We start from the raw sequence: 59288 nt of genomic DNA on the forward strand, positions 1-59288 counted from the left end.
GGATGGATGGTGGCCTGCCACCCTGAGGGGACATGCAGGATGGAGCTGTCCCTCAACAATATGTAACCATTCATTTACTTAACACCTATATAAACAGTAACATTATTAATTAACCATACTGGTGTCAGGAATTTCTCTGTCTCTATGCTACTTGCAATAGTCATTTAATCACAGGATACTTGAATATTCAAGCACAAACTCTTGATGAGGTTAGAGTATATCTGATTGAATACTACGCTGTTGGGCCACACCAGGTTGATCTGAGCACACACCATTTAAAATCAATAGCAAAGTTCTGTCATTTCTCTGTTGTATTTCTTTTTTTTTAAGGGAAAAAAAACCTCTAGGATTTTCAGTTTTGATTAGCCTTAAAGTCATTGATAACTTTATTCCTCCTCAGATTAATTCTAGCTATATATTTTCTGCTTGCCATGACTAACAGGCTTAGTATAGCTACATATAGTAATTTATAGCTACAATAGTATTGTAGAAGGAGACGGGGTGCCAGGAAGGGTTAAGAAACATGAATTTTCATACCATAGTATTGGCAAAGTACAGAAGACTGTTCTCCTGGGGTTTGGGATAGAAGACGTATGATGGGTGCTGTAAATCCATAATGCCTCCTTCTCAAGTGCTGCTACTATTGACTTAGCTAGAAAGCATTTAACACCCACTTTGCCTTTTCTGGTCATAAACCTTTTCAGAGTGGATATGAAATCTGCCTCGCTATGCTTTGTTTTCAAAGTCCTTCTTTTCCGTCCTAGAGGTTTCCATAGCAACCTGGGCCATTTGTTTAAATTGGAGCTCACTGGCCTGTCCTCCCTGCACCTAACTTCTGCTGAGATCTTGCAGGTATCATCTCTTCTTGGCATGGCTGAGGGTGACTTGTAAGGATTATACAGGGGCTCAGCAGCAGTTGGCTATAAGAACGCTGGCCCTTCCCAGAGGGCCATTCACTCAGCAAGATGACAGATGTGTGCTTTCTCCCCTCTTGCCCTATTTGATTTACCTCATTCTTCTGTGTAATGTTCAGTACGGCTTTGTGGAGTTATTACAAGCTCCCTTGAACGGGTTAGCTGGCAGGTCTTTGGCAGCTCAAACTGTGAAGTCTCATCTCGGGAAAGCTAGGAGGCCTTGTTTTAAGTAAAGAAAGTAGGGACCTTAATGAAGAATTTTAATTAGAATAAGGAGAAAGGAGGTCTATCACACGGCCTCCATCGTTTGGTTCAGGTTCCCCAATGTTCTGATCATGCAGGAGGTTTTGCTGGCTGAGCAAGACTTAGAGCAGAGTCTTCACATCAGAGAGGATCATCCAGACACAGTGCTCGCTGGATCCAGAATGATGCTCAACTGAAAGTTGTTTCTGCCTATAGCTGTGTGTACAGCTGCTTTGCTGTTCACATGAGGGTGTTGTTTATTCTCCCTCTAGTCCCATGGTGGAGACACCACGTAGACCCACGTTGAAGAGTGGGTTGACATTACAGCTGATCTCCGAGTTTCCTCTGCCCCTGGGCATGTGTTTCCAGCAATGCCCTTGTGCCAGGGCAGGCTGCCATGCAGCCCTGCAGTGGCTGACCCTGGGAGGTAAGCTGGCTGAGCATGATCCCTTAAAGCAGAAAAGAGCAGAAAACAGGCCACTTGGCAGAAGCCCCAGGTTAGAAAGAGCCCCAGCACTGCATGGGACGGGGGAGTCATGGCTGTGACTCGTTGCTGGCTTTTGGATCCTCATCATCATTAGGGAGGGCTGTGGGAGGACTTCTTGCCCTGAAGAGCTTGTGATCAGAGAGCAAAAGATGAAGCAGGAATGAATAGAGACATGACTTGCTAGAGGGCGTACTGGCCTAGACATACAACCTTCAATCCCAGTTTGGTGCCTGGTTTTGTTAGGCTGCAGAGCTTACATGGTTCCCAGTATTCCACATCCCCACGTCCTGCTTTCTGGAGGCTGATCTGTGCCACAGTTCTGCTCTGTGCCGAGGAGGAGACAGCCTGCGCAACTGGCATGGCATACCTTTAGCTTGGGGGCTTGGAAAGGAGGATGACACGTTGCCTGGGAGGCAGCACAGCCGCCATGGCCCCAGCACCGACCCGGCCACCAGCTTGGCATGGACTATGTGGTGGGACAGAAACTCCCGAGATTCATCAGCAAAGTTCTTCCTTGCACACGCAAAGTTTTTTTTTTCCTCCCCAAAACTTTTTTTTTTTGAATTTATTTTGTGGGCAAAACAGTTTTTCAAGCTTTTGAACCTGAGCTACTATGTGGTTTATTAATTGCAAAAGGTATTATTGAACTAGAAATCCTAATTTCTGCGCTGCTTAATTGATAGGATCACAGTAACAACTAGACATAGTAATACCACAACAGTTAAAGCTATGGGAGGTTAGAGGTTAATTTTACTCCAAGTGGCAGCAACTTGTACCAGCAGCAATATTCAAAGCAGTCAGTCTCTTAATTTGTTAAAAGTACAGCTTCATTCTTTAAACAGCTGTTTTCTGCAATTTCTGGTCTCCAGTTGTCTAAACCACACTTTTATCTTGTGTCCTTGTAGCACCGTGTCCTGATAGGTCAGTAACAGCGCTGGGAAGAGCTGCCATCCCTTCTGACGCCCGTCAGGCCAAACAAGGAAAATTTAATGTAGCAGTTTTCATTGGGGAACATTTTGCAGCTTTCTTTGAAAACAGAGTTTTATTATGACATTTATTGTTAGGGGTGTGATGACAGCCAAATGCTGTTATCCTGTGACATGCTGCTGAAACACTGACTTCTCACTTCAGCTATCACTTTACAATTAAAACTATTCAATATACAGAATGTATTTCTGTGAGGAACATAAATACATTCAAACATTTTAGTACTTTGTCCTAATGGCAGTGGGTAGAAGCTTTATGGGATTTATTGCAGCTCAAAAAGTCAGACAAAACAAAGCGAGACATTTGAGGGGGGTAGGAGCTTTGAATACACATACTTTGTATTAACTGTGTTGTATCATGAGCTCCTCACAAGTATTAATGAGTGTTTGTCACGACCTACAGCCATGTGGGTACATCCTCGCCTTGCAGTGCTGGCTGTTGCGCTTGAGGGAAATGGTCCCACTCCCAGATCTCGTCACAGGCTGGCAGGGAGAAGTGAGGTTTGAAGAGAGCTAATGCTATGTACCCTGTACATACATATGGCCCCCTGTGGGGTTTTCCATCCTAGTCATCCACCCCAGACTGTCCCTTGCTCTTGTTACTCCAGCCTTGGGTCTGCTCTTGACCTGCCCACGTGGCCCCACTGTTCCTCCTGCTCCCTCCTGTCTCAGCCTTCGCCATGCTCCTGCTTTTGGCTGGCTCCTCTGTTTCTGAGGCTTCCTCATTTCAACTCATCCTTCCTACCAAACCTGACTTTGACCTTTACGGTCTTCATTTTAAAGCTGCCCAAGCCTGACCTGACTGCACTTAGCCAAGTTACAACAGCACTCTTCTGACACGCCTCGCTGGGAAGCTGAAACTTGGGTTTCGGTGACTTAACACTGTGGTGAAAATCTGTGGCAGGGTTACATCTCCGGTGTCCTAGGCCTGCGACCACACCACTGAAATGATTCAGCATTGCATTGGTTTATATTTTATAAATATACGTATAGATTATATAGTTATTCTTAATGGAAGTAACAATGCTCAGACTTTGTATGGTGGAATACCTTCTCTTCCAGGTCAGTTCCCAGCTAGTGAGCAGTGCCATTGGGGATGTTGAACACCATGGCGTCACTGTGCCAGTAAGCATTGCTGGGCAGGTGGGCCTGGGCTCACACGGGTCTTGCTAAAACTGTAGTGGCTGTGACTGAGGAAGAGGGAGCAGGAGCCAAAGCTGGAGGACAGGGAAGAGGAGGAGCTTGGATTCAGGGATGGGCTGAGGAAGGGAGGATCGTGCAATGAAGCGCTCTGTAAAAAGAAAAAGTTGTGAATCAACAACTCAGCTGAATTTCCCATACTTATTACTTTAGGTTAACTTGGAAGGAAATTTTTCAGCTAAAATGGCCAAGCTATATAGAAAAGTGAGGCATACAAAGATGAGACAAACTTTTCCTCTTAAAAAGTTATTTTGTCTGGAGAAGTATCTTAAAATTTCGGTAAGTGGCAAGGTGGCACAGTTTCTGTGGCAGATTGCTTCGGGAGATGTAAAAATCTTCCATGCACCTATAATTCATGCATTGAACACGTCCAGCTTGAAGCATCCCTCAGAGAATGTGCCCATCCTAGCAAATCCCTGGTATGTTGGCAAGAGCTTCCTCATGGAAGGGGCTTGTAGAAATAATTTTTCATAAGCTGCCTGCAAAACACCTCAGCAGGGACCTGAGCCTCCTGGTGCTGCTCACTGGTGCCTTGCTGAATGTATCTGCCCTCCAAGATATGGTAAGTGCCATAGGGGAGTTTTCTCACGCCTTATTGCCTAAGACTTCTCCCTTGTCTCATGCTGCAGGGAACAAAAATCCCAGTGCTTGGGGTGTGAAGGAGAGCCCCGGCCTGCAGGAGGCTGGAGTCAGGGTGTGCTGCAGCACAAGCCCAATCTTCTCTCACCTACGGAGATTTCCAGTCCTGCAGTGAAATCCCTCCCAATACCTGCCTGCTGCAGAGGGAAGAAGTACTTATCCCTCACTTGCGCTGCCAGCTGCAGGGCTCTCCGCAGCTGCCCCCAAGTGCTGCCAGGTAGGATGCCCCTCGGCATGGCCCAGGGAACGTGAGGGATCTGACTTTAGGAAAATATTTCAAGGGACGCGTCAAGCATTTAAAATGCTGGCTGCGTGTTGCTCTGTTGGCTGCCCAACTGTGAGCATGCGAGTGTGTGATCCTTACTGTAGTATTACCCTCAGGCAGTCAGCTGCTGGGGCTTGCTTTGCTTGTATTTATTATTTTAAAAGGGAAAAATGTTAAAAGGCTGCTGAAGTCCCAGTGAGAAACACTGGTAAGGAAAATAAAGGAGATCCAACCAAATACATAAGGAAAGGGATATGGCAACCTTGAGTGCCTATAGCCCTTGCAAGGAATTAGCCACACAACTCCCTGGTGTAAATGCATTCCCGTGTGCTTGAGAGAAGCTCGGCTGCTGAGTTAAGCTGTACTCCGTGGTGCTGCTATTTTGTTATGATAGCTAGAAAGAAACAGTTTGCTTTTTTCCAGGCAGCAGACTCAGAGTGGGTTTCAGTTGGGCCTTGTTGAGTAACTTAGGTTCCCCCATCAGAAAGGTACAATTTGAAGTTTAAATCAAATGTCCATGTGCGCCTGTAGAGAAAAAGATGAGAAGACTTACCTTCTGCTTTCTGAAGTAGTTTGTATTGACTGCCTGTCTATTTTGTCCTTTCCTATTTGTAAGCTGGTATCTGTTAGGTTGCAGTTAGCTGAATGTTTTCATTATTATTTTTAAAATAGTTGTTTCAGGGTGTGTGAACTATAGTGGAGAAGGAACTGCAGCTCCTTCCCATTTCCTCATGGAAGTGAATTCACAGAGCAGCATGCTCAGTGAACGTGCACCATGACGCGCTGTGTGGTTGCTGGCACTATAAAAGCGTGATGGGAAACACCGCCTGGCAGGGCAGCAAGAGGCGGGGTTTACTCTCAGTATGTTTTGAGAGGGGATTTGAAACCCACCTGCTGGAGATGAGTTAAGGCATCCTGCTGGGAAGCAGTTTATCCCCCTGGCTCAGGAGGGAGGCCCTGTCAACTCCAAGGATGGGGTTACTGCACCGCTCTGTTTCGGGGCATGAACCATGGTGTTCAGGGTTTCTGCACTGGGATTGCCTAGCTACAGGTGGTTTCTGTGGAGGCCCCAACCTTTCAGAAGTTTCTTTTTGTACAGGAAGAGGTCGATCTCTCTCTCTCTCTCCCTCCTCTTCTTACTGTTTCCTTTCCCTTCTGTGGCATTCAATCTGATTGATAGCCAGCAAGAGGAATAATAATTAATAGGCTATGTGTATATTTCCTATAATCGCATTGTTAAACGAGTGACCTGATGACATAAATTAATTTCCATGGTGCTGTTTCAGCAGTGTTAGTCATTTCTCCTCCTATGAAATGGGCATTTTAGCTTCCCAAGACCCCACAGCTGTCGAGTGGATATTTTATGTAAAACGTGCAGCATTTGAAATGTTCCCAGCCCCAGGTAAATGTCCCTTCCAGCCCCTGTGCAGTGCCCTGGCATACAATGTGACTTCAGGCCTGTACTATGCAGGAATGAGATCCACTCTGATCACCCACATGGCAGAGAGTTTCTGTAATCTATACCATGAGGTCACATTTCAATACTGGGAGCAACTGAGATTAAAGTCATGATTTAAACCACTGGAGTAAATATAGTTTTTACATTAGCGCATTGCAGACTTGGGGGATTATGTCACAGGATATTTTTTCTGAATTGTCTCAAATAAAATCTTAAGGCCTCCTGGTTATTACCATAGTGATGTTGCTCCAACTCAGTATTGAAATTTCCTAGAGCATTTTATAATCAAAATTGTGAGGGAATTAAATGTTCTTTCTACCTGAAGTGAAACCAGTTTGCCCTCATACTGAACTTTCTCTATGAAACCAGACGGGCAGTTTGGACTGTGGATGTATGTGTTGAATTTCAGATATTGAGTCAACTGGCCTTTTGTCGGCAGAGCCTTGGATCCTCTTATGCTAGAGCAGATTAAATTTACCTTGCTTCATATGAATGTGAGATGCTTTTCTCCACTGCCAGAACAAGGCTCCTATGACATCCCACAGCTTGCTTCTGCAGGATAGAAAAGCTCAGCCCCAGGAGTCCTCCAAACTGGTCTGCAGACTCGTCCTCTTGGAGGGCTGTGCTGAGGAAACAGTTTGGCCCTTACTGCGCTGCAGAACCAAGTGGTCAGGCATAAAAACTGTTGTAAATGGGGCTCTGGAAGAGGGAGTCGTCGTACTGCAGTAAGGGCTTTATGGGCTAAATTTAGCCATTAAAATCAACAGTAAAAAAGACAGCCTTCTTCAAGCTGGAATGATTCAATTTGACCAAACAGAAATTTGTTCCCTTATTAAGCTAATTGTATCTCCCAATAAAAAGGCTTCAAACCGAACCTGACCCTAAAGCTGCCCTGGGGAGCCAAGGAGTCGAGAGATTGCAGCCAGGTGCTTTATAAAGCCAAGGCTCTTCATGTTTCTTTTATGCTGTCAAGAGGCAAAGCAGCCAGCCTTTAGGAAACATGCTAGCAAGTGCCTCTGGTCCCATCTCCCAAAGCTCTATTCTGTTTTTTTTTTTTTTATCCCGTTTGAGATGGGGCTGTAATTACAAGGGTTTGTTTCCAGTGCAGGTCCTGAAACATCGCCACTGCCAAGGCAGTTTGAAAGGAGGAGGAAGCAGTCACGAGTCTTACCCAAAGACAAGGTTGAGACTCTCTGATGGTGATCTCACAAAAACAAGTCCCTTTCTGTGTGCTGGACTATGGCGCAGGACACATGCTGTATGTAAGCTGGTTTTCCTCAGAGCACTTTTCTACCTCTGCACAAAGAACATGTTTTATGGCAAAATGCAACAACCTCAAGGCAGCTGCAGATGTGCTAGCTTGGGTGCAGGACCCAGGGCTGCTGGGATAAGCGCAGATCTCTGCGGGCTGATGCTGGAGGTGCCCACTCTGTGCTGCTGTGCCGCACCTTCACACCCACCACAGGGGCACCGACTGCTCGGCAAACATCGGGGCCCTGAGCGCACGGTCCCTGTCCCCTTGCCAGCACAGACCAGGATTCCTGATGCCATTGCTAAGCCTCTGCTTCCTTCTCGGTTCCTAACCAAGCTTCAAAAATATCCTCTTGAGTGGGTGAAGCTATACTGGAGAATGTCTTTATGGGAATAGTCTAACATCAGCCCTAAAGAGGGGACAGACTAACCATTTCAGGCTCTTCCTCCCTCATGCTTTTCTACTCCGCTTTCTTTGAGCTCCTTTCCTATTCTTATCATATGTTTTTCTAATGCTGCTGGGTTTTTCCATCACTGAGGCTCCTTGGCATGCACAGCTTTAAAGCATGGTCCCAGCCCTCGCTAATTTGCAAGCTTTTGTTCAGCTTAGTAACACATGTATGCCTTTTTTTTTTTTTGTCTGAGGATCAGATTTTGCATCATATCAAATAGAAGTATTACAGAGCCCACAGGGGAATGGAAAATTTTATGATCCTTTCTAAAATGAAAAAAATGGAGTCACACTGAAGCAGGTGTTTAAACTACATTAGAGGTGGCAGAATTGGGAATGAGATCCCAGTGTCTTGAGTCCTGAGTAACCCCCTGTTGCTGATTGGTTTCTTGTCTGGGACCATCCTGTGTGACCCCTGTTGTTTAAATCTGGGTCATTGTAGCATTAGGGTATTTTGCCCCAAATCAGCTTTGGGCTTGCCTCTGGGTTTCCTTTAACCATGTGTATGTTACTGCCGACACTAGCGATCCCCCCTGAAAGCTGATGTGACAAGTTTGTTAGTATTTTTTTACAGCCATAGAAATAATGATACTGATAAAAAAGCTGCGAAGTGAGCTGTAGAGAGCTGAACTGCTGCTGCGGCTCTCCGGGATGGAGTGAGGCCTCACAAACGGGCCTGATGCTCCACCGGGCTCCGCGGGGCAGGCCAGGGATGCCCTGGGCAGAGGGGACCGGGGGAGACAGCCCCTGCGGCGGCGCTGCCCGGGGGCGAGGAGGCGGGTGAGCGGAGCCGCGGAGCCGGCGGTCGGTCGGGGAGAGGCGCGGGGAAGGGGAGACGGGACCGAGCGCGAAGCCTCCGCAGGGGCAGCGGCGAGGCTCCCCCGTCTCGTCCCGGCCCTGCCCCTCCCCTCCAGAGGGGATGCGGGGGGGGGGGGTCCGGGGGCGGTGGCGCGGTGACATCGGTGCCGGGGAGACGTCAGGCGGAAGGGAAGCGCCCGGCGGGCTGCAAGTGGGCTCCGCTGCCGTCTGAGCATGCTCCCGCGGGGGCAGCGCCGGGATATATAACGGCGCCCAGGCGCCGGCGGCGGCAGCAGTAGCAGCGGCGGCGGCTCCGCTGAGGGCGGCGAGGCGCACTGCTCCGCGCTCTGACTGGCCCCGCACGGTACCGCGCCTCTGCGCACCGTTCCGATCCGCACCATACCGCGACTTTCCGCTCCGCTCCGTACTGCACCGGACCGTACCTCCGGTACCGCTCCGGACCGTACCTCTCCGGACATCACCGCTCCGCACCGTACCGCACTTCTCCGCGCCGCCCCGCTCCGCAGGGTCGGTCCCTGCCCTGCCGCGGCTGCCCGCCGGAGCCTCGGCACCCGGCACGGCCGAAGCAGCGCGCCCCGCTCCGCCCGCCCCGGCCCCCGCGGCGGGCGCTCCCGCGGGCGGCAGGATGGCCGCGAAGCCGGCCGAGCTGATGGGCATCTGCTCCAGCTACCAGGCGGTGATGCCCCACTTCGTCTGCGTGGCCGAGGAGTTCCCGCCGCCCGCCCGCCCCGCCAAGGCCCCCAAGGGCAAGCTGCGGCGGCCGAGGCAGTCGCGCTTCAAGACGCAGCCGGTGACTTTCGACGAGATCCAGGAGGTGGAGGAGGAGGGGGTGTCCCCCATGGAGGAGGAGAAGGCCAAGAAGTCCTTCCTGCAGTCGCTGGAGTGCCTGCGGCGGAGCACCCAGAACCTCAGCCTCCAGCGGGACCGCCTTGGTAGCTGCCGCCTCCGCAACAGCCTCGACTCCAGCGACTCGGACTCGGCCCTCTGAAGGCGGCGGGATCGGCCCGCCCCGGCCCGGCTCGGCTCGGCGGGACCCGGCCCGGCTCGGCTCGGCGGGATGCGGCGGCGGCAGGGACTGGGCTGCAGGAGCCGCCCCGCCGCCGGCCGAGGAGCCCCCGGGCGGGCAGCAGGGTCGGGATGTTTTCTAAGAAAGCGCTTGTACCTTCGTTTCTATTTGATTGTATGAAACTCTCCGTTTAAAAGACAAAAAAAAAAATCTTTTCTATTCGTTAGAAGAAATGAGCTGTTTTAGATGCATTTGCTGCTGGACTTTATATTTATTTTTGCATTTAAACTGTTGACTGCATTAATTTAGTATGTTTCTACTTGAATGTATGTTATTATTTCCATAAAAGAGTAATAAAATCTGATATATTTGCACAGTACATATCGGACTGTTTTTATTTCAGGGGTCTCCCTGTCCTCTTTCAGCGTTCTTGAAGGCTAATCCCTTGAAGGCTAAAGGGATTTAAAAGGCTGTTGACAGCTAATGCAGAAGCAGTAATGCTTTCCTCGGGGATGCTGCTCAGAGGGATTTTGCAGTCCGTACTGTCAGGTACATGCTAATGAAACAAGAGCCAAGTTAGACTGATTTTAGACAACTCTATTTGCTTGTTCAAGATTTTCATGTTAACCTGAATTTATGTTTAAGGAGTGTTTATAACTGGTTGTGTCCAAGAACCTTAATGCAGCTGGGCAAGCCTAGTGCGTTCACAGAAGTGCATATATACTTTCTGTTCTCAACCAAGTTGTTTTTGTCTCTTTTCCCCTTCCGACCCGTAAATTGTTTAGTGCTGCAGAAATTTTTGGTAGTTGGATACCATGCAGTTTCATTTACTAGAGCAAGTGGTACTATGTGGACGTGCTTTTCTGGAGTTGAAAAAGCAAGGCTGTTTTGACATGGTATTAGGAGTGAAGTTACATGGGGCTTCTCTGGGTGTGTGTGCAGGCATTTGTAAGATTTTCTCTGTCCATGGTGTATGTGCCGAGGAGCATCTGAAGCTCCCTACAGAAGTAAGAGCAACTCCTGGACTGACAATATTTCCCCGTATTTTCCTCCACTCTCTTGACATATTCCTGTGCTAATAATGTAAGCCCATGGGAGTATCTTCCTTCAAGGCAAGGCTCTGGCAGTTGAAACTTCACAGTTACTAGGTATTATTAGGCTAATGGGCTGTAGCCTCTAACTAACATTTCTGTCGTAAGATTTTCTGGGGAGTCACAGCTTTTCTGATGGCTTGAAATAGGATCATACTGATAAATAGGGATAAACACCAAGCTGTGAGTTTATCGGGAGTGGTAAAGGCTGGGGCAGAGGGAAAAGATGACTGATGCAGATGGAGAACAGGGTGCCTAGTTAGGGCTGGCAGCCACGGACTTGGACCCTCTGGGCACTGAAATACAGCAGATGACCTGTGTGAGGAGCCCGGTGGTGGCTCTGTGCACAACTGACGCCTGTCTCTTTCTAGCTTAAAGCTGAGGAAAATTGGGGTGGGGGGTGGGGGGTGCGGGGCTTGGTTTTGGACAGGTCCTTCCCCAGCTTTCATAAGAACAGGAAGAATTTTAAAAACTCCCTTGCAGTTAGGAGAGCCCGCTGACCTCCAGTACCAGGGGAGGGTCATGCATGCAATTCAGCAGGTAAGGAAACAGGTCTGGGCTCTGACCCAACCTCCTTGTAAAAAAGCATTTAAACTACCCCACTTGTCGCCCTGCGTGCAGTCTGTGAAACAGTTTCTCTCCCTTTGCCGTTAGACCCCGATGGCTGCTTTCTGTGTAGGCGCAGTACATACATAAACAACGTCTATGCACAAGGCAAAGCAACTTGACCTCCAGAAGAGCTTTCAGCTAGGCAAACTGGACTCTCTAAAAAATAATCAGTTACCAGCAGCTGGGCTAATTTTCCTCAACAAATTCCTAATGCTGTTACAATTCTGGGAGTTTTGAGATTGTGAAAGGGTTTGAAACATCTATGAGGACTCTATAGCTGTGTGCCTAAATGTTGCGTAACTTATACAGCGGGCTAGTGAGCTCTGTAAGCTTTCCAGAGGTTGTATAGTATCCTCCGCATACTGCAGGGTTCACACTACTTTTCAGTCTTGCTTTGCGTTCAGCTCTGCTACAAATCCCTGTGATACATAAAGTGTGTGGTAGCTCAAGAGGCTGTGAGCACAAAATCCTCTTCCCTGCTCATCGTTTCTCTTTAGCAGCTGGGAAATTAATAGCAGGCCATTTACCATCGCCCTTCCCATCCCCGCTTTAGCATGCAGCTGTGCTGCCACCACGCAGGAGGCACATGAGGCTGTGCTGCGCCAGCCAGCAGCAGAGCATCGGGTACCAGCTTCCTGGAAGAGGGAAAATGGCCATGTTCCCTTTTCTGTTCCAAGAAACAAATGTGGATGTTACCACAGAGGAAAAAAAGGGTTTGAGAATCTGTTGTAGCATAATATTTGAGAAAAAGCCATATTCCAGTGGTTAGGCTGAATAAGTAAGTTTCTCTTCAACTGTTCTTTGTTAACATTTTTCTACTTCATCTCAAAGTGAATAACATGGGAGATGCCAGTGCTAAAGATAGACTAGTGTTTATCGTCCAAACAGTTACGATTGAGGCAAAAGGGTGAAAAGCCAGGGTGTTTTAGCTCTGTCCTGGAAAGGCCCTCCTGAATGCAGCTGGAAAAATAAACCTCCCTTCCAGTCTTCCTGTGCTGCTAATTTTGAAGGTTTCTCTTGCAATGGTTTTTAGCATCACGGCTATCTGTCTGTAAGGATTGCAGGAAGATCTATTAAATTTGCTTTACTGAGGGTAATGATGTATCAAAAGGTTTGAGTCTGTCACCCACTACCCAGGCTTGAGATGTGGGTTATACGTTTCCTTTCAGCAACTCACAGCTTAAAAGCATCCAGCAGATGCCACTTGGTGATGTTCAGGACGGCGGCGAGCAGGCACGAGCATCCTACGTCTGCGCAGGAGGGAGCTGGGAGCCAAACGCTCGTGGAGCAGCAGGATGAGTCTCAGGGTGGAGGAGAGACTGAGCACCCCAGGGGTGTCTTCAGCCCTATTTCTCCAAATCACAGGAAATCACACAGCAGAATTTGTCTTTAATGCAACCTGCATTTATTCTCATATCGCTTCATGCATAAATCAGCCTGTCCTCTGCAGCGAGAGGAGCACCTGGTGGGGTGAGTGGAAGCTCAAACTTGAAAGCTATTCTTTTATTCTCTTCCTGTATTTATGTCCAGTCCCCTTCAAGCGTCTCAGCATTTTTCCCCTGTGCTCTTGTTGAAATGCTGTGTTAGTGTAAAGCTATTTGTGCTGGTGTGGTGGATTGGTACCTCCATGCCTTATGTTGGCCTGACAAGGGGATCTGAATGGTGCAATTATCATTGCTCTCCTGACATCCTAAAAAAAAAAAAAAAAAAAAATCCTCTCTTTGCATCTTATGAACAAGCTTTTCCTGCTTTTTTTCCAAAACATTTTAGTTAAATTTGATTCAATAAATTCATGGAAGATTTCTGGATGCAATTTAGTGCAATTTAGTGTCCACCTCAAGGGGCTGAGGGCAGTCCTAGCTGTGTGTGCACCGGTTCTGTTGTTGGATGATTTCTCTCATCTCTGGGTTTCCAGTGACTCACTGGGGACACTTCAGAGCAGAGCTGTCATGAGAAACAAATATGAGAATGTGCTTGTAATTCCTGCAGGTTTCCATGCTGGGACCCTGAGAATGAATTTGCTTTAGGAGGTGGTTTATGGTGATATGTCTCCTGACCCTTACCGCTGCTGTGGGTCTGATCCTGCAGGCGTGCAGTGGACAGACTGAGGGACACTGCCCTGGGTAAGAAACACCACGTGACCGTCATTATCTAACCTCCAAAGTAACAGTGGAGCTGTGGGACAAAACACAATCCGAGGCATCTATTTCATTGTCAGGCTAACAGTGAACAAATTGCTGTGTAACAGGGGCCGACAGGCGAGCTCTAGCAAATCCGGTTGCTGTGGTTTATCGAATGTTAGCAGTGCCGGGGGTTTGCTGGCTGCTCTCCGAGCGGTTGTAGCTCCCTGGCAGAGTTAGCAGAGCACAGTGCGTGTGCAGACCTCAGCCTCTGTGGTTCTTGGTCTTAGGTGCAGGCTTTTGAAGCCACCACCAGTGAGATCAGCATGGTTCTCCAGGCTGCATCTAGCCTTGTTTGAACCTCAGCTCCTGTGGCATGGCTCAGTCTGAGCTGTCTTTTGTACATGTGCAAGATGCACACTGGGGCTTGCATTTCTGTGGGGGAAAAAAAAACCTTGGGGAGGTGCAGATAGCTTGAATCCCTGAGCAGAGTGCAGGCTGCCTGTGCAGTGATGCACCAGTGCCCTGGATTTGCAGTTTAGCTTCTCACAGCTATCTTAAATAGAGTGTGCAAGCTGTGCGCAGCGCTTCAGCAAGCCTGGCTCCTAACTTTAGGGGTATTTTTTAAGCTGTAAAGATGCAAGATTACATCCCAAGCAGAAAATAATGAGGCGTCCAGTAATAATACAATAATAATACTACCGTGTTAGCAAATGTCATGGTATGTTATAAATAGCATAGGGTCAGATCCTGATTTTGGCTGCACTGGTGTCAGACTGGCTTTGGTCCAGCTGTACTCTGGAGTTGATGTGGATTTGCTCCTTGAGCATTCATGCTATTTGCTGATATTGCTGAGCATGTTTCTGGGCTGGCTTGAGAAGTCCAAGCCACTGCTCCCCTGCTCTGTCACGCCCAGGATACTCTGAGGCTTCACACAACCTTACACAAGTTTAGCCACCCTTGTGCTTTGGAAGCAGTGTGGATGATGTGTGCCCACCTGCCTGGGACATCTGTTCCCTGCTCCCACATGGAGAGGGAGCTGGTGGCAGCAATGGGGAGAGGCTGGGGTAGCTGGGCCAGAGGGGAGGGGGCTTTCCTTCAGCAAGTCTGGGAGTCCATAGTGATATGAGACTGCAGAAGACTTTCTTTGAAACCAAACCAAGGTTCGCCTGGGTCCAATTTCAAATGGAACAAAATCTACCACGATTTACAACTCTGTCTTGAACAGAGATTCTTTGTTTGGAAATATTTGCTTTGAAGAGGTTGAAGTTATTTATTAGGAACTGGTGAAAGGGAAGTTTTCTTCCTTGGCTTGATTTAAAATCCTGTTGTTGTGGAAGATTATTTTTTTCTTTTCCCTGTGAAGAAAATGACCTTTCTTGGGCAGGAGGAAAGGGGACTGGTGAGAAAGGAGAGAGGGAGGGAGAGAACACAGCTCGCTTGTGAAATGGCTCTTGGCTAATACAAAACCATGTGAAGGATGTTTATGTGCTCGTAACTTTTAATCTCGGGTTCTGGCAAGTCAGTGTTTTCTCTTTGAGAAGTATTTGGAGGTCCTGACCATGACTGTTAAAGATCCATTTTGGTCTCTTTTCACAGCAACCTCTGTCTGAGAGAGCCTGCACTCTGCTGACTTGAATCTTTCAGGGGAAATTCAGCGAGGTAACATGGTTTTTGCACCGTTCCTTATGTAAAAGCAAACAGAAGGAAAGCAGCATCAGAAACATAGGTTTCACTCATGCTTACTGTTAAACATTTGCTTTTAAGCTGAATTGGATGCATTTCAACCGTATGTGGCTGGCATTTATCGGCTGGGAATGCATTCAGGGGGGGGTTTCATGGAGGTGTATCATGGTGACCTGCACAGCTCCAAGGTGCTCTGTGCTAATTGGAGGCAGGCTGGATGGTTTTGAAGGGGTGGAAAGATGCAGAAGCACCAAAACCTGGAAGGACACAGCTCTGTCACTTTGCAGAGAGGCAGCTAAAGCAGAGTTGTCTGGGAATGGAGCTGCTGGAGCAGAACCAAATGGTGCAGGGAGAGGGGAGAGGCAGGCAGGCAGGCAGGCAGGCAGGCAGGAAGGGAAGAAAGAAAGAAAGAAAGAAAGAAAGAAAGAAAGAAAGAAAGAAAGAAAGAAAGAAAAGAAGAAGACAAAAATACCCAACCTCAGAGCAAAATTGGATGTGGCCCGCCTGCCTAAGAAGGCAAACAGAGCCTGTTTTTAATCAACTTCCATTAGTAACACCCCTGAGTTTACGCATCCCTGGGATCCAACGAAATGAAATTTTTGCCTCCTTTTTTCTAGTTCTGAAGCATATGGATATTTTTATTTGACATTTTTGTTTGTTTACCAAAATAAATGTGAGAGTTATCAACCAACTCCTCCTTTTCCCAGAAAATCAACCCAAAATAATCAATCCACTAGCTTTAGGAGTTTAGTTATTAATTTTTGGCTGTGTCTATGTGTGTGTTTACTTCTGGATAAAGTGTCCCTATGTGTTTTTACTATACAGATGAAGCAAGGAAGCGGGCAGAGCGGGGGAGGTGGCAGGACTGCTGAGATTTCTGCTGAGCTTTAGATGCGAAGGTTCTCCACAGCTCAGAGCAGGGGCACTGGTGGTTGGGGCTTCTGGGATTTACTGCTTGTTTGGGAACCACAATGAGACCACAGAAAATGGTCTTGTGCTCACAGGGAGAGATGGAGAGTTAGGGGAGAGAACGCTGTTCCCGGTCCTTCTGTTGGTGCACTGTGTGGCCCTGAGCAAGCTGCTTCTCTCTGGACCTCAGTTTCCCTGTAGAAGAGCTGGGAATTGATGAGGCTTGGTTCTTTAATCCCTGCATTTGGAGGTCTGTTGCTTTGCAGCCATGAGAGATGCGTTTGGTTGGTGAATGGAGAGGACTTGGATTTATTCAGAGCGCAAACACCCAGCAATGTGATGTCATGGTTTATAAAACTCACAGCTGTGTGGTGAGATCACCTGTGCCAAAGAAGGAGGCTTTGCTTTGCTGGAGAGCCCTGCATAGAGCCCAAGCCCCTCCGGTCCAGAGTCCCTGTTGGGGACTGCATGCAGCCCCTGGCTGACCAGAGGCACCTGCCCTTTGAGGACATACACACACTTTCTGCTGCTCAGCAGATACTTTTGGGAACTGTGGAGAAAAAAGTGTCCTGCCACTTGCTGGTGAACTGTGCTAGGATTTCAGGAGAAACCTGACTAATGGTATTTACACATTACCAGGCTTGCATGTGGCCTTCTCAGGTGACCCATCCCCTTGCTCGGGGACCTGAGCCTGGTGGTTCTCCTCCCTCTGCTATGCAGGGATCCCATGGTGTTTCTACATTAGGAAAGGGCTTGTTTTGTCAACATGAATGTGAGTCTGGATCAGGAAGGAAGGAGGGCTTCATGTGAGCATCCGAGAGAGGGAGGCATCGTGTCTGAGCCGGAATGCGCTTGCTTCAGGAGCTTAGAGGAAAGGAGCTAACCATTAGGACATCAAAGTATGTGATGGCTGAGTAGGTCAACCAGGAGAGAAGCAATGCTTTATGCGAAAGAAGACCTGAGCCAAACAACATAGCTAAGTAAACAGTGCCAGCAAGTACCATGGAGTCCTTGCAGATGATGTCATTCCTCCATAGGATCAGTATATGACCTAGGGTGGCGACGTGGAGCACCCAGACAGGATGCTGCAATGGGTGGGCTATTCTGCATACAAAGGTAGCCAATAAAGCGACAACGAGAAATTTCACCTAACCTCATACAGACTGGGTAAATATTACAAAAGGGCATAATGCAAATGCTGCATTTTGGTACTATAAGCACTGCTTCCTAGAGTAACAAGTCTGAGCACCTATAAGTCTCGAGGAGCTCTTGATTTAGCTCAAGGAGTATACAGATGCAATGAGGAGGCACTTTGCGATACAGATAATCAAGCATTCAAACTTCACAGCTCTGTAGGGAGAAACGTCCTCCCCTAATCCTCTACAGCAAAGCCTTAGCTTCCAGGATGAAAATTAAAAGAAGTCAAAAGAGTAAAAAAGGTTTGCAGACAGCTAGGCTCTGGATATTAGGAGTCCATGATAAATTTAACTACCAGAAAGACTTTTCAAAAAGAATAAAAATAGCTAGCATAGTTAAATAGTAGATTAAAGAATATTATTAGAAATAAAAAGATATCCTGCAAAAAGCATAAGTCATGTCCAAAGGGGGAAAACAGAAAGGATCATGAATGCTGGGATGTTAAATGTGAAATCATAATAAGACATGCTTAAAAAAAGATTTTGAAGAATGACTTGTAAAAGGCTAGAAGCTTCTGCTATAAACTTTTGCAAACACATTGAAAGAAGGAAGCTCGCTAGAAAGTCTTTGGCCCTCTGGCTGAATGGAGACTAAAGTGAACACTCAAGGAGGATAAGGCAGTATCAGAAAAGATAAGTCTATTCCCCACAACACTGTAAGCTACATATATTTGACTATATGTTCAATATGAAGTACTCTAAAGCAGTGATTATTGATGGTGAAAGAGATGCTGTAGTCATTGGGGATAGTTTTAAGTCAGCTTGCTACTCAGTAATGATTAAGTGATAAGAATGTTGAGAATTACTAGGAAAGAAATCAAGCGCAAAACAAAAATCCTAACCTGGCAACTGTCTAAAATGACAGTGCTCTCGTATATTTTGTTTAGGTCTAGTTATTAAAAAAATTTTCAAAAAAGGTATTTATATTTTGTGGTGTTGAACAGAAATTTAATAGAGTAGGACCTTTTGGTTTGGGGAAAAAAAAAAAGGAAGATAGGAGAGAGACACAGGAATTCATTAATAGTTCGTGAAAATCAGTGAGGAACTTCTTAATTATTTCTGACAACACAAGAGCTGGAGCAGCATATAAGTTATTGGACAGCAGGTTTAGGACAACCAAAAGGAAATACTTTTCTTGCACAATGAATAACAGAGTCATACAATTCACTGTCAAAGGATGTTGTGGGTGCCAAAAAGACTGGCCTGCTCAAAAAGCAAATTCCTAGGAAAAAGGTTTATGTGGAGCTAGTCACGATCACACGGGGACAGGGGACAGAGGCTTCCCAAACCACTTGTGGCCAGAAGCTGGGCAGGAGCTCCCAGGCGATGTACCGGTGCTTCCCTGCAGCCTGTGCACGTGGCCACAGTTGCAGCCAGGATGAGGGACCTTTATCCGACCAGCATCCTCCTCCAGACAGTCCTGGGCTGCTGCCCAGCTGTGCTAGCTGCCTGCGCTGCTCTGGGGCAAAGTCCGTGCGCCCCGTCTGTCCCCGCTGTGACCCCGCAGCTGCCTGTCCAGGCATAGCAAGGGCAGGTCAGGGGTGCCCATCCCCTGCCAACACTCCCCAGACAGTGGGCAGCTCTTGGCTGGGGCGGTCCTCGTGGCCATGGTGGAGCAACAGCCCCTTCCCCATGCGATATCAGGTCTCTAGTGGGAAGCAAGCACCGGCTTGGTCCCTCCAAGAAAGTTATTGATACCTGCCTTGGAGGCAGGTGTTCAAGGCTGTGGTGTTTGCTGCACAAATGTTGTGTTAAGCCCAAGATTGGGGGAACTTTTTGGTAGGAGCCAGGCAGGACCCCCTGAGGCTTGTTGCACTGAGCTGCCCAGCTGGCCAGGCACTGCAGGCGGGAGGGCTGAGGCGAGAGGCTGCATGTCCCCATGTAGCCCCTCTCTGCCCACAGTGATGCCATGCCCCGTGCTGTGGTGCGTGCATCTCTGTGTGTGTGTGTGTGCGCGCACCGCGCACTTTTGGTTGGTTGCTGTCAAGCAATTGGAAATTCAGCTTTATAAGCAGAAAGCAAAGATTTCTGTGCTTGTCCTCCTGTGTCTGCGTCCCTGTGGACGTGTGCTTTATCTCCTACCCTGTGCTTAATTGCTGCGTAGGCACTTGGAGACTGATCTTAAAGTGAGCATCAGCACTGCCTCCAGAACATATCTAAATAAAGCAGAAGTCTAGTGCCAGCATCTGGTTCCTTTCCAAATGCCATATTGGTCCTGCTAGAGAAAATGGTTATTTTTATAGGCTGTAGGGTTAACATTTCAGGGAGCATGGTTAGAAAAATAAAATAAATGTCCAAATAAACAGAACTGGGCCGCTTCTTGCAATGACTAAGTACTCCACTCAATAAATGGAATTATACTGAGTGAGGAATAAATCACCCCAGAATTTGGCTCAAGGTTCATTGCTTGAGCCCAGACAATAATAACAGGTAGACTGGGATTGTATGTGAAAAGCCGGGATTGTGCTTTTCCCTGCTGTTACCAAATGTGCAGTGCCTATTTTTATCAAATACGTTCCCAGCTCACGTATGATGGGCTGAAAGCTCTTGTCACCATGTGATGCCCCCGCTTCCTACACAAACACACTCATACACGTGTGCAAGGTTTTGGCTGATCCCTCTAGCTTGGCTTGATGTGTTTCCTGCTGCCTATCATCTGCTGGGTTTGGACAAGGCGAGTGAAACTCTGGAGAGGGTCCCACTGTTGCTGAGTGTATTGAACCCTCCTGCTCAGGGCTTTCCAAGTCTCCTCCTTGCTCAGCTCCCCCAGGAGACCTGTGCCTGCGGTTTCCTTGTGCTTTAGCAGACACCCACAGCCTCAGAGGAGCAGGATGGGTGGTCGCTCTCCCTGGGTGAGCTGGACCGTCTGAGCAGGAGGCAGGCTGAAGAGGAAGGCTGCTGCTGTTGGAGGGGTGCCTGGCACATCGCGGGCCGGGGCAGAGGGGCAGGATTCACTACAGAAACCACTGGGGCTGTGGAAGTTTTGCTGGCTTTCCACCTGCAGCCCTTCCTGCAAGATCTGTTTGCGCTCCTCTGACAGGACTTTCAGGTTGTTTTTTTTTTTTTTAAATACTGTTCAGATTAAAAAAAATCCCAAATGTTGTTAAAGCAAGGAATTGTCTGGACTCTCTTGTCCATCCACTGGCTCTTGGGAGCCCTCTGTATCCTGTCCATCTTTAAGGCTTCTGGGGCCTGAAGCCTACAGCATACTGCCATGTCCTCGGTGAACATCTTAAGACTGCTGGACCTGAGGGGCATAAGGAAAACCTGCCAGGTCAGACTGCAGCGAGCTGGCTCCTCTGGTCTTTGCTGGGCTTGCTGCAGACTGGGAGCTATGTATGTGCCAAGCTCCTCCTGGGCTGCTCCGGTTCATTCCCTGCACATTGGCAGGGCTGTGTGGAAAAGGAGGGCAGGACTCAGGACCTTTGAGAACTATTTTCTTGCACCTCCTGCGGTCATGTCCCTGTGAAACACCAGTTTTGGGTCATTAAAGAAGAATATGCTGTCTGGCCCACAGAAAGTTACCTCTTTCGGCCGTGTTCCTCAAAATATAAATAGGGTTGATATAATGTTTAACTCAGCCTTCCCCAAGTACGTTTTGTTTTGTGAAGCTCCGGTTTGTTAGTGTTCGCAGCTGAATAAAACCTGCCCCAAGGAAGCAGCGCTGAGCCCACAGAGCACAGCACCTCTTCCCACCGCCACACACCCCATCCATCACATGACATTCTGCTCTTTTTGCCATCAACCCGAAGTGAACAAACTTCACAGAAAGCCATAGCTCTACTTAATGTTTGTGCTGCCTGCCTGCTGCTCCCCAGTCTTCCCTGCGCTCACAAGTCTGAATTACAGCCTCTGAATTACAGCCCAGCAGCTGCTTGTCTCCGTAACCCCAGAAGATTCACATTTTCCATTTTGCGCTCTCTCTCTCTCAGCCTGATGTGTGCTCAAGTGGGACAGCACATCAGACCTGGCCTCCTTAGCAGCTTGTAAAGTACATCACGGTTCTCAAAGCAAGTGTTATTTTTACGGTCTCCCTTGCTTGTTGGTGGCACTGATCTGAAAGCAGCTCTCACAGCTGTGTCCCGGCCACCACACGCTTTGGCCAACAGCTTCCATCATACCTAACAAGGTGGGAGCATCATGTAGACTGCCTGGGTGAGGGATGCCTGCACCCCGGAGCGGGGCACGGCTTTTCTCCCCATCCCCATCCTTGTTTCACAGTTCCCTGGACACAGCCCCAGGCCTTCCGTGTGCTTCAGTTTGTGCATGCCTGTGAAAACAGCTGCGTCATGCTAGATTATGGAGATCTCTCCTATCTCTGAGTGCCACCACACATAGAATAATTAATTAAAGGTATTAAAAAGTATATATTTTCTGTGAAAAAGTCAAGGGTTTTTTTTTTGGCCAGGAAATTGCTTGTTTATTTTTTCTGCTGTGTTGATTTTTCTTTGCCCAGCTTAAATACTTGCTTTTCATTGAAACTGGAAAAATCCAGTTTTGCCTCTCCTGAAGCAATGCCCCGTGGGAGGTGCAGCTCAGCAGCCTGATGTTGCCCTTCTCTAGGCTGGGCTGGGTGAGGGCATCACCCTCCTCACCCTGGGGCTGCACCAGCCCTGTGAGGCAGCACTGCTTGGATGGGTGCTGGTGAAGCAGGGAGGGTGGCAGACCATTTTGGGGGACTCAGGCAGAAGGGCAGCTGGAGATGCCCAAGTGGGAGGTAAAGTAAAATTTTCATAATGCTGTGCTTTTGTTTCTTTCAACAGAGAGATATCCATTTTCAGGAGGGTATTGCTTTTGCCTCTTTTTTTCTGCCTAACTCTAAGAGCTGACATTGATTGCAGGCCCAGAGAACAGAGCCAGGTGTGAAGGCCAAGGAAGGTTTGCTGGAAGCAAACACGTGCTGCCGCATATCAGCAGAGGCAGCGGACTGAGGTAACCTTTTCAATTGCTCCCGTAAAAACTGCTCAAGAGCCTCTGTCAGAGTCTTCAGACTTTAAAAAAACATTGTTATGACTTTTTGTTTAATGATGTTGGAATAGGAAAGCATTAGGGCTTCCTTGTTGTTGGCAAAAGGCAGGAGGAGGACCTGACTTCTTGAGGGAGGCTGTGTGTGAGCACGGGAGCAGCCCACGGCACAGGCACTCTCCTGTCCTGAGGGTGCACGTTGCTTGCTCACAAGCCGTGGCGCCACAGCTCTGGTTAAAGTCTTCCAGTGCAGACATCTAAGACCAGTGTGCCTCAGCACTACCTGCCTTTGGGGATGCTTTAACCTGATTAAAACTCAGGAAGAGCTCTAACCTTTCTGTGTTGCTCATCTAGAATGTTTAATACAATCCCAGCCCCAGCTGCTCTCCCTGTGTTACAGCTCCTTGGAGATCCTCCAGCCACCTGCAAACATGCCCAAACACCCACACAAACACACAACTTGTAAACCACGGGATACAACCTACCTGCGGTTACACAAAGTGCTCTGGTTTTCTCCACGATTTACAGATGCGTGTGCTAAACACAAACCCAGCACATCACATGCACCTCCTGCTTGAGTGCACCAAACACACAGACACACAGCTTTGTTTACCCTGTCTCTACATCTGTATACCGAATGCAAAATGTGTCCTCATGGCATAGGGTTTGTCTTTCAAAGAATAAAACTGTCCTATGTCTGCTGTAAAAGGCAAGCTGGACAAGTAGCTCTGTGAGAGAAGTTGCAGAGGCCGAGAGCTGCCTCCAACCCAGCTTTGCTGCTGGGTGGCTGTGCTGCTAGAGCTGATTCAGCCGGCCCCTGCCACAGCGAGAGCTGCCAGCTGAACACAAAGACTCCTTGTAGTCTGGGGATGCTGTGGCCAGACTGAACTGCAGAGAAAACCGTTGCATCAATATTTACCCGAACCACAGGCACAGCTCCACATGCCGTCCATAAACGCGTGCGCTTAGCATATGCCCTGCACACAGACTTCCATGTGCTTCTGTACATAAATCCATAAGAACACACACACCCTATGCAGCACCCATGAAGTCACGTGCAAGCTCTGACATGCCTTGCACACCTGTGTGCCCACACTACACATTGCATTGAAAACCCTTCTACGCAGAGGAAAGTGCAATCTCTGGCACTGGCTGAAATGCAGGAGTGGGCAAGGCTCTTTGGGACGGCCAGTGTATAGAAGGCAGACCTCAAGCTGAAATGCCACCAGCATTTTAGAGGTGGGACTTTATGACACTTTGGTGCTAACAAGTGTGTGGAAAATAGCCTCTGGTTTCTCGATATCTGAATACTGTATATGCATCCACTAGTAAGTGACAATTAGGATATTAGCTGGCCAGCAGTGGTGAAGTGACAACCAGAGGGAAAAGGTGGTTGTCATTAATGGCCACAGCACTGAGAGGCACTTCTGAGAAGTCAAAACAAGCCCTGAGCTTGCTGAGAAGGGGCCTATGATTAACGCACAACGCAAGCATTGTCCTCAAAACTGAAAGCCACAAAAAGAGCACAAATAGCCCTCAAATTCTGACTGCTTTTTCTTCGATTGCACTCACTGTGTCTCAGCTGCAGTCTCACAAGGACTTAACCTAAGGCTTGGGTTTAATATCTCTCCAGGCTGGGGGAGAAGGGAGTTTCTGGGGTCACCTCTTGCCCCAGGAGTTTGCAGTGACCATGTAATAGACTGAGGGGTTCAAGTGGGTTTTGCTGAGGCACAGTGTCCCAAGTGGGCTGGGCTGAGCTGCTGTAATGGTTATGCCCAAGGAGGCTGAGGCAGTGAAGTGCTGAGGCCTGAGCAATAGGCCCCGAACCAAAGTTGACCTCTAGATGAACCTCCAACCACACATTAGATAATATTAGTATCTGATCATTAGTGAAATAATATGCATGATCATTAACAAAGATGTAACTCAAGTAAAATATAATTATTAGTGAAAATGAAAAGTCATGAAAATGTATCTATCATTCCTTGCTTAGAGGCAGGCTGTCAAGGCTGTGAAACCAGGTGTCTGGCCTTGTCTGGGAACGTATAGTCAGAGCCAAATAGATAAAGACACTCCCTTAGTTCCTCCTTGAGCCCTGGACAGGCTTTGGGTGGCATCTAACAGAGTGAAACCAGGCTTTTCCGCATTTGAAGTTATGTGAGCTTGTTTATTCAATAGTATAAAAGCTGGACCCTCTTACAGCGACTTTGGAGACCTATAAGTGGACGCACTGCATAGGACCTCCCAGTTGCTGGGAAAGGCTCTCCAAATCCTTACTGCAACCAGGGCTCCCCAGCAACTGCAGATCTGGATGATGGTAAAGTATTAAGGCAATTGGTGATGTATCTTTCTTAACCACTATGCTTAATTCTATGTAGTAATGATTAGGTGCATTATCTTGCTTTGTTTTTTTCTTGCTGTATTATTTTATTGCTGCTTGCTTTCTTTTTTTGCTGCTTTAAACTAAAGTAAAAGTAAGCTTATCTTTTGAACCTGGTGTCTGTGTCCTTTGTGCTGACCCTGTCCATTGGCAAAACAGGCAGGAGGTTAGGGCTCCTCTTGGCTCACAGAGCCGCTGTCACAGCACACCTGTGGGCCCAGGGTTCGCCCCAGGCTTCTCATACTTCATGTACACGCTGGAGCAGGGAAACCACAAGCAAGTCCAGGACAAGCCTGAGTGTGCAGGGGGCTGTTAATAGCCCTCCCAATTCTTGGAGAAAAATTGGAGGTGTAAGTAAATGCATATAAGGCTCTTGAGCTGGAAAATAAAGAACAGGAACCTCAAATGTGTTGTTCTTAGCATAATCACCCACGTACCACTCTGTTCCTCTCCTGTGAAACAAAATCAGAGCAGCATTACCTTATGGTATTTTGGGGTACTGACTGTTGGTGCTCAAATATTTAAGGTTGGAAGGACCAGGCGAGGTAAGTGCTATTTGTTCCAAAAAACACTTGAGCATTTTGAGGATTCTCACTGGAGGCAACATGAATGTATCAGAGCTGTCTTTTCCTTTCTGTCTCCCAACAGGAAGGCTAAGTGAGGCAGAAAAAATAGTGTAGGATTAGAGGAAAACAGGGGTGAATGTTACAAAGATTTGGACGCTGTGGGAATCTTTGTTGACACTTGATACCTAGCAATGCTGAGCCTGTGACAAGCTGTGGAAGCTGGTACCTCTCTGGATCCTAGGGAAGCCACAGGTGACACTGTGAAAAAGGATGATGCCTGATAGCATCAGGCCATGGAAGAACTAGGACGGGCACGTTGGGCCCTAGGAGTCTTGCTGTGCAGATCGGCAGCATGGTAATACACATGAAAATGTGTCCTCTGTTACCTGTTTCGCCCTCGGTCGTACCACTGAGCCTGCTTCAAGCCCCCTTTTGTGCTCCCCACACTTTCTGCGGGGCCATATCAGAGCTGAGGTCAGGCTTCCTTTGCAGTTAGCTATCCTGGGACAAGGAGACAGCAAATAAAATCCAAAAGATAAATGGCGCCTGTTAATCCTTTCTGTGTGTCCCAGCCACCTGGCTTTGTTGTTTAATGGCTGGCAGCTCTCCCTGTGTGCTATGTTCCCTGGAGACCAAACGCATAAACCCTCAGCTCCTCACATACCAAGTTCCATCAGACAGGGATCCAAATAGGCTTTTAGAAGAGGGATTTCTGCTCCCTCACTGCTTATCGATCGATGTAAAGACCAAAATGCTCTTCATGCAGTGGGAACCCACATATCTTTGTACCTTTAGCAATAAAACCAAATACTGGCTTCTGAAGTGCAAAGTACGTCCAGGGCACTGCATGGCAGACCTAAGGCTGCTGCTTCTCACCGGGGCCTTGCTTCTGACTTCTGCTTCTAATAAGGGGGTCAGCAGAGAGGATTTTGTGATGAGATGAGGGATGTGGTTAATGGTTTTTTTCTTGATTCTGCCAGAATCTTGGTGTGAGTAGGAAGCACAACTCCTACTCTGTGCCTGCATGCTTCCTTTCCTAAAAGCCTTGTGCCTGACCGTCGCAATGTGCACACTTGATGCACCTCAGTGTCCTGTCTGCAGGGCATGAACCTGGGGGAGCAGGCTGGGGTTGGATGTCATTCTTCTTCCACGAGTCTGATCCAGGGCTTTTCTCCTGGGTAGGAAGCCAATCATGGGAAACAACTCCCAGGAGGTGCTGATATTTAGCAAGGAGTCGATGCAGTTTGAAGCACGTCACACTCTCCGTGGGGGACCAGCTTGCAGTAGAAGAGCTTTGCTCTGGACTGGTGTGACAGGGTGTCCAAGCCCAGACAGGATGGGTCTATCCATGGACCAGTACAACCTTCAGGTGAGAAAGTCATCTGTTTGGATCAGTGGATCTTGACTGTATAACCAACAAAGAGGAATTGTACTGTGTGCTAGGGAGGTATTCTGTATTATCCTGGTAAGCTCCCCTACACATGAACATGTGGTACATGAGGGTGCAGCAGCTGTGTGTGCAGATGTGCAGAGCAGCAGAAGCTTTCAGTGTGGCCCTGGGGCCTCCACAGACCTCTTGGGGCTACTGTGGTCAAAGAACAGTGGCTCTTGCTTCCCCCAGACTGACTGGCAGAGCTGTGCCGGAGCCATGCTGCAGGTGCAGGACACTCCAGCTTGCTTAGCTCTGGGCAGGTTTATTGTTTAGGGCATAGTCTCAGAAAATAGGATCCCAGAACCAGCTGAGTCCAGAAGCTGTTATTTAGTAATTTAATTCATTATTTATTATAGATCTATATTAATTCTATTTATGTATTTCTTTTTTTATATATTTCCTTTTTTTATTTTATTTATGCATTTTACATTCAGGTATCTGCTGGTGCAGGTGCAGGCAGTGGAGTTAGTCATGTCAATACCAGCTATTGAATCTGTTGTACTGCCAGAGCTCAGAGGCCAAAGCTAAGGCTGAACATCCACCCCAAAGTCAGCACTTCCTAGTCCTGAAGGCCTAAATCCAAAGTCCTAAATCCAGGACCCACTATGTCTTTAGGCATCCGTACCTAACATTTAAGTGTCACAATCACTCCAGCTTAAACTTATAGATGCTCAGCTATTCCTGGCAATCAAGTTTCTGGTTGTCTGCCCAACAGCGCTGGCTGAAGTCTCAGAGAGGACTGGCCTGAACCCATAACTGTCCTCAGACCAGGTCTCCTAGAATAGACCTCAGATAAATGTCAACAAACAATGGCATTTGTGTGTTATTTTATCCACCAGTCCAGCAGATAAAGCATTAACCTTTGGCAGGAGAGAAATGAAGACTTGTGTTCAGTCCTTACTCTGCCTAATGTGGCTCTGGGAATAAACCTGATTCCTCCAGGTCCTGGAGGGTAGCCAGAGGTGACAGCGAAACCCCTGCCTACAGCTCTGTGGCCAGTTTCGTCACCTTAGGCAGGGTCTCAAGCTTCATGGTCCTGAGGAGAGAGACTTGCTGCTTTTAGCCCAGAGGCTGTCACCTAAGCCTTTCTCCTTGGCCACTCCTGCTAGCTACTTTAGCTGACTTCCAGCTTGCCCTGCTGCTACCTTAACAACCAAAAACCTCCCCTTCTTGTAAAGTAAGCCCTGGGCTCCTAATTCTAGGCTGTGCCTGTCTGTGGGTGGGCAGCCACCTAGGATCTCGGCATTGCCATGCCATGGGGCTACTTGTGAGTGTAGCTCTTCTTGCTTCTAACTGCAGCCACATCTTAGCACAGCAGCAGCATTTGGGGAGCTGGTGGAGAGGCAGCACAGTGTGCAACTATTTAAGCCTCTCATGGCTGCTCAAAGCATCCCAGAGGAGGGAGATGATTTCAAAAACAGCTCCAGATCCTGGAGCCCACAAGCATCTCAGGAGATGCTTCTGAGACCAGGTCTGGTCTCAGCCAACGGAGGTCTGTAGTACACACCTTATGGGCAATGTGGTATTGAAGAAGGGTACAGGGCTTTGAATAACTCTTTGGGATTTGTAATCCTGTTGGTTTTTAAAAGCAATTCTTCTGGTGCATTTAATATGATGGGCACACGGAGGGCTCAAGACGCCTGAGGCAGGAGGGAGGATTACTCTTTATATATGAGCTCAGCAGAGTGCTATCCTGATGTAACAGGATCAGACACCTGGTTCACTTCTGCATAGAGGACTTGGAGGCAATCTGCCCCACTCACCCCTGCCTGCTCAGCCATGACTCCAGGCTGTGAAAAACATGAATTATGTGCAAAAAAAGACTAAACAAAGGATGCATTTTGGTTCCTGTTCATTGTTGCCAGGTACAACTTGTATCCTGTGGGGTACAACTAGGTCAATAGTCTCAAGCACTTCTCTGTACACAGGAGGACTAGAAACATGTTTTTCTTTCCTGAGCAAAAACCGAGTCTTGTGTAAAGCCAAAGGCTGGGATTTAAAGATAGTGATAGATGTGTCTTGAGCAATCATGATAAAATCCCAAGCAACAGGAGGCTGGATGAAGTGCCAGACTGGAGTGTGAGTGTTTGGGGGCAGTGGGGTGAAAGGAAAGGGTTTGCTCTCGTGCAGCCCAGCTGTTAGCTATGAGCGAGAAGTCTTGCACTTGGAGTTTGCAGCCCTGTTGCAAGGCCTATAGCTTCCACATTTTTGCTGCACAGCACCATGCCTTCTTTCCCACTCTGCACTTCCTGCCAAGGGACACCCTAGGATGCCCCAAGTCCTGGCAGAATTCACCCCTCCAGCTGCAGCCCTGAGCTGGTGTCACTCCCCCACGTTATGGATTCGTCTGTCGTGCACACCCAGCCTGCTCTGGGAAGGCACAGCGGTGCCATGTGGTTGTCTCTCCTGCTTCTGTCACTTGCTCTGGCCTTCAGTGACAAAGACATCCCTAAGGGACAGTTTGCTTTGAAGGGCTCCAGGTTGCAAAGGGCTCCCATGCTCCACCTCTTTGCTGTGCCATTGCAAGTTACAGTGAAGCTGCTAAGCTGGGGCAGCTGTCTGTGTGTACGTGCTGCAGCCCAGGAGGAGCTGATCATCTTGCCCTCTTTCATCGCGGGCTGAGCTTAACTTCATTTGCCTTGGAATAGTCCTGGTTTGTCCTGTGCACGTGGCCTGTTACTCATGGTAACTCATGTCACCGTAACTCAGCCTGAGTCCCAGCTCTTGCAATTTGACTGTAAATCTGCTATTTGAGGATTTTTTTTCTTACTGTTTTGGCTCCTGGAAGCCTCTGATCTGGCAAAAATATCTGCTTTCACTTTTATAACACTTTCCACACTTCCTGTCTATGGAAAGAAAAAGCTTGAAAACAGGATTCCAGTATTCTCAGTAGGCTGGGAAAAGAAAGGGGAAATATATCAGCTACTAAAAAATAGTCATGACTTTCCAGCAGCTTCATATCAGAAGGAGTTGCTTTGGGAATACAGAGGCCTCACTGAAAGAGAAACACCATAGCTTTTTTCTCACGGTGGTGGCTGATGGTCTGCAAGCTGGAGCAGTAACTAATCTGTGTCAGTTGAAGCTTGGGTGAGTTATTAGTTGTAGGTTGTTTTTTTTTTTTTGTGTGATAATCTCGTCTTTGAGAAGATTTTCCTAGGAGCTCCATCATGAAAATCAGGCGACACAATATAATTTTTGTTTGTCTGCCTAGTACTACTGTTTTTATTTACATGATTTCAGCTATTTTTAGTGCCAGTTGCAACACAAAGTTTATTATTGGTGATGTGAAACCTCAGTGTCACTTTTTTTTCAGCTAAACAGTAAGGAGAAGCACCAGCAAGTGTTCTCACCCAGGAGCAGAAAATGCATGTGAAAACCACACAGCCCCAGTATATCCAACAACCGTGGCAGCATCCTTTAAGAAAGTAAGTTTGTGGACTGCTCTGAGAGCTGCCCAGGTCCGCAGTCCCACACCAACTTTAGGAGTCAACAAAAATGTCAATGAGGCTGATGTACCACAGAGCAAATGTTAAAAATGCTGCAGCTTGCTCACAACTAGAAAAACAGTAGATGTTAGTGTGATACAAGAGCGTGACAGCAATAACAGTGCCAAGAGAGAAATCTCTAGGTCAATACTGAAGCAGGTTCCAGGGGTTTGAAACAGCTTCTGTCAGATGAAAAACTTTTGATTTTTGGCCTCTTTGGAAGACACATTGCAGCATATCATCAGTATTTATGGTAATGGGTGTCAAGCAGGTTTTGAAACAAGCCTTTATATTTACCCATTCTATGAACCATGCCTCTTTGTAAGTTTATTCCAGTTATCTGAAAGGCAATGGAAAACTAATGGCATTTTATATTTCTTGTTCTTTATGCAGGGGTTTATGTGGATTTCTAAGCAGGGAAACTGGATGTTACATCTGCTTTTCATCTGGGCCACGATGCCCTGGACTTTGGGTACATGCATGTCAATATATCATTTTACTGCTCACATGCCTGTGAGGAAAAAAAAAAAAAAGAAAGGAGATTTCAATTCAGAATGCCTGTTTGGAAGGATCCTAGTAGATCAGTCAATGGAGCAGAGGAGCATGAACTCCAGTGCAGAGATCCACAAGCTGCAATTCTGTATCAAAAGGAGGATTGTGCACAGGATCATTTCAGCAAATATCTGGAGGAGGAAGGTAAGGATCATGATGATGTGTGAAATGAACATCTAATGTATTACAAGTTTCTTACAGTAACCCATGATGCTTTCAAGGGAAAATATTGTACATTCATTTATGATTCATTGCATACATAGGTATAATTTGTTAATTCCTTATTTGTAATATGAATCTCTTTTGAACCAATGAATGTGTAAAGCAGATGTCTTACAATGCAAAAATACATTTACATGGAGGCAGGAGGCTGTTGCTATTAAGCAGTAGTAAGCTGGTTACCTTAGGTGCAGTATTAGTATCAATGACAACTGAAATTTTTGATCATGGCTTGATGATTATCAGAATATCAACTAGGAGAAGAAAAGGCTAGTCATGTAGGCTTGTTACAGTCCCATGTAGCCTAGAAAGAGACTGGAGACTGTAGAAAACTGGGAAAGACAGCAAAGATCTTCAGTCACAGTGCACCTTAAAGAAGGCTTGCCATTGAGTAGGGTACTGTAACATCTGGAAGGGCACATGAGAATTTCACACCTGCACCCTGCATCCTTCTCACCACGGATCACGGACCACGTTCCGTCCATAGTGCTTTTATTTCAAACGATCTCCAGACCTATAGCACAGAGAACCAAAAGCTGCAACAGCTTTGAGGTGCCGCAGGAACAGGACGTGAGAGATGAAGAGCATCCTCAGTGTCCTAAGTCCCTGCTGCAGTGAGGAATTTCTTAGTACAAAACTCTGAGATGATTCTAAGAAACAGATTGTAACCCACCTCACTGTGCAATGACGCTGTGACCTCTGACAAGGTACGCTAACCTAACCCCCACGAGGTCAGGAAGAGTCAATGAGCAGTTTGTTGAGATTGTAATGAGTGCCTGATCTATGGGCTGGGGAGACTCGTGGTGAGTCTCCCCAGACCAACCATCTCAGCAGACAAAGGCGGGATCCCCATCTTCCTCTTTTTAGGCCTATCTGGGATGTGGTGGGGTTCTCCCATCCGAGAAGCATTAATTCGGAGAGCTAAGCTGTGACAGCTAACCCTGGCAACAGCGAAAGCTCCTGCATTTGAGGTGGACATTGGGCCCGGACACTAGACCTGCTCCCAGTGCAATGTGTGGTAAAACTCCCACCACTGTTGTCAGCTGCTGTCTTACAGCAGTGGGATGAGCTTTCGGAAATCCTGCCCTACCACTGCCACCCAGATTGTCTTCTAAGAGCACAGGCTCCGTTTTTCTTCACTCTGCACCTGGCTCCTGGCAGCCTCAGCTCACCTCTCCCTCCCGGTTCGACCATTTAATTGCATAGGGATATTTAGTGATTAAAAATGGTAGCGGGAAATTGGCACTTTCCCTGTTAACCTTTAAAACTCTGGCACCTCCCTCGCTTCCAGCTAGCTCTGAAGGGAAGATTTGGATTTCTGAAAGACCAAGAGCAGGATCATGCAGGCAAAAAAGACAGCCAATGCCTGGCTCCTGATGTATCGCCTTTTTGTGGTCAGGGGACAATACATGCTCTCTGATGGTCATGGTGGCCAAAGCCCAGATTCCCTGGGTCCATATCATGGGGAGGGGAATGGATGAAGAACCAGAGGAACCTTGAGTTTGAATTTTGGCCAGGGCCTGTTTTCTTCTCCCATCGACAGTGCCCCAAGTGCTTATTATAATCTCCTTATTCTGCTTTGGTCAGAGCAAATGACAAAGTAGGGTGAAACTCAAAAATAAGCAGCCCTCAGAATAGCCCTCTCCACATCTTCCTGCTAATGGCGTCTCTGAACAAGACTGCTTGTTCCCCTTCAGACAAGCTTTCAGAGGCTATTTTAATCCATTTTTAGTTGCAAATAGCATTTATCAGAATAAGAGTGGGCTGGTCGCCAGTTCCTTCAGATCTTTGACAGCCCGGAGGGGAAAGTCTCTGAAAAATAACTGAGTGTGCTTCTACTGCATGTTCCCCTGCCCAGGGGATTTTGGGGGCATAATAAGGTGGAGCAGAGCCCAGGAACCAGTGCTTTGCTAAAACCGACGATTCCCCTGTCATCAACACTTGTTCCTAGGAATCAGAGCTCTTGTTCCTGTCATCAGTGTGGATGCTTTCAGATTCAATTTAGCAATCATTAGAAGGCAAGAAGCAAGGCTGGCAAAAAGGTTAGAGAGCCACTTATTTGTGAGTCACTGCTTAGAATGTGACACCGGCTAATTGTGTCCAAAAAACCTCGCTGACAGTCATCTCGTGGCCACTCAGTGATTTACAGTGAATTCACAGTCTTCGCTGAGTTTATAAACTGTTTGAAGTTATATTTTAGAAAATGCCACCTTTAACACTAATTGGCATTCCCAGAGAAGCAAACATGGAGCAGGCCATGAAGATTAAATTCCCCTTTTCCCTGAAGGCATTTTGGTAATGGGCAGTATCTGGGCAGCTTTCCCTACTGCTCTATCTCAGTGATCTGTCTTGGGCACTGGGGCTGTCATCTTTCACCAGCTCTAAATCAGTTTTAAAATATCTCAGGAATAATATATGTGGTGGCCTACTGCCTGATTTCCCTGGGCAAGGGGTGACAGGCAAGGGAGAAAGAGCCAACAAGAAGAATGGAGGGTAGCACGAGAGATCTTGGGGCCTGATAGAGGTTGACATAGGAGAAATCTAGGAAAATATTGCTACATTCGTGATGTCTTGCTGTCTTCTGGCATTTGTCAGAGTGACTTTGAAGACCACTCAATCCGGTCTTGATCTATTGATATCTCTTGTATTCAAAACCAGGCATCTGAAATGCACATCAGAAGGGGTTCACAAGCAAGTAATATGCAGAAGGTCTGTTGAGCATGTGATACCTGAGGCAGTTTTGGATCCATGATCCTGGCCAAACATGAGCATAATAATGATAAATTCTTTGCTACGCTAAGGGAAATTGTTGTACTTCACCAAGAATACAATGGTACCTGTTCATTTTTCTCTCTCTCCTGCCATCTGAGACCCAATTATATATTTTCCGATGTGCAAAATCCATGTTTTGCCAGTCATGATAAACATTTCAGGGTGATATGGGCAATGACATAATGCTGCTAAGTTCTGGTTTCTTTATTATTTAAAAGGGGAGAGGCTGGTAGTAACAGAACCTATCGGATATGTTAACGTGTAGATGGAAACAAGCCGTTAGGGAATGTTAGCCAATCTTATTCTCCCTATTTAATTTCACTGGCTCTGGGAGAGGAAAGGAGACTCAGGAGACTCAGCTGGAGGCAAGCAGGTAGCAAACATTTCTGATTATTACAAGTTTGAAGGCTGACTAGCCCATCCTCGTGGCTTTTGTTGACCTCCATCAGTGCGCTGTCAGGGTCTTGTGACCTGTGTCTTTGTTGCCTGAAAAATGCCAATAAACGTGACTTACGGGTTGTGTGACATCCTCTCAACACCAGTAGGGCAGTTACACTCTTCCAATGAAATACAGCTCCTTTAACTTTTTTGCATAAGGGTCCCAGCAAAAAACAAACAGCAGGCCTTACCTACCAGCTCCTGTTAATTCTGTTTCACTCTCTGTTTCCACAGACATGTTTGGCTGTTGAGTAGGGAAGCCTTTAAACTTTGCCGTGGGAAGAGTATAGGATGACTCACTCTGCTGCAGGAAGCTGGGCTGCTTCTGCTCACTGCCTCCGGACTAATTAATTTATCATGAATGTGGAAGAGTTTTGGTCTGCTGAATGTCACCATTCTTGTTTTCCCTGCCTGGGATTCCCCCATTGTTTCTAGGTGGCTGTTTAACGGAAAAATCTGATCTGCCTCCTGTAAATGCACCTCTCTCTGTGATGATGCTGCAGTCCCAGGTGGGAAACCCCAGCAGCATCTTCCCTCGCATGCCTGCAGGCACTGCACCATGGCAGCACGTCCAGCACATGGCAGGGCCCAGGCTGACAAGAGCAAGCAGGGTAGTGGGGCCAGGACTTGCAGTCCTACGGAGGGGGCAGCCGCTCCTGGTTCACTGCCCCACTGTCTTGGCTGCTTCCAACCTTGGTGCCTTGCCTGTTGTGCCAGCTGGAGCCTTGGGGAAGCTTCTGCTGATTTACTAGTTCAATAAATATCTCTGGTGCGAATGGAGATGAGAGCATCTCCATTTCAGGTACGGCTGGTGCCAGGAGTGCCGCAGAGCACTCCAAATGGTTGCAGGGAAAACTGGAAGGGCCATTTAATGGTCCTAGCAACAGGTTTGAGTCACAGAGATGCCCTTCCACCCAATCACTCATGCATTCACAGCCTGAAGTGCCAATTGCCTTGTCACAGCCATTCCTCCTCACTATAGAGATGGATTTACTCTGATGCAGGTTTGCCGTGGAGGTGAGTTTTGATATGTGTGTTATGTAGTAAAGCTTGGGCACCCTCATGACTACTAAAAGTGCTGCAGTGCTTTCAACTGGAGAATAAACCCATCTTTTTCATCTTGGCTCAGCTGTATTCTCTCACTTATGTTTTCAGGGATAGGTGCTGCATCATGGTGGGGGCATTTAAGACATTGAATTTATGTAGTGTATTTGACAGTTGGAGTTAAAGGAGGTTTGCATCTCTGCACATCTAAAAGTGGTAGTTGATTAATTAAAAATGAGTACTTGTGGGGAAACTCTTTAAAAGCCAAATGAGAAGGGGATGAGCTTTGCCAGAGTTCACCCTTGACTACATCATCTTCTGCAGAAGGTCACTGCTTCTGTTGCTGTGTTGAGGAAATGCTGAGAGCAGACTGTGAGAAGGAAGGAGGAAGCAAGCAGGGGCTTAAGGAATAAAGGGAGAGAAAACCAGAAATGATGCTTGAAGACAGGACACTGATGGAGAATGTCAACTCCTTATACCCACAGAGTTGCAGAAACAAAGGGGAGATCTTACCTGAGCAACCAGAGGAGTGATGTCTGTGTATCTGGGGGCTGTATTTGTTTTTTTGTTTTTTGCAAACACACTTAAGGTTTGGTTTTGTCTTTGGACACTTGCACAAATCCAGGGGCAGACCTTCTCTTAAAAGGCTTGCATTGCAGTCTGGCAAGCAAAGACTCCTCCTCATCATTTCCCGCAGTTCCCTTGGTAGAAGCCAAGTCCCAAGGCAGAGGCAGTACACAGTGTGTGCATGTGCTGGGGGTGTCAGTACAGAAATGAGTAAGCAAAGGGCTGCCTCTTTCCCTGAGCCCAGAGTGCTCGAATGTGCTGTTCCAGCGGTAGGCACAGCTCAGAGGCGGGGGGGCAAACTTTGCTCTTTCCCCGCCAGACCAGAGCTGCCTTTAGCATCTGCTTTCCCACCCTCTTCTCCTCTGCCCTCTCATACAGGGCACTTGAACAGAACACTGTCTTGGATGGGCTTCAAGAGACCTTTTAAGGCTGTGGGGTTTTTCCTTTATAGCTGCAATTTACTGGTAAAACTTGTCTGAATTATGCAGGCTTTTTACAGTGAAACAGGTTCAAGAACCTCTATTTTTAGTCCAGCTCTAAACAAGTGCAAGAATTACTGCCTGCTCCTCCCGCGTTCCTCCGTGGCCCTCTCCCTCACCAGGGTTGTCAGCTTTCTGTGCCAGGTAGCTGTTCAGTGGCAGGAACGGTCAGAGAAACGAGACTATTTAGTCTCAAAGAAACTATAACCTGCTTTTCCAGAATCATAAAAAGCTAATCAATCCTCTTGATTTGTCACAACAAGCTGATGTGTCATTAACTAGCAAGTCCAGGCTGCTCTTGGAACAAGATGGCTGAAAAGTGTGCAGGCTTTTAGAAGATTGTTGACCAGGAGAGAGCACGAGGTCAATGTAACCACGTAATATAGCAGTATCGGGGGCAGGGGGGTGTGTGTGTGTACTGTTTACATAGTGATGTATTTGTGCATGATACATTACAGATATTTAAAATGCACATTCCTTGATTTGAAGAACTGTACTTGAGAAATCATTTGCATTCATAACAAGGACTCTAGTTGACCTGTGGATATGTTAACTGTGGTAGAGTTCCTTACTCTGATATCTGTTTATATAAGGCATGTACATGGTCTCCCTCTGTTTTATATACAAATTCACGTGACATCCATTCCAGGAAGCTTATGATCTAAGCTTAGCACTAAAGGATGCTGACTGTGGCACAGGTGGGAATGGCTGGAAAGCACACAGGAGCCTGCCCTCATGAGAGATGGTGATTGCCATGAACCCTCTGTGCTAATCCCTACCTGCACTGCCTCTCCTCGTTTGACCCCCAGCTCCAGCAAGTATCAAACAACCCTGCAGCACCCCTAGAGCCGGCTGCCCCAGGAAGAGTCCTGTGAAGCAGGAATGGTGGGCAACACTTCAGAAAGGATGAGGTTACCTCCATAGCGCACACACACATGTGCCCCGTCCCAGCCTCAGCTCACCTGTTGCCTCCTCAAGGGCTGAAGGAAATGAGGGCCCTGCTGCAACCAATTGGCCAGTGCAGCTTCCTTATCTACACCCCCTTGGAGAGAGGATTTTGCAGGCTCTGCAAAAGCCATGAAAGCAGCTTCAGCCTCCAGGCCCCTTTTTTGGCACAGGGGTGGTCCTTGGACATGCAGGAAATGTCCAGCCATCTTTCAAGGCCAATTCACTACTTGCTTGGCTTCCCACTGCTGCTTCATGGCTGAAGCTGCCCAGGCTGCTCCTGCTCCATCAGGCAGACCCCCGTGGCCGAGGATGGTGGCTTGGGAGGCAATAAGTCCTGGGCAGAAGGTGATTTGCCTTGGCTGGCTGGACTGTGTCCAGGGGCTCCTATGTGTCATATTGTCACTTGGTGTAACTCAAACTGTCGTGGTCCAAAAAGTTCTGAAGCCAAAGTGGAGAGGCTCTCAGAGCAAGTGTAGCAGGGCCTGTGCAGAGCTGGTCTCAGGAGGCACTCCCTCCCTTTGCTGACATAGGGAAGTTTTATCACATGGAGGGAGGTGCATGTGGAGGTTGGTTGCACTTGGAGGAAGGTGACATGCTTCCTGAGAGCCTATGGCCCTCAGCCATTTTCTTTTACATGTAAGTTGTGAAAAACTACATGGAGTTGAGTAGGTAAAACCTGTAACTGGCAGACCAGCTTTGCTTTCTGTCACTGAAAGACCGCCGAGAATCCAGCACAGGGCTGTCCTCCCTTCTGCAGGGGACCTGCAAAAGGCTTGTATCCTATGGCCGTCTCAAGCCAGCTCTCTTCTTGTGCATCCCTACGCCCTTGCTGGGCTCACAATCAGCTCCCAGGGTGTAAAAGGAAGGGACAGCCTTTTCTTTCAGCTCCCACAGCCCAACTGTGTCCCGCACCTCCCCAGAGGGATGCACCTGGGGACTGGGAAAGAAGCAGCAACAGACAGCAGGGTGAAGCTCCCCTGCCCCAGGCCAGCTTGACACTGCGCAACCTCCTGGGTTGGAAGTCCCAGGGGTCAGGCCAGTGTGGATGGTTGCCTCTCTGCTTCCTGCAGAGCAGCATCAAGGCATCTGCTGATGCTTTTCTGCTTGAAATCTATTCATCTGCAGGCTGAAATGAGAACCAGCTGGTGGTTGTTTGGGATTTATTTTAGAAAAAAACATCTTCTGTAAAGTGTTATTCTGTTTTGAGTTCCTGTTTCCTTTCCCATCTGTCCGAGGAGCTGGGTTTGTAAATCTCCCACTGTCCGCATGTCCTCACTCACGGTATGGCTCCTCCATTCTGGGTCCCAATGCGGCTCCAATGGGCAGGCACAAGGGCACGTTTCCCCCCGGACTGTGCACAGGGGGGCTTGTGCAAACTCTTTGTTTGTTACTTGGGTATGTTTTCATCTGTTTATAGTTTCCCTCCTCCTGAGTTTCCTGAATTTGAGCGCACCCAGAAATCTCAAAGCAAAACACCACTGAAACACCATCTGGTTTCACATCAAAACAGCATGCTTCCCAGGTATTTCTCTGCCAGCCCACTTGACTCTCCCTTGCAGCCTTGCAACTGTGAGTTATCACTGGCACCAGCACAAAGTGGCTGTTTTGGTGGTATTCTGCACCCACAAAGCCTCTGCAAAGATGCAAAGGCACAAGGCCAGCTCTCAAAAAACTGGGCAGAGCGCACACAAAGACATGTAGCAATCTCTAGATTGTAATTTTTAGACACTTTTTCTGTTTTCTGTGTTTGATTTTATGAGAGTACAAAACTCTGCCTTATTTGTTTAAAAGGAGAGGCCAGATGCTGATCTCAGTTGCACCAAAATTAATCTGGATTTACTTCATTTTGGATTTATGCTCAAGTTGTGCAGAAAAGGAATACTGCTCTGTGTCCTCTTTTTTGTTTTCTACAAACGTCCTTTCTCTTTCCTTCAGTTGTTGGCAGCTACGTAAAGGATGTTCTCACTGGAATTTTTGTCTTTATTAAAGAAATGGAGGCTTTTAAAAATAAAATTTCACTTTCTTTTGTAACTTCTAATAGTAATTAAAATCTCTTCCGTAACACAGCACAATTTGCTCTGATGTCTTTCAGCGCTTTGAGAGGTCTTCACGATTCTTCCTGGGCACTTTTCATATTTTTAAGACTAGAGGGAACTTTATGATTATCTGTTCTGACAATGAATCTCACCCAATAATTTCTGCTTCAACATTTCTTGAGATACATTGTATCTTTGAAAAAAGGCTGTTTAGCCTTCAGTTCAAGACCTCAAATTGTAGAAGGTCTACCCCATCCCTAGGTAGATTGGTCTAATAGTTAATGGCTTTTGTTAAAAAGTGCTCCCTATAGTTCATCTGAATTTGCTTGGCTTCTGTTTCCAACCACAACATCAAATTATATTCCTGTTTTTTTTCCTCTCTGCCTCATTATAAAGCCCTAATATTAATAATTTCTTTTTGTGCTGGTAATAATAGACAGTGCTCAAGTCATTTTTTTGACCTTCTGTTGGATAAACTTGGATTGACCTTCTTAAGTTTCTTGCTAGAAGTATGTTTTCCAGACGCTAAATCTTTCTTGAAGTTCTTTCCTGAACTCTTGACATTTTCTCTGTTGTTTTTAAACTGTGAACATACAACCATACACTTCTCTTTCGATGTAGTGTAGTAGTTTCTGCTGCTGCTTCAACAGCACTGTATACTGAGGTAATGCCGCCTCTCTACTTACATGATACCCTCTGGCTTGTATGTCCAAGAATCACATTTGTCCCAGCAACAGTATCATGTTAAGGAATCGTGTTTGACTATGTACCACGACCTTTGGGTAGAGTCAGATTTGTAATCATCCTTTACAGAGATGCTACTTTGCAAGAGACTGTCTTCTACTGTACACATAACAATCTCCATCCTTTGCTACTGTATGAATTGGGTGTATTAACCACCATATTGCACAAATGAATTTGTCATGCTGGACAGTCTTCTAGGTCAGTCTGTACAACTGAGCATGCTCCTTGTCTTTCCAAGCCCACCATTTTTGTATTATTCTTAATGCTACCAGCTTCCTATGAGCAATACTAATTTTGCAGATTGCTGTTTTTATAGGAGAATGCCAAGTGAGGCTGTAAAATGCCTCCTGATGTAAACATACTGATACAATTATCTACATTAAAGTGATCTTGCCAAATATGGAACCAAGTGTGTTTTAATAAGGCCTCTTCTCACAAAAAGATATGCACATTTCCCAGAGAGAAAGGGGAATCTCCTTCTCTGGAGATACTAAAAACTGAACCGGATAAATCCTTGAGCAACCTGACCACCTAATCACACCTGTTTTGGGCAGGAGCTTGGACGAGATGACTTCCAGAGGTCCCTTCCAACCCCAGTTTTTCTGTAATTATATAATTAAGTGACTAATTAGGTTACTATTTTTAATAATTGTCACTGTTCTCTACAGTCACCTTTCTGCATTTCACCCTGCTCCAATGACAGGTTAACTGCAATAGGCCCCACAGATTTAAATATCTTTTATACTGACATCTGCTTAAAGAACTGCGTATTTATGGATGAAATAGAGAGCACTTCATTATCAGGTAATCCTGCTCCTGCCAAATACAAAATAAGCGTGCTTGCAAAAGATGTCTTTCTCCACAGGCTGACAATGTTATGGAGGGTGTCTGTTGTGAGGTGTGTTTCTTGGGGGATGTGGCTGGCACTGGGGTGCCTGCCGAGATTTGCCAGGGCCTCTCTCGCACTCTGGCCAGAGGCAACTGGAGCCTGTGGCTGGGCTCTGCCATCCCTGGAGCAGGACTACCAGGCTGGCAGTCTCCAGGAGAGGTCACTCCTGTCTGCCAGAACCTGCAGGCGCCAGACAGGGAGGTGCCTCCTCCCAGAGCAGGTCTTTACCCTCGCCTCTGTGACGTGGGGCAGGATGGTAGGAAGGGAAGTCATCTCTTGAAGGTGGAGGAAGGTGTTGCTCCGTTTCTCCCCAGTCTGCCTTCTCCATCCTGGATGCATCCAGTAATATGAGGAATGTCAAGCATGTGACTGGCCTGTGATTTTAATAAAACCCACATGATCATGTTTATTTTAACAACAGAATATTTCCAAATCTTCCTGCTTTTGATTTCTTCAGCCTGATCACTGTTCCCTTCCTAAATACTGTAAATAGCCATCCTCAAGCTCCTGTTTTATTCCAATGCTTAATGGTAACTTGTGATCAAACACCATTGTAGAATCTAATTTAGGTTGGAAGAGATCGCTGAAGATCACCTGGTCCTTCTATCCACTCAAAGCAGGACCAACTTCAAAGCCACATTGTGTTGTTCGGGGCCATATCTGGTCAATTACTGAATATCTCCATGAATGGCGATTTCACAGCCTCTCCAGATGCCTGGTGCACTGCTTGACCACCCTCATCAGGATCTGTTTTTTGGCTTAATAGCTAAGGGAAATTCCCTTGCTCTGTCCCATGTTGATTGCATGTAACCCTGCTGTTGTAACCTTTATCGAGATCTTCTAGCCTATTCCCATCCAAGCTTTCCCTTCCATTTCCCAGATCAGTCTTGCTGCCCTTCCTGAAGTGCCTAAATTAATAGGGGCCAGGTGTGTACTTGGTGGAGTCGAGGGAGCCTGGTGGCACTGCAGCTCTGCACACATGCTTCATGTTGAGAAATATGCTCTGGTGCTAGAGAAGAGCAGCACGGTGGGCCGTGGGCAGCTGGGACCCCTGGCATCTCCCAGAGGGACCTCTGGGGTGGTGTGGGGGACTGCATACTTGGGGCTGTGTTTGAGCAGCCCTTCACCCACCTCCGTGATATAGCCACCTAAGCCAGGCATCATGCTCCAGCTGCCTTCCCTGTTTGTTTTCCTCCTTGTGGGTTCGGTTGTTTTGCATCTGCAAGGTTGAGTGGCTGGCTTGTAGTTTCTGTACGTTCTGTTCTTTTCGTGGGTTTAGTTTAGTCTGTGTGTTTAAATGCAGGTTGTGCTTTGTGAAAGGGACATTACTGTCATTGAATGGCACCATCCATCTAAACACGTGGTTTAGCTTTTACACCAGAAACTCTGATGAGATACAAGCTGACATCGTCTTTTCTTCATCTGGTTAGAGGCAGTCACAATGTTTTTTCAGGGAAATCTTTATTTGAAGGTCTGAAAATGTATAAACAAGGAGATACTTCCTCTGCTTGCCTTTGTCAGACTGTCAAAATTTTTCCCAGGCCACCCTGGGTTTGTGGTTTTCACTTGTTATACCTTCTTTCAGGTGACAACAGAGAAATGAGTTGACAGGTACTGGTGTCTGAGGCAGGGAGTTGCTCTGTGAAAAACAGAGCAGCCATTTCTTTAAAGAAAGCTTTGCTGTGGTTTTGGCAAGGCTGGATCAGTAACCCTGCCACAGGACACAGTGCTAAAAGACACAAAATGCCTGAAAATGGCTGCTCTCTGGGACTGTCCCTTGTGGCTGGGAAGATGTGCATGGGTTTTATCCAAGGGATATAGGCTATGCTCAAACCCGTAAACATGAGCCACATGCTGACTTATTTATAAAATCAGTCTCCTGCCAGCAGTACAAATAGCATACAGCTTTCCAGACTGTGTAGGTCCTTACCTTTATTCCGCTCTTGCTTACACTTTTATTTGAGCACTGTAAAGAGTTGAGTCAGTAAAAGGGCAGGCTCAAGCCCAAGGTTGCTCAGCAGCTTGTTTCATTTGGACCCAGTCAGCAGTTTGAAGGCTGGGTGCAGGGAGACGATTGGGAGAGCTGAGGTTTGAGAGTTTTGACTTGTCCACTTCCCTTGTCTCTTCTACTTGTCCTTCCTTCGTCTGTCAGTCTCACACTATGGCTGAACAAAGCTGGAGGTTTCCAAACTTGTGCACACGAGTCCCATGTGGAATAGGGAGCAGGGGGAGAGACGTGCTACTGGCAGCCACTTTGCCTGCTGCCTCCTCTCCTTGCTCCCATGAAAGGATCCATCACTGCCATGAGACACGTGAGAACACAGGCACACTGGAGCACACCAGGCATCCTCTGATCCAGGCAGCAGCCAATCAGTTATGTCCGTGAGAAAGTGGTGACTGAGAAAAGGTGGGAGAGTTGTGGGGATGGATATCAGGAGTGAGGGGGAGGGAGGGGTGCACTGTGTGGCTTTGGTTGCTTGAGGTAGCCAGGGAAGTGCTCAGCAAGGTGCTATCTACGCTGCCTTGCCAACATCCACAACATATGCCAGTGTTGCCTGGGGATCATAGGCATGGCCATTCCTCTGCCAATCTTCAGCATCCCTTATGAGACTATGTATGGGAGGGAATAAAAGCCAAAGGCACACACGTTCTCCTGCAGTGGACGTGAAGCTGCAGAGAAATGTTCTGTAGCCTCAAACGGAGGTTATCTGGCATCTGTCTGACAGCATTTTGTCCCTGTAGAGGCAGGTGTTGGGTTGAAACTCCAAAGGCAGAGTAGCGCTCTGTTAAGCACCTCCCCATGGAGCTGCCTTGCCTGTCCTGGAGGTCTTGGGTATGTCACGCTATGCTGAGTCCAGGCTGCGTGGTGTGGGGAGTCCAGTGTGTTATGTCTAATGTCCCTCTGGAGTCTGTACAGACAGCCCAGCGCTGGACCCTGGGTGTAGTGGCGGCTATCTGGTACGGGGTCCTTTAAAGGGGTATCCCTGTTCCCTTGGGCCCACCATCAAACAGCACTGCCTTCCTGTAATGCCCAGGTGAATCTCTTATGGGCTTTATTCTTTCCATGCATGAAAAGACACCTTCCTGGTGCAGACTCACAGCTGGTTGCAGTTCATGGCATACATCAGCCTGTTATTGTTGTGACACTGCTCATGTATTTCCTCCTCTCACCCACTGCCTTTCCAAGGGAAAGCTGTGATAATGACACGACTTCTTGTTCTTTGTCACAGAAATTGGGTATAATTGCTCCATTTCAGTGGCTTTAAGAAGTGCAGCAAGGGAACAGGCTGGATTCTTTCTTAAGACATCAGTCATCTGAAGCATTTAGTAGATGGCACATCAGGGCTGGGAAATGACTCAACTGTCTTTGTTAAAAGCAATCTTTGGGCTCTGGGAATAAAACTAGAGGGAGAGAGCTGAGGGGGGTGTGGGAGGGGAAAGGAGACTTGAGCAGCAGAGATGCTGTGTTCTGTGCCGCTGTCGTAGCATGAGAGTTCCCTCTCACCAGAGCTGTATCTGAATCATCCCTTCAGTCAAGAAGCTATTCACCAGCCAGCCTCCCCACAGTGTAAAGGCCAAGGTGTCCTAGAGGGGAGAAGGGGGCTGGTGGGTGCAGCTGGGCTGCGCACAGCCATGCTACCACTGTCAGCAGCACAAGTCTGCTGGACTGCAGCTTCTCCATACATGGCTGCAAATAGCGTCATTTCTGCCATGGTGCTGTGGAGAGCCCAGACCTCTGTTCTAGACCTCTGGGATCCCTTAAAGAGGTGTGACGAGGTGAGTGCTCTGACATCTGCCTAGGTCCCATATACCTCTTGCTTTTAGCTTAGTATTGAGATCTCAGCAGAAGAACCCAATGTTCCCACCACTGCCTGAGCCCAAGATGGGTTCTTATTAGAGGAAAGCCTCTTTGAGGGGAGGGAGGATTGCCATGAACTTGCATGGTCTGATTAAACTAGCTCCCTGTTCTCAATGGACACGGTGTTCAGGAACCAGGGTGGCCTTCAGGTGAGCCTTCTGCCCAGGGCCAGGAACGTCTCCCTGCTGGTGTGCTGCTGAGCCACCTGAACCGGCTGCAGCCTTGCCCTCCTGTCACAACACTGGAAACATCCAGCTTGAGATAATCCCAGCCAGGAGCCATTTCTCCTCCTGGCTGGGCTCACAGAAACCTTGTTGAGTTGGTCTTGCCTGCCTGTGAGTCTTTGAGGTCTTGTGTGACAAATTGCTGATGGCAAAACAAGCTGCTTCTCAGTGGGCGTAGCAGGGACTGGCTTTGTTTGTTTTTCCTGCTGCCAAGGCCTTGCTTATCTAACCTCCATTTCAGTCCTGTTCTGCATGGAAATATTCTTATTTATGCAGCTGGGGCAGAGGCCCTTTTTGTTTTAACTCTTTTAAGTTTGAACTTGTGGAAGAGAAAATCTCTCGTGGCAGCTGTCTTCCTTCTGCTGGATGAAATGTGGTGCCTGATACAGGGATTGTACAGATGAGCGCAGGTCAGTAAAGCCTGTGGTTCCCTGGTCAGTAATGAGCTTGGGCACATTTTTCAGGCTACTCTGCAGTCAGGCTGGAGGCTGTCTGTGAGGGGGCAAGTCATCAAGCAGGCAGTGCTCACAGCTGCTCTCATACCGTATGTGAAGATGTAGCCATGTATCTAGCAGGCCCTATCACTTTGTCCTGCTGTTTCTGCCTTTACTCTGGGTACCAGCATCCACGATTGCCAGCAGTGACTATTGTGACAGTGGGGACCTGATGGTGTTCATGCACTGATGTGACCTCTTTGATCATGGGAACCAAGGTGACGTTTTTTTCTTATAAGTTAATAGAGAATTCAGTCATTTGCAGAGCATCTTATGACTCTTAGGATGGCTACTGCAGTGTGAGAGCTCAACAGCCCCAATACTGTGGCTGTACCAAGTACTGTGCATTCCTAGATGGTACTGTAAAAGGATGCAGAAATGAGATTTCTTATATATTGCTTCCTTTTATAGTCTCTCAATGCACTGCTTAGCGTTTTTGTTTAAATACTCCGCACTCTAGGTTTGCTTTGTTCAGCACAGTCTGTTCGACACAAAGGAAAGTCAGTCATTAGTAGTCAATTGCAACGTGTTTTTCTTTCTTAGCTGTCCTGTGCTTTTATGGACTGTCCAGGTTCCTGTTTCCAAAACAAAGTTATCTCTGTGGATCCCCTCTGAAAAGCAGATACCTATGCTAGGTTATCTCTCCACAGTCATTAACGAACAGTTGCAGAGCTGGCCAATGCTGTCTATTTAGTGTGGCCCAGTGTGTTTCTAAGTACCATGACAAATTGGTTAAGGGAGCACGCGTGCACGATTTGGTACAGCTGATGCTAGCGGTGACAGAATTAGAGTGTCCATCTGCATGCTCAAAGGATCTGCATTGATAAGGTCCCAGTGACAGCTCTCATGTAGCCTGTATGAGGAGAAATTGTAATTTTGGGAGCATGCAGAACTGAATAGAGCTTGTTAGGAATGTTTCAACAAAGATGATGCAGTCAGAAAATGTGTATGTGCTGAAGCAGAAATGTTTCATAGAAACATATGTGGTTTGACAAACTTTAATTGTCAGTCTCCTGTTGGATAACTCGCCTGTTGTATCATATGTTCAATCTTGGCACTGCACAGCAACACAGCTTCCAAGGTTTGCCCCTGAATTACTGCCCCATAGTCACAGTCCTGGCATCCTCTGGCTGGCTGAGATAGGACTTCTCTTGTCCCATAGAATCTGAAAACTTGGCTCTTGAATGAAGCTGATGCGACTTGTAAGTTTTGTTCTTGCTCACTCCCAAATAAATTTGCTGTCCCTGTTCAGTGTTGAGCAGCAGTGATATTGGAAAAAACCCAACTATGGTAATTTTACTCAACAGCTACTGAAGTCCTGGGCTATGTCTAACATTTTGGAAACACCATGAATCAGTGTTTCTGAAATTAAATTTTACAGGATTTCTGTTTGCAAACCTTTTTAAAGCCTATTTGATATTACAATTCAAGCTATTGAAAATTTATACAGAAGGGGAACCCCATTATTCAGCTAGCCTGAGATCTGACTTCCACCTTATTGTTACTGAGATTTTGAGTAGATGTGGCTGGAGACGTTGTGACAACCACTGTATTCCTAGATAGCAGTTGCTTTTATTGCTGTATAAAATACAATGTATACTGAGGTACTTGCACATGGGCTCTGGAGGCTCATTCAGTGGAGACTAAGGACAGAACATGTTTGGCCATTTCTAAAACTCTTTGCAAGAAATAGTTTTACAGGCTCTGATAAGATATTGCTGTGTTTTGTCTCTACAGAACGAGTTTGAAGCTCAACAGCAAAAAAATAAAGTTAGTATTTTCTCATTCAGGAGATGTTACTTTCTCGGGAATTTGGTCATAGCTATATTCAGTGCTTAAAGAAAACCCGCCCCAGAGAACCCAAACCTCTAGGGAAGTTTGACTATTGCCTAAAGAGATCCTATGACACAATTCTATGCAGTTTTATCATATTACAGACTCAAATCAAAGCTGAAATATTATGACTCCAAAGTCATGGCATGCCTGCCACCTTCATTTCCAAGAGGCTTCAGAGGATATTGAAATTATACTATCTGTGGGATGCTTAGTTTCCCTGTGCTGCAATTTTGCTGCCCATAAGTAAAGAGAGACTGAGATCTTAATGAGGTGAATTCCAAGAACTGCTGTCCTGAAAGATAAATGCAAAACTCACCCACATCCATTAGTATTTACCTGCTAGATCAAATCTCAGGTCAAAGTGGGAGGAAGGTGTTAAGGATTAAAGTCCTGACCTGGGAACAGGCCAACTGAGTTTAAGTTAGCTGCTCTGTCATGGGTTTTATGTGCAAGTTTTGGCAAACAGTTTTATTTCACCTATTCTTGGCTCCTCATTTTCAAAGTGGGGGCAGTAGTACCTTTCTGTCTCACAGGGGTGGGAATACAATACAGCTTGTGAGACACTTGGTCATTACTGGTCTGGAAGCACAATAAATCCACCTGTTCTCCTGATTATACAGATGGAAAGGCAACACGGGGAGCCTGCTTTGTCTGAGGCTGTGCTAGAAATGGTGGACTAGTCTAGTCTGGAATAAGATGTTCTGATGCCAGATCCCTGCTTTGGCCATCCTGTTGCTGTCTCTGCTATGCTTGGCTTTGCATCTGGGGTGCTGAGGAGTTCCACTGAGGGGAGTAACTGGAGGTAAAACACTCTAGTTTCTCTCCTTTACCAGCTGCAATTTTTTCTGGAAGTGATTCAGATTAGCTCAGTCATTAAGGTCTCTAATTCCTTAAAAAAAGGATTGTTTTTGCTTTCATATACTGACAACACGCTGATGCTTGTCACTTGACTTGGCTGCGTAGCACTTCCCATGACCCCAGCAAGATATTTTGGAAAGAATATTAAAACAAGCATAAATTGGCCCTGAAGGAGAATGTGTTCAGTAAGTGTGTGTTGCAAGCACTTACGTCAAGGAAGCTAGAAATCTGTGCAGAACTTTTCCCTCCCTGAAAAACTTGTCATGAGCTAATTTTCTGAGGTGCTGACTGCTGACACAAAAGGACCTTGATGCTGTTTATGCAAGATCTGGTTGGCCTTTCCTTTAGTATTTACAGCACCCTAATTGATCCCACATATCAGTGGACCAAAGGAGGCTTTGCTCCCGTCTCTTTGGGAGCATTGCATATCTGCCTGGTACCACACAGCTTAGGGTTCTGCCACACAGCTGATTTGCTGTGTTCAAAGGTTACTGACAAAGTTGCATGTGGTCGACAAAATGTGTGTCCATCTTGGTCACTGACCAAATGAAAGAATAATTAATGCAAAACTCTGAGAGAAAGAAAAAACAGAAATATGTGCATGTTCCTTTTTTGCTGCATCTTAGCAGATTTTGTTTTCTTTTTTTTTTTGCCAGAGATTGCAGTACCTGATTGTTCAAAATGATTGGTTTGTTTAGGTAAGAATAAGCAGATTTTTTCAGCTATCTATGGCTGAAATGTAGACTTTGAAATGTATTTTTTGATGTATGGCTGAAATGTATTTTTTGATGCTTGTGTAACAAGACGTTTCATATTGTTCAGGCTGGGATCCTAAGCAGAACTGGCTACCAGTTACCGTCAGGGTTTCCAGTCCTCTCCCTAAGGCAGAAGACCCTTTGGTGTGAGAGACCCACATCCAAGCCTCCTTCTGCAAAGACTGATGCCCAAGGCAGTTCAGTCACCAGGCCTTTGTGCTATGCTTTCTCCATTATGTGTTGTGATAGAAATGGTGGGGTGGCTTCAAAAGAGAAGCCTGAAAGACACAGGTAGCATATCTCATGGTTTAGCGGTTAGGACCCTCTAATGGGAAGGGTAATGGGGGCAGATAAAAGTACATGTTCTGGCTCACATACGTGAGGTTTGAACTTGGGATTCCTTCATACATCATTAACAACTAGTCCCAGGGCTATTCTGCCCTGTGTAATAGGGCCTTCTGGACATCTCCACTGAAGCTGCTCTACTTCATTTCCAATGACTCCTGAGGTTAGAGTAAGTGTGGTTCCACAGCCAGATGCTTAGTGCAGCCCACACAGTACCACCTTTCTTCTGCAGCCCCGGGAACAGTCTTTGCTCCCTTAGGAATCCAGCCCTTTCATCTGATTCCTTTGGCTTTTGTAGAAAATGCTCCCCCCAAGGGAAATTATTTGTTTTCCAGCCAATAAAACATTTCACTTAATCTGAAGCTAAAGTTTTCAGTTTGCCATATATTCCAAAATATGTCAGTCTCAGGGGGACCTGCAACAACAATTCCTTTTTTTTTTTCCCCTGTTCCATGACAGAACAAAATTCATTAATTAGTGCCTCAGCCCACCTCCTCTCATGCTAAAGGCAAGGCAGAGAAACTATGGTAGTGCTATCTCCCCCTCTAAGTGCAGAGAGCTGTGCAAAATGCACTCAGGCTGACGGAAGCACTGTGTCTGGGGGAAAAGATGGAGGGGCATCCACCGGCCCGAGGGCTAGCTTCGTTTGAGAGGGCGACTCACACCTGCCTGTTTGCTTCCCAGTGAAAAAGTCACCCTGCAAAATGAGATGTGAGCAGATCATAGGTTCAGGGCTGTCCTCAGGCAAAGGGGTGAATTCCACAATACCATCTGTCCTTCAGGCACCTTCCTCTCTACCCACAGACAGCCAAACCGCTCCCACTCGGTTCACGTGCCCTGAGGTGCTGCTTCTTGCTAGTTATCTGTCCTGCTTGAACAACATAGAGAACTGTAGCTCCTGCTGTCATGACTGACCTTCCTCCAGGCACCAAAGAAAGTGTCCAAGGAAGGACATGGTGACACCATGGCCTCTGTTACTTTCCTCCCCCTGCAGCTGCTGCCTCTGGCTCTTTGTTTCCCAGCAACTCAGCCTGCTTTTGTATTAGGGGGATCCCTTCACCTCCACCTTGAATGTCAAATCTGTGCTGTTACTCATCTTTTCTCTCTTCATCTGTTATTCAGCCCATGATAATGCCCCTAATCATCCTCACAAAGGCTACACAGGGAGGAAGGGAGAACAAGCTGTCTTCTAGCAACACAGGGACATAAAGTTGCAGCCGCAATTGCAGTTACCAAGTGCATAAATGCCGTAATTTCTTTGCCAGTGCACAGTCCCCATCCAGAGACAAAGACTGCAAAGCCCTGCTGGCAACCGCCCCAGCCAGATACATCTGCGCAGCACATCCCTACAGGGCTGTAGAGCAGAGGGGATAATACGTCTCTACTCTGCAATTAAGGCTCTCATTTTGTCATTTTTATTCCCTTCTTAAAGAAGCTGGCAAAGCGCTTTACTTCTTCCCATCTCCCACCCCCACTGCAGTGCTTTACAGTGTTTGGGTGCTCCTTCCCTGCCTTGCGGAGTGGCTGCCACCGCGTGCCCCCATCCCCAGCTGCTCTAGCAGGACTGGGTGACCTGCCTGCCTTCTGCCTTCAGACAAATGACACACTTCTTGCTTTCCCAACTGCTGCTGGGAGGCACCGTTCAGCACCGGACCCTGCTGCTGGGAAACCTGTGCGTGCAGCCCTGCTCTGAGGCATAATGCAAAAGCTTAAGTATGTTTGTTTCCTTGTGTGTTCAGAAGGGCTGCCCAGGCCTTTCCCCACTTTTTGTTATTTTTTAATTTTTTTTTTTGATTAATCCTCTCCTTCTTTGTCTGTGATTTAAAGTCTTCTGCTGCAGGTCCCACACTGTAATCATCTGCCTGCCCAGCTCTCCTCTTCCACCTAATGCTGTGCTTCCAGAGCATTCCATAGTGCTAAACACTGAGCAGATGGACTGAACTGCTCAGCGGTTTGGATACACACTTTTGGGATGTTACTGATCTGGTGTGATTCAAAGATTTCACAGAGACTGAAATCTGGACAGACCCTGGGAAGAAGGCAGATCTGCTGCACTTTGTTGTCCCATTACACTGGTGTGCATTGCAGGTTTTCTCTCTTCTCATCTGAGAGATGGTATTGTACATCCTTCATCCTTCTTCCTATGTGCGCTCGCATACAAAGATCATCTCCAAGCAGAGCTGTCTTTCCCAGTGTCCGAAACAAGGAGTCACCAGGCAGAATGAGTCACTAGTGCAATTTTCCATAGTTTAATCTAAACCTTTAGGGCCTGATTTCATTATTGTTGCTTACATTGAGTGGTTTCTTCCTTCATGCTGAAATCAGCAGAATTACTTGTGTCACTTGGGTGGAAGATTTTTTTTTAAAATACAGGTAGTTTTAGATCAGGGTTCAATTAGAGGAATGAAGTACAGAAAGAAGTGCTGGACAGGTAAACAGAGCTGGTGATAAAAGATGCCTTCATGCAACCTTTCCTCTGTCATGTGTATTTTTATGTTACGTAAGCACTTTAGCGGTTTAGTAACTTCTGCAAGTTCCAGGATGGAGTAGACAGGCTGACATGTAGCAGGGTGGAGAGGTGGGATTCAGTGGGCAACTAAGAAATGCCATGTCTCTCATGAAAACATGCAAGTTTTTGGAGAGCGGAGAGTTGGATACAGTGCTGTTCTTTACATTTTCTTTCTCAATAAATCCTCGCTCAAGAAATGGAGTAACTTCCCCAGACCATCAGAGCTGAGTACTCCAGAAAAAGCACTTAGGTCTTTGAAATTACCCAAGGACATGACGCCCTTTCCTCACATGCCATGAAACACATCTCTCCTATTTCCCAGAATCACAGATCATTCCTTTTCCTTCATGTCCTTTCTTCTGCTAAAACAAACCCAGTCCCTCTGCAGGATTTCTTAGTTTCTTGGCCAGTCTAACTTGAAAAATACTCTTGTACTGAAGCTTTCAGACCTACTGTATTACATGATTTTTTCTTTAGTCACGTCTTTTTTTTTCTTTCTAGTTAAGTCCTTTTCACATGCATAAAAACATCTTCTGCTTATTTTTGCCATATTTGCAGACTTACTGGCATATCTGTTTTGTCTCTCAGCCAAATGGCAGACAGCTCAGTTCTGACAGTCTAGCTCAGTCCTCTCTCTCCTGTTTGTTTCTCTTCTCTGAATTCCCACTTTGACAATGTCTTACTGTAATGTGCTACCCATAACAGAGCAAGAATATCCCAGAGCATATCACCCACAGATCTCAACCAGGATTGTCCCTTCTCTCCTTCAGGACATGATATATTTACTCAGATTCTGTCAAAAAAATCTTTTGCAGAATAGCATCCCTTCCCCCACTAGCATAGATTTGATTTTTTCAGGATTAGCTGAGGAAGGCTTTGACCCTGCCAGATCTAGGGCAAGAGACCCCCAGGGACAGCAAATCGGGTCCTGGACCCCCGCTGCACTTGCACCAGAGTACTACTGGCAAGTCAGGTTGGCTACTGTGCTCCCCAGTGAGCTCTGTCCTACTTCCATTCCTTCCTTTATCCCTTTTTCTCTGTTCCTTTTCTCATGGCAAAAGCAGTTCAGCCCCTTTTTCTTGAGTCAGTAACTTTGTTTTTTAAATTCAGTTCAATCTTCCCACACTGCAGAGATTTTTTTCCATGCTGGCTGGGATATCACTCTGTATGGAGAATTTTCTTTCCCTGTAACCCCTGAAAGTGTGGGTGAAAACCATAGCATACATTCAAATATTTTGAGAAAGCATATAACAATAAAAAAAACTATCAAGTGATTACCAGAGGCTTCACTGTTCTTTCAAAGCTATTAGATAATACTGTAGGTTAAGAATATGCCTGCCCCACTTTTTCATTTTCCACTTTCCTTATGTCCTATTTCTGTAGCTTTTAATCCTCATAATAGCTAATCCTTTGGGAGTAAGTATGAATCCCTTGAAACTAGTGTACTTGGAAGGCCTGGAGTAGCTTTTCCTTTTGCAAGCACTACCTTTACCTAACTGCATAATCTGAGTGAATATTCTGTCTGGCAGCGTACGTAACCCTTAGGACCTCTCAGATTGTCATTTGCAATAGAAATTGTTGAGTTTAAAGCCTGTGTTTGAGATCGAATGAGTTCTGGTTGTTAAGCTGAGGCACATGGGTGGAATAAGAATTGCCCTTGCACATCGTCCCAGCTACCTACAAGCACCGGCTGATATTTTCTGTGAAGCAGTAGCAACACCTAGGTGAAATCCAGAGCAGAGGAGAAGGGAAGGAGATCAGAAGTTGAAGAGAGTACAGGCTGGGTCATGAAGAATAGACTAGAAAAGGGAAAACTTTTCCCACCCAGTTTAACATGAAGCAAACAAGGGATGACAAGGGGCATGAGCACAGCCGGCCGAGCTCCTCTTCCTAGGCCTATGGGTGGTGCCTGGGACTTTGGCAGGTCCCTTGGGGACAGCAGCTGTCACTGCTACCTCTTTGGCTCTCTGTAGACTCCCAGCTGGAAAAGTCTCATAGGCTACTCAGGCTCCATCTGCTCTCTGTTTATACAGTGATATGCTCCTCAGGGCCATATATGCAATACAGCCATCGAAACACAGAGTCTCTGCAGAGCAAATGTCCCTTGTGACTTGGTGTGCTGTGCTACATGGGATGGGCATACAGCTGCTGCTTCCTGCCAGAGCCTCCGCTGGCTCAGACCTCCCCTGAAAATGCAAAAAGCTCAGGTCAGGGGTTTGTTGTTGCCATAGGTTTGAAAAATGTTCGCTCTTCTCAGTGTCTGGTGTCTTTGGGGATCTGACACAGAGCTGTGAAACTGTACATGGTGCACCACCTTCTGCAATATTTACCAGGCTACATAAAGCTGAAAGTCTTAGAGAAAAGGTTGCCCTCGCAGAATGAGTGCCCCAGGCCAAGCAGGTCCCAGATGGGGCTGAGCTGGCTAAATCCAAACCCTCATCCAGGGCTTCGTTTGGCTTTGTTATCGCTCTGATGCAGTTGTGGAAGGGGGCTTTGGGTAGGTCCTCCTTGCTCGTTCTTATCGAGATCAAGACTTTCAGTTGCCTGTCCAAACAGTGACCTGAAATTCCACGTCAGAGCCCGCCTCGCAACCCAGCCCACCCATGGAAATGGGAGCGAAATTCCCGACACCTCTGGCTGTCTGAGCTGCCTGGATATTTACTGAGTTCTCCCACACAAAGTCCTCTGAGAATTAACCCGGCTCCGGATCTCTCTGCTCTGCACATTTTTGCCTCTCAACACGGTCAGACTTGCTCAAAGAATAACCCAGTTTGACAAAGCGTTCGTGAACTTGAGCAGACCTGGCCTTCACTGCAGTGTGTAATGAAACCCCAAACCAGTGGTGCCTCGCCTGGTTCTGGGATGGGTTTCGCTCAGCTGCTGGGTTCAAAGCAGCCTAAGCCAGTTGGGTTTAACTGCTACAGACACCGTGTTCTGTGCAGTGTGACGCGAAGTGGAAAACAGACTTTCACCCCCTCATGCTTGCAACAGACAAACACAAGAGGGGTCCAGTGTCTCCGAAGGGCAGAGGCACTAGATGGGAGTTGCAGGAAATTTTCAGGGGGAATTCTGGTGGAGCTGGGTTTGCACAAGGGCCAAGCACATTCCTGGTGCAACGCTGTTGACGTCAGTGCCCCATGCCTCGTTCAGCGTTGGATCCTCATTCGTATTTTCTCCTGAGCTCATACAGCCTGGCATCTGGTTTGTGCTTTTGTTACTGCAGCTGTTTGCTGGTCTGGCTGCTTCAATAATTCCCCCGTCCCTGGAAAACCTACCCGCAAGCCTGTCTCTAGAGCTCTGTGATTGATCCGTTAAACACACACTTCCCAGATTGGCTCCCTCTCCCAGACTAATTCATCTGACTAATTATCCCCTTCGTTGGTGCTAGTTTGTCGTGAATGCAGAAATTTGGTCATTACAATTTATTCTATTCTTGAAAATTCCAAAGTCGTTGAATAATGATGAATAGAAACAGCCTTTTGTTAATTCAAATTCAGCAGCGAATAGTGGCAGCCCCTCTGATGGACCTGGCATGTGAGGCTGTCTCTCCTGAAAATGTGAGGCTGCAGCCTGCTGCCAGGAAGTAGGGCAGGAGGCTGCCCCGTTGTCCAGTGCTGCACCAGGTACCGCTTGCAGGCACTTTCCTGAGCGAAATACTGGTGAATTCTTGGGAGATTTTCCAGTGGGAAAGATGAAGGAAAACCACTGGGACCTAAAAAGGAAAAACGGATTTCCCTTAGTGCAAGTGGTTTAAAAAACAAAATGTCTAGCAGCACCTTCTCAGTGCAGGGTCAGTCTGGCAGGACTCAAGCACAGGAATTGCCACACTGGCTTAGACTAAGGGCTCATCACTGTGCCCAGCCTTCATTGCTTCAGGGGACAGCATAAAATGCTATTAAAATGGACACTGGGTAGCACCATGTTAACAACCATGTTTAATTCTGGGGAGTACTGCTGCTGTTTTCATAAATCTCCACTGGGTTTTTTGCATTCCTGTGAGCACTTTGTCTCAAGCAAGTTCTCAAGACAAGGGCTGTGTATTTCAAATTCCTGCGGAGCCATCTGTGCAACTATGCTCTGCACATCATAACTCAAAATACTTTGCTTCAGCTCTATCTGTTTCACTAGCGAGTGGCAAACTCTGTGGGTGGGTGGGACAGTTTTACACTTGGAGCTTCTTTAACTGGCTGCTCTCTGGGTCTTACATTTTAAAGTGAGGCCATTAGGTATGCCTAAATGACCTCTTCCACAGTTATGCTTATGTCTGCCCTCTCATACCCCTGCTCACCTGCTTTCTTTGTCTTCTAAAAGAAACATTTCTTTGGATCCCTCTCTATGTTTTATATGGATAATTTTCCAATCTTCCTAGTGCCTTCTTTGTCATTTTCTATTTTATATTGGCTGTTTCTTTTGAAAAAGAAAACAGAACACAGTTATTTCAGAGGATGGACTACTATCATTCCTATAATTCCATTATATCGTCAGTATTATCTTTGTGATCTTTCAGCATGTCTTAAGATTGATTGTTTTTGACCACTGCTGAAACTTGAGCAATATTTTTACTGAATCATTTGTAAGTGGTTTAATTTTGTTTTTAAAACACCGGTAAAGGCAGTTTGCTTAGTCTCCCATTGCCTGGTTCTCTCTGAAAGTTAAGAACTTCTGAGACTCTTACAATTGCCTTTTCTTAATGTCAGTGGTAAATGATGCGAACCCTATTACTATTTACTGATGAAAATTACTTCTGATGCCAGATTTCCACCTGCTGCATTTTTGCTGAAATGGGTATTTTGAATTTATCTGGATGAGCATTCCTATCCCAATATCACCTAATTATGGGGAAACTGAAAAAATTATTAGCACCTATTTATGCATCTCTGAGAGCAACTCATAGATGTTCCTGATTTCTAGAAGGAATATGGCTACAGTGATGTTTTGGTTTCATGGAAAGTAAGTTAAAGCTATAATTCCCGGAAAGAACATAACACATTGACTCAAAGACCATGAAAACTTTGTTATCTTAGGACACCTCTGGAATGAAAGCAGATCCTTTTGCCTCTGTCATGTCCTTGACTCTTTCTTGAGGCCATAGCAATCAAGTTCTCACCCAGTGCTGTTTAGTGACAGATCTTAATCATGTTCTTGGGGGGCAGTTCTGTTCCACCCAGAAACCACCACCACAGATGCTGTCTCATTGACCACATCAGAAAGAAAAGTGAAGTTTGAAAGAGAGATGGAATTAATTGCCTTCTGATCTGTAGATGAAAGGTTGCATCCTTTTCCACTTGCCTTAAACATGCTGCTTTAAAAGAGATCATTTTATTACTAAAGTAAATCTATTAGCTCTGGGGCTTCTCTTGGTAGGTCTCTGTTAGGTTTCTTCTCCAATATTGTGTGAGATGCAAAGTGACTTTTGCTCAAAATATTTGCTGTGGTTAACTGTAGAGAGGACCTGTGAATCCAGAATCAGCCAATGGTGAGAAAAAAGACCAGTGAGACATGACCATACTGAAATGAAGAGAATTCCTATGAAAGGAACATTTCCCATAAAAGGCTGCACGCTGTTACCTGCGTATTCCCATTTGTCTCCTTGGCAGGTTTGAGATGGTGCTGGAATGTACAGCTTTTTCACATTCTTTTCCATGTATCATTTTCTCCTCTTCCTCCACCCCCTTCCCCCCATCTCTAATATTTGTGTTTGAGTTAAAGCTGGGCACAGTGGGAGAGAGATTTGGGTTCTCCCCTCCCCTTCCCCTCTGATCTCTCATCTCTTCTTTATGTCTGTAAATGTTTTGTTTTATTTTATAGACATTTGCCAGAGAAATGCTGGGCCCAGCTCCAGGCAGTCTCATTTCCCTCTTCCATCTTGAGACATTCCAGACCTGAACGGCATGAGGTTGCACAGCTAAATATTGAGGAGAAGGCAATGAAGCTGCGTCACCAAAAAGCTCTGAATATCCCTCAGAATAAAATGAGACTACATAGTATGTGCAGAAGAAGATGTATCACACCTTTTCTACAAAAAGTCTCGGAGCAGACTGGGAAAGGTGTATACTTAAACTATCAGCCATTGTGATCAACACAGCATCTCACTTGAGTCTCGTATCAGAAGTAAGGTACCACCATACTCAACTCACTTCTAACCCCAGACCACTAAAAGATCACAGTGTGGTGGTGACTTCTCAATGCAGTAGGGTCCCAGACCCCTCCTAGCACAGATCAACTTCTTTCACTGAAGATCAGCATCTTTGTGTTTCTTCATCTCGTTCCTTTTTTAATATTTCAGTACCTTCTACAAACACAGAGAGAAATTACAGCAAAGCATGCTTCACCTGAAGCACAGGCACTGTACTGCTCATCTTTGTTGAGACAAATGTCACCTGCTGCTATGTGTTCTGAATCTGACACTAGTGACTTTGTCTGCAAAGGTTTCAGAGGTTTCCAAACCTCTCTTAGAAGTTGATGCAGAAGTTTGCCAGAGGTTACCACAACCTGTACAAGCGATGATCTTCAGCAGAGGAGTAAAGCAGACAGCTGGGACTGTCTGCCTTACTTATATTGTTGCAGCTAATCTTGACAGAGGCTGTGAACCAGAGCACAAAGTCTGAAAAAAGTACCAGAGGTTTGGAGTAGCTTCTGGACATTAGCGCTTGTATGAATCTAGCTCCAAGCCTTCAGATTGAACACATCTGTGAAAGCAGCTCTTTCTCCTCCATTGCCACATGCCCTGGATGTGATAATAGTAGAAGAAATTGAGAGTAAATGGGATTCTGGAGAAAGAGGTCCGATTTATCCTCCGTGATGCTGGAGTAACTCCACATAGAAGCTTCTTCATGTCCAGAAGAGCAAGACAAGACAAAGACTGTCTGCCTGTATGTGCTTGCCCTGCCTGGTAGTGGCTAGAGCATGCTGCATCTTCCAGTTTCCTCCTGCCCATCGTAAAGGTTTTTAACACTTCTCTAATCAAGTAAGGACAACACTGTATTTAATCAGTTGCCTGTCAGCTGGCACAAGGCCTTGAAGTGGTTTGGGAGAGGGAGGACAAACACTGCACACCTGCTTCCAGCCTTTGCCCAAGACGTGCTCAGCAACATCAAGTGCTCCTGCTCTGTTTGTTTCTAGGTTACAAGCGAGTGTTAAAACAGGGCTACTAGTTACACAGCATACAATATCTTTGCACCAGCCTAAGCCCAACATTTTACTCGTTAGCTCATCAGTCTTATGGGAAACATCTGAAGCCTGGTCAAATGCGAATAAATATTCCCAGTGGATGAGAGGGAGGGAAAGGGAGAGTGGGAGAGCTAAGCTAACAGCTTGACTGAATGTAAATGGGAGAGAATGTGAACCAGCTCTGCATTGCCAAAGTCTGGATTTTTCTGTCAACCTTGTGATTGTTTTTGCTTTTCTTAATGCCCTAGCTCCATGGAAATCAGTGTTTATTTATTCATATTTAAATAATGCATTCCTAGCTCTTGTGTTTGTAGCATGAAAATAGAAGTATGATGAGTCTAAACTCACTAGCATCCTGAAAGAACATAAAATTTTTTATTATTTCTCAAAA

At 46.6% G+C, this 59288-nt stretch overlaps 1 protein-coding gene across 1 annotated transcript; it reads left to right on the forward strand.

Annotated features, from left to right (window-relative positions):
• Nucleotides 1-8945: 8945 nt before the first annotated feature.
• C4H11orf96 (chromosome 4 C11orf96 homolog) lies at nucleotides 8946-10063 on the forward strand. The gene has a single exon (XM_068399582.1). The coding sequence runs from the start codon at nucleotides 9340-9342 to the stop codon at nucleotides 9700-9702; it is 363 nt and encodes a 120-aa protein (XP_068255683.1). The 5' UTR covers nucleotides 8946-9339; the 3' UTR covers nucleotides 9703-10063.
• Nucleotides 10064-59288: the final 49225 nt, after the last annotated feature.

This window comes from Nyctibius grandis, chromosome 4 (assembly GCF_013368605.1).
Source record: "Nyctibius grandis isolate bNycGra1 chromosome 4, bNycGra1.pri, whole genome shotgun sequence".
NCBI lineage: Eukaryota > Metazoa > Chordata > Aves > Nyctibiiformes > Nyctibiidae > Nyctibius > Nyctibius grandis.

Bases quoted from the DNA above. Each gene is read 5' to 3' on its own strand.
- C4H11orf96 (XM_068399582.1), top strand. From the start codon at position 9,340: ATGGCCGCGAAGCCGGCCGAGCTGATGGGCATCTGCTCCAGCTACCAG.